Source organism: Amphiprion ocellaris, chromosome 16 (genome assembly GCF_022539595.1).
Source record: "Amphiprion ocellaris isolate individual 3 ecotype Okinawa chromosome 16, ASM2253959v1, whole genome shotgun sequence".
Lineage (NCBI taxonomy): Eukaryota > Metazoa > Chordata > Actinopteri > Pomacentridae > Amphiprion > Amphiprion ocellaris.
This window is the reverse complement of record NC_072781.1, coordinates 15,623,932-15,691,160: the sequence shown is the minus strand read 5'-3', so window position 1 is coordinate 15,691,160 and position 67,229 is coordinate 15,623,932. Positions and strand designations below refer to the sequence as shown.

Below are 67,229 nucleotides of genomic sequence, written 5' to 3'. Positions count from 1 at the left end.
TGGAGTGCGCTGCTGGAGAAGGCCTATGCAAAGTATGGAAGCATTTGGATACCTTTCTGGTTGTTTCAGTATCTTTTTATTCTGTATAGTCCTTCATTAATCCTTTTCTCTTTAGGATAAATGGATGCTACGAGGCTCTTTCTGGAGGCAGCACCACTGAGGGGTTTGAGGACTTCACTGGAGGCATTGCTGAGAAACATGAGCTGAGCAAACCAGATCCACATCTCTTCAAAATCATTCAGAAGGCCTTGAGCAGAGGCTCCCTTCTGGGCTGCTCCATTGATGTTCGTTTGACCTTCTTGTTCTAGTGTCATGTGGCGCATTTATTATCTTTATTCAGTGTAATAGTTTTACCTGACAAGATTTTTCTTCCCATCCCAGATCACCAGCGCATCCGACTCAGAGGCCGTCACATATCGCAAGCTGGTGAAGGGCCATGCTTACTCTGTGACTGGAGCAGACCAGGTGAGGAAGTGTTGCATGCCAGGTGTATATACGTATGTACCACACAGGCCAGGTACAAGTGAAGCTGCAGCGTCTACTATTAAATGTTTTATTCTGCTTAAGGTGGAGTATGGAGGAGACACGGTGCAGCTCATCAGGATTAGGAACCCGTGGGGTGAGGTGGAGTGGAATGGAGCCTGGAGTGACAAGTGAGTTATTAAAGCAGCCAATATGTTCACATTAGATTCGAATTAGTCATCACTGCAGCTATACCAGCGTTGGTGAATTGGTTGTTTTGCAGCTTTGGCCCACACTGAAATGTCTTAACAACTGTTTTATGAATTGCTGTAAACTTCTGCACAAACATTCATGGTCCTTGGATGACGTATCATAATAACTTGGGTGATCTCCTTCATTTTGCTCCAGCAGCAGATTTTGTTTATGGTTTTGAGTAGGCTGTCTGGACAACTACTGAATGGACTGCTATGAAATTTAATGTATGCACCGTGACTATTAAATTTTAAAAACATGCACCCTTTTCTGCCTTCTTGATGTCCTCATTGAATAGCAGTCTTCTCTCTAACATTGCCATCAACAACATATAATTTGCCATAGAGGCCATAGAGACACTGCAAACCCTCCATTGTTCCATGTCCTGGAGTTACTAGAGTTCTACTATTTGTTGTTGTTTTTGGCACAACAGAAACAGAAAGACATAAAGAGCATATTTGGGGGGTGTTTGTGCCAATCCGGAAGATCCATATCTGTTATAAAAAATACCACTATTTTTGAAAGTTGCCAAGAGTGTCGCGTTTCCTGAAGAGGCTGTTTCCCATTGTCTTGTCAGGTTCATGAAATGATCCACCCTAATTGAAACAGCAATGTCTCTTGGCTGGACAAGGTTGTTTACTCTGTGTCTCTGTCGAGCTTGTGACACACAAAGACATGCACACCCTGTGGAAAGTCTGGTAAATCCTGTTGTAAAAACACTGTTGCACAGACTGGCTTTAACGTACATTTTTTCTGGCTGCAGCATAGGCGGAGGCATGTACGACATTCACTATGGCTCTGACAGTGAATGTGAACCTGGTTATCTTTGCGAAACTCAACACATACAAAGGGTAATTCAGTGTTCGGTCTAATCTTGTAAGTGATCCTTTCCATGTTTCTTTTTTCTAGTTCTTCTGAATGGAGATATGTGAGTAGTGATGACCGGCAAAGGCTGTCCAACCGTTCTGAGGATGGAGAGTTCTGGTAAATGTTGCTGAAATCATTTTTTTTTCACCAAGCGCTAAGCACACGTTGACAACTGTTTTCGTCCCACTGATTAACACATGAAAGCAGTTTGATCAAGTAAGGCTTATATAAAGGCTTTTAAACAACCCCGATGCATCATATCGTCATTTTTGCGAAAGAAAAATGGGAATCCCACTTTTTTAATTAGTTGTGTTATAAAGAGCAAATTCACCACCATTTGAGGAGGGATTTCTAAGCTAAAATGTTCCAATGCTCCAGCAAATAAAAGTCCTCGACTCCTGGCACTGACTCCTTTGCACTGGATCCAGCACAATGGATGTTACTGTTTGATTTTCAACTTTCCTCATTGTATTTTTTTTCCACAGGATGTCCTTCTCTGACTTCCTGCGCCAATATTCCCGCCTTGAAATCTGTAACCTCACCCCAGATGCTCTCACAGGAGACGAGTACAAGAAATGGGCAGAGTCAGAGTTTGAGGACACATGGAGAAGAGGCGTATCAGCTGGAGGCTGCAGAAACTATGCAAGTACGACCAGCTTCACTTCCAGATTTGATTGCAGCATTTTATTTGTGTGTCGTAAATCAACGTACAGGCTTGGCTGCTGTAATACAGCTGATCAACTCCCTGCTAAACCTTATTGTGCCTTCCCAGACACCTTCTGGATGAATCCTCAGTTTGTCATAAAGCTGGATGAGGTGGACGATGACCCTGACGACGGACAGGAGGATGGCTGCACTTTTATTGTGGGTCTGATGCAGAAGAACAAGCGGCGCATGAGGAAAATGGGGCAGGACATGGAGACCATTGGCTTTGCTATCTATGAGGTAGGTAGCTGCCTGTGAGATCTCAATTCAAATAGAAGTAGAGACTGAAAATGTAACATTTTCATCCTATTCTAACATTTGATTTGTTTTGGATTTTTCTAGCTGCCTGAGGAGGTATGTGAGACACTACTAGGAATAACGGAAGAATGAGTATTCACAGCAACTGTTCCATTTTCAGTTCTGAAAATTCCCTCAGAGTACCTTGTAGATATTTGCGTAACATAATAAAGATGGAGGATAGAGGGAAGGCATACTCATGCGAGCGTATTTCATCTGTGATTTTTCAGTACTCAGGCAAAAGGCAGGTGCACCTGAAGAAAAACTTCTTCCTGTACAACTGTTCAGCAGCGCGCTCCGAGACCTTCATCAACCTACGCGAAGTGAGCAACCGATTCTGTCTTCCTCCTGGAGAATATCTCATCGTGCCCTCCACCTTTGAGCCCAACAAGAATGGAGACTTCTATATGAGGGTGTTCTCTGAGAAACAAGCCGATTTCCAGTAAGTTCCTTTTACAAACACGTCCATTAGTATTCCATTATAGTCTTCATAATGAATAATAACCATGACTCCTCGCTGTTTCAGAGAGATTGATGATCCTGTAGACTGTCATGTTGAGGAGGTAAAATCTTATCATTTTATTTGCTTGTTGTAATGTTGATGATAATACTTTAACAAAGAAGTAATGGGCATTTTTTTAATCTCTAGATTGATATTGATGAAGACGACATCTGCCAAAGATTCCAAAGACTGTTTGGACAGCTTGCCGGACATGTATGCCAACTAAAAAAAACGTATACTTACTTATGGTCTCCAATCATTGTTTTTATGACTTACGAAGTGTCATATACTTCTCAGGATGCAGAGATTTCTGCCTTTGAGCTGCGGAGAATCCTCAACAGAGTGGTAGCCAGGCGTAAGAGAAATAATTTCTTCATTGTCAGACAAGTTCACAATGGACATTAATGTTCACCAGACACCTAATTATCCCTGTGTTCTATTCATTTTCAGGAGATGACATCAAAACCGATGGGTTCAGTCTGACAACTTGCCGCAACATGGTCAATCTGCTGGATGTATCCTTCCTTGTTATTCTAACTTGAATCACAAGACTTCCACAAAACCATTAACCTCCCAACATCTGGTTATCTGCTCTGATTTCTCCTCAGTATGCTTCAAAGAAATAGTATTACATTTTATGGAAAGACACAATAAGTACCCAGTATGTTTCCTATCAACTAGGCGTACGGTGGGACAGATAGCGGAAAACTCAGAAAGCGTCTGGAAAGAACAGTTTATGAAGCTTCCAATAAAAACTAAACTCGCTGTTCTGAGGAAGGATAAAAGTTTACAGTTAACAGTGTTTGTGTGATGACTCTCATTGCCACAAGGAGGAAACATAGGTTCTGCACTTCAGGTTTAACGTAAAGTTTAAAAGAAAACAGTGAACCTGATTAAAAGCTAAATTAAACTAGAAGCACTTGAAGCTCGCTAATGAAAACATTCTATCTCTCTTGTTTAATCTGTACAAAATCGTACTTGTAAAGGAAAAGTTGTGGTTGCACCGTTGTTCATGAATCTGAATATTTCTGTGGACATGCAGACATCTGACAAGGAATATAATCTAATATAATCCCATGCAAAACCACAAATTGTCGTTTAGACACTTATGCGTCACGTTTTTGTATGAATCATTTAAACAAGACTCAATATGTTAGGCATGTTAGTGCTGGCAGTCAGGCTAGCTGTTCTTAGTCTTTTTCTTAAGCGCTGTAGCTGTACATTTAACACACATGGTAGTGAAATCAGTTTTTTAATGTAACCCTACAAGAAAATGAAAAAGCTAAATTGAAATTTAAATTAACTCTTTAAAGCCATCTTAATGCTCACTATCTGCATTCTCCAGTTGTTATTACTAGCACGCATTACTCTGTGTACTTTGTGTTACAATTTTCCTTGACACACTTTTCAAAGAAAGATGGAAGCGGCAAGCTGGGGGTGGTCGAATTTAGGATCCTGTGGACAAAGATTGAGAAGTTCCTGGTGCGTTCCTTATTTGTCTGTTTTCGCATTAACATTGTAACGTAGCGTATTAGTAGATGGGTGATACAGGATGCTAACTTGTCTCTCCTGTAGGATCTGTACAAAGAGAGCGATGCAGATGGAAGTGGATGCATGAGCTCCTCTGAGATGCGGATGGCCGTCGAGGCTGCTGGTGAGAAGGACATTTCACAAATTACATTTCTCTGCACTAACACATAGGAAGGTAGAGGAGACTGCTGAGATTTGAGCAAAAAAAAAGGTTTAGCTGCAACAATCAGATGTGTGACTCTTTTCTCAGTGCATCTGGTTCCATTTTGGCAGGTTTCTCGCTCAACAACCCACTGCATCAGATAATTGTGGCCCGCTACAGTGAGCCATGCCTCACCATTGACTTTGACAACTTCGTGTGCTGCCTGATTCGCCTTGAGTCACTCTTCAGTGAGTTTTTGTCCTTTTGACCACATTGTCTTGTTGGAATCAGACATTATCTAGAATTTTGATGTTTACTTCAATTTCCAACAGAAACCTTCAAGACCTTGGACGAGAATGGGTCTGGTGAAATAACACTGAGCTATTATGAGGTAAGAGCCCATCTGTGACGACAAAACAAAAAGAGATGGATTATGGACCACAGAGTAACTTGTACCCATGTTTCCTCCACAGTGGCTGAATGTGGCGATGTTATAAATGAGCTCTGACTGCTGAAGAATCCAGACTTGTGTTGACAAGTCCTCATATCTGAACGTTTGTTTGTTGGTTTTACTGTCACAAATTGTGTCTTGTATACAACTTAATCAATGGATAGTAATTATGAGGGAAAAGAATTTCTTCTCGTTTGATTATCTGCAAACATAATAAAACCACTAATAAGATTATTTTCTTTGCTGACAATAATTAAATTAAATGATTGATATCTTTCATTTCGCTGCTTAGTTTAGCAACAAAACTTGAGGCTAAGAGGGAAAACCAGCTGTGATGTTGAAGGTGAACCTGTCTACCATCACCACAATAACATATTGTGTTTACTAAGCTGGGCAACAAAATACTCACAATGTCCTGCATAAAAGCACAGCTCTTGGCTTATTTAGGTTTGGATAAAACAAATTGAAGATGCTGGTGGGCATACTGTTTTATGTTTGGACCTGATTCCACACTTTATGCTAAAGTTACCAATTGTATGTGGTTGTCTTGTCATTTTCCCAAAACGCTGAGCTACTCTGTAAATGTATGCATTCCTCAACTTCACTGCCACTAGCTGATGAAATCTGTGATCAAAGAAAATTCTTGTAGCATCTCCTTCATTTATTTACAAAACTTATTTGCAAAAGCCAATGGTTGTAAACCAAAGTAAAGCGATGCCTTTTAACTAAATCTATTGTCCTGGGTGGTAGAATATTTTTTCCCATGACAATAACTCCTTCCTGTCCTGAATGGCTTTGATGTAACTCTCCACTGTTGGTTCCTTTGGAATGTGAAGTCCCTGCCTGTTTTTTGCCCAAGCTGGAGCTTGAGCTGACCAGCTCATCTATGATTCGGCTCAAACACTGTAAAAGCACAATGGCAAGTTGTAACATTGGCAATATTTACGGAAAGCCCTGGGAGAAGGTTTGTTACATATAAAACCCCGGAAGTCTGAGTCTGTGTCTTATAAGACTTACAACGTCCCTTCACTGCAGTGTCAAGCTGGACAAGCTCAGCCTTAACATTGACTGCCTCTTTTGCCCATAAAAATCACCACATGGACATGTGAACAAGGTAAAACACTTGATTTTCACTGGAGCAGGTCTTTAACTGAACATAGTCTACCAAGAAAAGTTCTGACCACACCCTGTCAGAGAAGTTCAACAGATTTGAACTGACATGAAACGTGAATTGAGGTCATCCCTACAATGGATTTTGTCCATATGAGAGTAAAGTAACTTTTTATAGATCAACCCAAATCTGTATGAAACATAACATACAGGTTGACAGTGCTTAACTGTCCCGATGGCCCGAACACCCAACTTCTAAGAAAGGGTCTTAGGAATGACTATACTTCAAGCTACAAAATTCAAATGCATAGAATTGGTTGCGTAAATAGTAAAATTGCAGCTTTAGCTAAGAGTGTGCATATTGCATGTTCATACATGTTGTAAATCAAGGCCAAAAAGGATCCCCCAAGCTTTAACTGAGCTATCTGCAGGCCTCCAAAAGTAATTTGACATGGCTGCATTATGCACACTACCAAGATTATCCATCCATACATCCATCATCTATACACCACGTAATCCTCATTAGGGTCACGGGGGAGCTGGAGTCTATCCCAGCTGACTCGGGTGAAAGCAAGGGACACCCTGGACAATTCGCCAGTCTGTCGCAAGGCTACATATACAGACAAACAATCACGCTCGCATTCACACCTACGGGCAATTTAGAATAATCAGTCAACCTCAGCACATTTTTGGACTGTGAGAGGAAGCCAGAGAACCCGGAGAAAACCCACGCATGCACAAGGAGAACATGCAAAGTCCATGCAGAAAGATCCCAGGAAAGCCGGGACGCGAACCATGGATCTTCTCGCTGCAAGGCGAAAGTGCTAACCACTACCAAGACTATCCATCATTCATTGTATCCAGATCATATGTGCTTTAATATGAACATGCAAGAAGGAAGCTTTAAGATTATTCACTTAAAGTTATGTTTCCATTATTAATATTTACTATATATTCTTTATTTTATCTGCAATATATGTGTTGTTTAAAAAAAATGAAAAGATTTCTAAATGAACATTTCAAGAGAGAATTATCTGTGGAGACCCTCTAAAATGTTTGTTTGTGACTACAATAGGAGCTACTGGGATCCTTTTACAAAACAGGGGAAAAAAGCTTTATGTAAAATCTGCTTAAAGTGCCACATATTCTTTTGTTCATGATGCATAAATCTAACTCTGAGGAACTTCATATTTCAGGCCCTGTTATTTGGTGGCAGATGTCACTTTCTGCTCATCACATGTAACATTATCCAAACATACACGAGCAGTTCAGTCCTGTAATTTGCCAGCAGATGTCACAATTCTCATAGATCTGGGTTTTTGGCTGCTCTGACATCACTGACTGGGTTGTGGCCAAACTCCCGAGTACTTGTAGCAGCATGAAGTTTTCAGCTCACATACAGTTATGCAGCAGCCATTTCCTGTCCTATGTGGTTCGGCATTGCATTTCCTCTTTTACTACTTTAAAAGTTACTGCTGGCTGCCACTAGCTCTGGCAGGCAGGCAGGCTTTACTGCAGCTGTGATGATAACCCTAAAAAAATAGCCCTCCAGCACATTTCTGTAAGAGCATTCTGTGGCCAACTTTAGTATACTTTTGCTACACTGACTGTCAACTGTGGGACATATATGGGTGAAGTTTTAGTTTTATTGTACAGGTCACAGTCTAGCAATCGAAGTGGAAGTGTTAACAGGGAAACTGCCTACATTAGACACACCGCCTTTTGGAAAAGAAGTTGATCCGGATGTGGAGCTGTGGGACTCGCTGCAAATCATTAATTGGCACAGAGGAAGCAAAGCCACTGTCATGCAGAGCATTTGAATCGCAAGTTTGACTATCTGCTAAAAGGATAGGTGTGCTCCATCCAATATATGTATATATATATATATATATATATATATATATATATATATATATATATATATATATATATATATATATATATATATATATATATATATATATATATATATATATATATATATATATATATATATATATTATATAGGGTTTTTTTTTGCAATTTTGCTAATAAAAAAGCACAAGAATCACTGTATACTTAAAGCACCAAAGTAGAAAGTATTCCTTATGAATCAGAATAATTAATTATATAATATTGGCTTAAATCACTTTAGTTTTGGAGCTAGTAAAGGTGGGGCTGATTTTAATTACTTTATTTTTCCTGTGTAGCTAATGAATTTTCCAGAGGAATCACCTGATTTTTTTCTTAACCTTTAATTAGAATATATATCCTCATGTATTTGTTGCTTCTATTTTGTATAATTGATGGAAAAATGTAAATTCATTACTTAAGTTGTATCATGAATGATAAAACACACAATATTTGTCTCTGAAATGTAGTTGAGCAGAGGCATGAAGCAGCAGAAATATAAAAGAATCAGTGAAGTACAAGTACCTTGAAAGTATTTAATCACAGTACTTAAGGGAGAGACTACAGGTGAGCAGAGTCAAATTTTTCACTAAGACATATTACCATTTAAATTTCCCAAGTGATCACTTAAAATAAGACAGTGATTTCTTGTTACAAGTTCTCTGAAATTGTAAGTTTAAATGTAAATCAGGTATTATCTATCAAAATATGCACTTATTTGCATTTTTTTAAATACTAGAACAGAAATGTGATCACTGTGTAAAGGTTGTGTCAAAATTATTCTTTCATTCAAAGACCTATGAAAGTCAAACTTTTTTTACAGAGGGGATTTTAAATACCTCCTCATGTCACTCCATAAATCAGAAAATACTGCAAGCTGCCAAATAAAGTCCATTTTGTTGGATTTTTAGGGACAAAATCTCTGATATTTAAACAAATTCCTCTGTAAAAACCTTAAGAATACAGACTCATAAAACTGAGAAATTTGGTGCATGTTAGCGCTAGTTAAGAGAAGATTTCTGGCAAGGAAGTGGGAACAAACGTGATTTTTAGAAAATGGCCTCCAAAAGCATGCAAAATTCCATGCTTTTCAGTGGAAACTCGTTTTTAGCGGTAAAATTTTGAACTAATAGGTTTTGCCATTAAAATTCTCTCGCTGATTACTTACATTAAGACAAGCATTTTTTGTATTAAAAGTTTTTAGAATTGTTATGTTAAAACAGGCAAATGAGGTATTAGCTCATTAAATCTACATACATGACAAACAAGTTTGGTGAAATAAACACCTAAATATGTATTTTTTCATTCTATGTATCTGAAACAAATTGTTTTAGAGAAACAATATAGCACAAAATCTCAAACTTGATGAATAAGTAAACTTGAAAAAGACATGAAGTGGGGGCCCAGAGGTCAAGGTTCCTCTCTTGTCAATCACACCTGATTCCTAATAAGACCTCTGGGTTGTACATAACCATACTAAATTCTAGAGGCCCTATTTAAAAGCATTTTCCCTTTTGTTCTTGTTTTCTGGTTTCTTGTCTATTTACTCTTGGAATCAGTGCAGTTTTCCTGCAGCTGCATGTCATGTCCATTTAATATTATATGTGATTCAGATTTTAAGGGCACCATAACCTTTTTTGTGAAGTCAGAACATAACTTTAGAAAAGCAAATTGGAAACAAAACAGACATCATCCTGATTGGTCAGATTAAGTAGTAAAATACATGTAAACGTGTTTCCTCTGCTTAGTGTCCATGAGTTTTTTCTTGGTTTTTTGTGTCACTTTTGACTGTGATATAACATCCTACTTGCACCCCAGGTAATAGATGAATCCTTTTGACACATCTGAGCACTCATCATACCTTTTACCTTATAAGGCCACTGAGCTGCATCTCTGCAGCAGGCTAATATGGACAGGTTTGTTCTCCATATAAGGGTATTCATTGCCGCTCCCACCTACCGCACCTGGAGTTTCACCTAAACAGAAGATCTCTGCCACTGCCCAACTAAAGCAGATGAAAAGGTCAACAAAAATGTATGCACTGCGTCAAGCAATGAATAACATGTATCATAGGGTAAAGTTTAATGGAATTAAGTCCAAACACGGAAGCTGCGGATGAAACTGTGTCACACCTGGCAGGAGAAGGGTGGGCATACTTTCGGAGGTGTGCTCATTTACCACAGCTCCTCCTCCATGACTCAACCTGCTCTACTTCCTTATAACCTCTCAGCATTTGCACTGCTGCTGCCATCTTTCACTGCTGCCTGTTTCCTGCACACACCACAAGCAAAATGGTGAGTAGCTTTCCCAAAGAATTCAACTGGACTGACTTGCATTGAGTCGGTTTACAGCTCTGGTGTGCTCCTCAGGACATGAAACTTAGAAATGATGAACATTTTAAGTGCCATTTCCTTATTGCAACAGAAAATGTTTAAAAAAGAGAAAAGAAAGAAAGAAAACAGCATTAAGTTAGTGAATCCTTGTTGCCAGTATACCTACAGTGTAAGACTTGCATTTGATATTTCTTTGACAAAAGGTTGAAAAGGTGCTTTGGTGTTGGTGAACGCTCTGTTTTAAGGTGTGGTTTTGTTTCCAAAATGGTGGGAGTTTAGTTCGTGCCTCAAACTTGTTTGGAGAGAATGCCTTGGGGCTCTTTCTTGTGCTAGCTTGTTCCACAATGACTGGAATGTGACAGAACCAAGGCATTGAAAATTCATGGGGGAAGCAATGCCCATGGCATGTTGCTGCTGAGGAGCTGGTGTAATATTTGCACATTTGGTTGCCTAAACAGTGTTCTCTTCAACATTTAGCTTGAGGAGCTTCCTGTTTCTTCATCTTTCAGTTCCGCTTTTAATCTCAAAATCCAAATTACGAGAACGTCTGATATGTGCCCAAATCTTATTGAAGAGTAGATTTTTGTCATTTTTTTCATTTTGCAGGGAAATGTTGACTGAACTGACAGACCAGATTTGGTATTTGGCTTAAAAAGACCATGATTTATAATACGAGTAGTCAGATGTCTTAATAAACAGGTTTGTCTTTCATTGTTTTTTTTTCTTGTACTAAATGCAGATATGTGTTGTGTGCTTTCTCACCAGGCATCTGGAGTAGAAATCTGTGACGATGTGAAGGACATGATCGCTAAAATGAAAGTGGTGAAAAGTGGTGACGATCAAAATGACCGTGTGAGACTGGCAATATTCAGCATCAGAGATTGCAAAGAAATTATTGTTACAAAAAAGTTCAACCAAAAAGATGTGGGAGACAGTCCTGTTTTCTCCATCATCACTGACGAGATGAAAGGAGACCCGTGCTTCTACGCACTGTATGACTGCAACTTTCAAACCAAGGACAACGTTGACAAAGACGACCTGATCTTTATAACATGGTAGGCCCTTGTATTAAAACTGAACCATAACTATTTTTAAGCTTAACTTCTCCTGACAGCAGAGAGACTGTCAGTAAAATCCTGGCAAAATGCTCATGTATTTACAACTCGGTGTTCTTCTGAACATGTGGAAAAATGTTACAGTAAGCAGTTTCAGTGTTTGAATGATTTCTCTTTACGTTAGGACCTCTGATGCTGCATCCATCAAAAACAAAATGATATACGCCAGCTCGAAAGAGAATCTGAAGGGGTGTATGAAAGGTATGTTTTTCCCCCTGCATTATTTTTTTTTCATTGCATAATGTCAACTCTTTGCATCTGATCTTTTAAGAGGTGAAAGGTTGTTTGACTATCTTCAAAAGATTTAGTTTGTGTTTATTGGACTTCGTGCTGAATAGTGTTTACTCTTCTTTCTTCAACAGGAGTCAAACATCACATGCAGCTAAATGATCACTCAGACTGGAGCAGGCAGGCGCTTGCAGAGAAAATACAAGACAAAAGCACATGGAGAGTAGCCAAGATTGAGAAAGTTGATATCTGAATGTTAGTCGAACCAATGAGTACTAAACAAACCATCTTTCCCCGTGTTTCATAACAAAGTCAAATTAAAAGATTTTGAGAGGATAATGGCAGTGTTTCAAAATGAACTTATTTGTTTTTCTGGATTTGTAAAAAGCTACAAAAGGGAAAGACTGGGCTGTGAATGGTATTATATTTCTGTTACACAAACCTGATGTCTTTGCCTTGCTTACAAGTCCAGTTACACAAATTTAGCTGGGAAATCAATCTTGTTCATGTCATTTTACTCTTTTTTTTTTTTTTTTTTTTTTTTTTTTTTTAATTGAACATTTTGTAAAAATATTAATAATCTGACACTTCACTTTTGGTACATTAAAATCCCTCAAACTGTTAATTGTTAAAATACTTATATACTGTTTAAATACCTGCATTTGCCATATGTGTCTTTGTTGTAATAGTTATTTGTTCAGTGTGTACTAGTATATGCTGTGCAATAAGTTAACACTGTATTGCAGTTTATATTGGGTAATTATGGCTGGATTTGTAAGTCTGCCACATCTGTTTTTCCTTGACTGCTACACTTAGACATCTGAAAGAATAGTACAACTTTTATCCGAAAAACAAAGTTTCCACTGAAATTACAGCACTCCTTGCACTGTTGAGTACTATCAAATAAATTCAGTGCAACTATGTATATGCTGTATTGTTTTTTTCCCTCTCTACTGAAAATGGAGATTTGTAGTGTTCATTACATGACAATCTTACTGCCATTCTGGCTCTTATCAGCATCAAAGTATTATTTATGAAAGCTATAAATAACAGCACCTGGATGTGAAGTAGCATGCAGCACAGGGTTTCTCCCTCCTTTCAGGAAATGATTAACTGGGTTCATCAGATTAGTTGTGATTGATCTGATTTTAAGCTCGTTTTAAACTAAACACTCGAAGTCATGATGTCCATCACAAAATTGTTGATTGGAAATCTAGTAAAATCCTACGCTGAATTTTCAAGCAGGTGGCTTTTAGGTGGTTGTGAACAAAATTTGGAGTTGCTTATAAGATTTCCATTGATCTTGATTCATAATCAATCACTGCATCCACAAGGACCGTAACACAAAATGTGTATGGAATCGATTTACCAGTACCTCATATAAAGACACAAGCAGTTATCCGTAATACATTCCTTCATACAGATTTCATACTCATGTCTCCCTGTACACCTAAATCACAACCATCAGTGATTAAGTGGAAATTATGCCGTTAATAGTTTGAAGTAATGGTTTGATATTTTTGAAGAGTGTATTCACTCACTTCATTGTTGAGAGTTAGACAAATAAGACACACTACATTCATGTCAGAGTGGTGAATTTAGGGGACTACCTCCAGTTAGGCCGAAGTGGAAGTGCCAAAGACTAAAATTCCTCCAATGGCTTATTAAGGCTGGTTCCAAAAGTGAGTCAGTCCCCAGAGCGTCACCATTTCCTGCTTTACAGGAGGAATAAACACGTAAACTCACCTGTTTAAATTGTATTAAGACTTAAAGTTGTGCATAATTTAGGGCGTGGCTGATTCTAATGACAGATGGGTGCTTTCGTAACACCAAGTCCATGGCCTGGACATGTTTTCATGGCCGCTTTAGCCCTAGCCGCACTCCACCTCTGAGCTCAATGGAGTTAAGAGGAGTCAGGCACTGTGATGGATGGAGAAAGCAAACTGCTTCAAAAACACTCATACGTAAATATGAATTTAAAGCTAAAGCTCCTCACTTTAGCTTAGCATAAAGGTTGAAAAACAGCTAGCCTTGTGTTGTCCAAAGGCAGCAAAAACTTATTGCCAGACAACCAAAGAAGAAGAGTCACAAAATGACAAACTACAAGTTGTTCAAACAGAGCTACTATAGCAGTTTGCCTGTTTAAAGTCCTCATGCTAAGCTAGGCTTATAAGCTGCTTGCTGTAGCATACGCTATGTACCACACAGGAATCTTTTCATTTCACACCTCACTAAGAAATAAATGCTTTAATGCTGAACTATTCAGGTTTTGTTTACTTCCAAAGTGAACATGTTAATCCACTATAGTTAATTATCAATAATCACATTATAGTTGATTGATTTAATTGGTAACTTTTGCACAGTTTCTTTGCCAACTTCCTCAGGGGAACCACTGTGTTTCTACGCTGCTCTTCATAAATGTCCTCCGTAGGCCTGGGCAATGAAATGTCAAAACACTTCATTACTAACAATAAGAAAATTATTCAAAAGAATGATCAGTAGGTTTACTTAAATGCATTAGATGCAAACTGCAGGGAAAACCCAAAGTTCAGTTGCATGAACAGGTGCACTAGTCCACAGCCTCGTAGAAACTGTACAGCAGGGACCTGTGGTTCCTTTTGTGTCGTTTTCATTGTTGTGTTACCAGTATTATACCACTATTACCTATGTACCTGGCTATGTTAGCTAAAGTGGATACATTTAAAGAATTTAATTTGCAATATTTTACTCTGACGTATAGCAATACTTCACAGCTTCGGGATCATTGCCTGTATTAACCATTATTTTTCCACTTATAGGTTACTTATTTCCATTTTCTGCAATCCATCATACTTAAACGCAACATCTGGCAAAAGAAATATCAGTAAAAAAAAAAAAAAAAAATCAGTTCATCATGACATTTTTTCAGCCTTTTAAAAATCTCTGTTCGAAAATAAAGTGTACTCCAAAAATGAGTATCACCAAATTGTGCAAAACCAGGAATCCATTTGGATAATAAGGATACACCAGCTGATCAGCCCATCACTTGCTAATTTTACATTTTGGATTCAGGCCAAATAAGGAACACACTGGCATCTGGCAGAGCATCCTCACTGTCACAGCAATTTGATTTGAGGAAGGCCGTTTGCAAGCAACACATCCACCTCAGAAACGTCTGTATCAAACATACAGACTGTAAATCTTTGAAATCTGACTGCACTATACTGGACAGTTTAGTTTTATTTTGTAAAGTACCACAATTAAAAATTAAGACTTAAAGTAAGGTTTCCTGTCACGTTTTCAGGCCAGGGTCACCTTTTTAAACATGCTTTGGAAAGCAGTTTTAAAGGATGACTAACGCATCAAAGCTACTACACAGTGTGCTATGGATAGAGGTCATATTGCTCCCTTTTGCTGTATTAGAAACACATTGTGAGGATGTCGCTGTGTACAGTACTTCCTCAAACACTTGAAGTTTTTCCAAGCAGCTTTAAGTGTTCAAATGACAGTGTAGCAGTCCTGACGCAGCTGTGTTAACTTGAACGTGTCATGAGCCAGATGTGCAGTGCACAAGATTGCAGGCTTGCCGCTGGACTCACAATAGTTCTGATCAGTGTTAAAATACAACATATTCACAACTTTTACACCAACTTCTAACACACACACTGACAAGGCTTACTTAGTGCTACACTGTAGTTTATTCATTCATACAAATTCAAATTCGATGTGTGTTATTGGCAGCCAGCTACAGAGAAAAGCAGGCCCTAAAGGTACTGCATCGATGAACCATAAAATGTTCCCACCATTCAACCACATAGAAAAGACATACAAAGTAATTGCACAGGTTGATGTACGTTTGACGTACATTCGGTTTCCCTTTTAACACTGAACTATGGGGAAATGTTTGGAATATAAGGCAGGGGGATAAATAACTTCTGACATAGCCAGAATTGTTGATGGAATGTGGGTTTCAATAAAGATTACAGCAGGATTCGCTCCTCTAATCTCACTTTGAAATGTTCGTTATAACAAATATTTGATTCCTACACTTGCAACAAATGCAATCAACTACAGTACAAGAAAGAAATAATTTTGGAATGCATAACTATGGTATTCATAAGGCATATTTGGCAGTTTTTTTTGTAGTGTCCGCAGTCATCTTCATCTCAGACGGACGTTCCTTCCTTCAGCTCCACATACTCTCCCTTAAACAGAAATGATAAAAATTGGTGTCAAAATAAACAAGCATATTTAAACATACTGAGCTTGCATATGTCCGTGTGTGCTGTTATACTAGTATTATTTGTCTCACTTTGCCCTCCAGATGCTCCTGTAGTGTTCTCACTGTGTCCCTCTCTTTGGTCAGCTGCTCCTGAGTGGCTTTAAGAAGCTGCTGGAGCTTAGTGGCTGCCTGGCCCAGATCTTTGGACAGCTTCTTCTCCTTTTCCAGGCGCTCCTGTTCCAACAGCGATAGCAAATGTGATTTTAAAGCACCAAGTGAAAATGAGACTGTATGGATACCCAAAGGGTCTGATATTAAGGAAGAAGTACGGAAATCATAAATAAAAATGGGCAAACACAACCTGTAACCGTAAAGCTGTAAAATAAGTCAGTAATTCAACATTATTATTATGAAATGTTGCATCACATCATTGTCTAAAAAGTCTTCTGTTTGTGATAACTGCAGATAATATTAATTTTGTCAAAGTTTTTATTTCCAAGCACCACTTTTCCTTAATGGCAAAAATATGGTGATGAGAAACAAGGGAAAATGGTGTGATGTAAAACCAGACTCTGTCAAAGGACGTGTTGAAATAAAATCAACCAGAGATTAACTATGAGCAATTTTTTTTTTTACTGGTGCAGTTGGAAAAAAAGTGTTTTTTCAAGCTTTACGAAAAAATTAAGGCATTTATCATAGTTAAATGTTTGGACTCTGGGATATACCATTCTGAAGCGTACTCACACACTCCTGTCAGTCAATCTGTTTACTTTACACATCCATCTATGCAATTGCAAACAGTCAGCAGTGTGATATGCTCACACTATATATAGTTTCTATATCTGTAAGTCTTTGGTTTTCAGCTCATGCACAGTTTCAAAATTCTTTAGATTTTTTTCAGTTCTGTGAGTTGCAATAAACAATGTTATCTTAACGCACCTTGAGCTGAGCTACATCTTCAGTGTCAGATTGTGGCGACTCTGCCGAAACATTTAACAGATCCAGCTGAGCCTGAAGTTCTGCTACAGTCTTCTGGGCCTGAAGGTTGACAACATACTGTTAGCCACTGAGAACATATTAGTAATCCTTCAGTGTGGCAAGAATACAATGAGAGCGGCGATAACGGCTCCTACCTGATCAAACTCTTCAGAGAGCTCCTGCCTCTGAGACGCCTCCATGTGCAGTTTGTCTGTGGTCTGATGCAGCTCATCCTGGACCTGATGGCAGACAAGTACATGTAGACACACTGTAAGTACAAACACAGACCCCTTGCTTGCACATACGTGTGTCTGCAAACAGTCTTACGTCAAAACTGCAGTGGCGCTGCGCGCACACACACACACAAAAGTTGCTGAACTTGTGCACCAAGTTAGTTTCCTGTCACACTATCTGTGGTGAAAAGCTGAAGTCAAACACAAAACTTCTATGCTGTTAGAAATATCTGAAAACAAAGGAGAGGTGAGCATGCCGACAAAGCTGAGAACAGCAGTGGTTAGAGTTAGGTTAATTCAGTCAATGCATACAGTGGTTAGCATTTACAGCCGCACTGTCTGAGGAGTACTGGACAGACTGGAAACACAGCCCTTCTTTATCTCAGTCATCTGTTACTCAGTATCCGTGTTCCGTAGCCACATCCTTCATTTAAGATATGGCTAAAAGCAGATGTGCTTCTAAGCTAAAAATCACAAAAAACAAGTCAATAACAATGTGGATTTTGTGGGGAATCTAATAAAATTAAACAAAGCACATTTGAGAAGCATTTACAAAACAAACTAATTGTAACAGAGACGGTCTCTGAAGAACTGTCCAAGTAACTGTCCAGTGCTCTCTGACAGGACGTGAAGGGTGCCCTGTGTCCTCTGCACCCTGACCTGACTGGGTTGAGCTTCAGCTGGGCCATTCTGTTCACGCTGAGTCCGCACCGTGATCTCGGCCAGCTGCTCCCTGACCTGAAACAGGAAGCCGTCGCTAGTCACTGGTTATGTAACCACCATCCACGAATCCCTTTTGTGTTTACACGTCAATGACACCCAACCCAGGTGGTGGTGTATGTCAAGGAGGCATTTCCACAAATTCCATGACTTATGGCATCTCATAAACAACATCCCTTTATCTCACCTCACTCACTCAGGTAAAATCATTTTTACATACTGTTGTCCACAGGATGGGAAAAGCAAGTGATGTCAGTAAAGTCACCTGTGCAAGTTCCTCCTTGTGTGCCTGGGCCTCCTTCTGGACCGACTCCAACTGTCTCTGACCCTCTGACAGCTGCAGCTTCAGCTGAACATGGTGCAAAGTAAAGAAAGCAACACACGTTAGACAAGCACTGTTATAAGAGCAGCAATAGAGGCTATATATATATATATCCAAATATGTGAAATGTCTCTCTTCAATTTCATTAAAGCCACACATAGAACCAGTGTTATCTAAAACACCGACTTCTAATTCTGTACATTCACCACTATTTCTATACATAACATTAGTTAAGCATTTTTTAATTTAATAAGAAAGTAACAATTTAGCATCAGTTCCACTTCTAGTAATGTTGCTGTAGTTTTAAGCTGCTCTCATACCTGCTCTATCTCCTCTGATGCCACCTGGTTGTCTGCCTGCTTCTCCAGCTGGGCTTCCAGGAGCATCATCTGCTCCTTCATCTGCAGAGACAACCGAGAAAGAAGGGAAAGAAAACACATTTGAACCGCTAGCTTGCCTCGAGAGATGTTTATAAAATGAGAGTGGAAAAATCCTTACCTGTTCCACACTTTGGTTTTCAGCCTCGAGCTTGCTGACTTTCTGCAAAGCCTGGTAGTGCGCCGAGAGACTACAGTTAGGTTTTGCATATAATGTAAGGGAGCTTACACAGTGATTTCAAGGAGATATAATAGCTCACCTCATTCAGCTGTTCTTCTGAGTTAGCCATTTTTGACTTCCATACCAGCTCTTCCTCCTCCACACTCTGCTGCAGATGTTTCAGCATTCCTTCCTACAGCAGAATGGAAACTGGTATAAATGAGTTCTATAAACTTATTTCATAATCTTCATAATGATTCAAGTCACTTACTGTCTCAGCCAGGACGGTCCTGTACTGTTCACATTCAGCCTGTAAGGTGCCATGGCTCTCCTCCGCCTCTTTCAGTTTCTCAAGCAACTCCTGAAACAAACCAAACACATTGAGAACTTTCTGCCAAGCTAATTCTAACCAGTATATAGTAACTGTATGAAACTGTGGCTTACTGGTGACACTGTGATTGACTGAGACTCTTGGCTCTGCTGGCTGAGAGCCTCCTGAGCTTTCTGCTTAAATACTTGTAACCAGTTGGACTAAGTGATGAGAAAAACAGACAAAAATGATTAATGCCAAAAAAAAGTGTCACAATAATCATTAAATTCATCAGAATGCAAGATGCAAGACCATTCATAATTTCACATCTGATCTGGTGAACTCCTCATTTTCTCACCTGCTCTGTCTCTACAGGTATCTGTGGGAAGAGTGTCTGAAGAGTTTCTTTGGTTTCTGTTTGAAAGGCTGCCAGTTGTGCCTCTGTGTTCTGTTAAAGCGATGGGTGACATAATCAGTCAGGAGATTAGCAGAAAAGTATTCTCAATTGATAAACCACTAATGTGTTAAAGACTCTTACTGGATCAGTGGCTGTCTTTTCTTTTGCTTCTTTCAATTCCTCTTGTAGTGATGTGACGAGGGCATCCTTTTCAGTCAGACTAGTAGCAAACAAGACAAAACAAAGATCTAAACAACAGACCTATTAATATCTGAGACTGATCTTTTTATATTTCAATATCATCTAGTGGCCTGCCCCATCGGGCAGCCAGCACTTTGCAAAGTTACTCTGCCACTACTAGTGTGAAACATAGTAAAGCAACTTGTGTGTTAAGGCAGCATAACTAATTAAGCGTCATCTCTTACCGGTTCTGGAGTAGTGTGATCTCTGAGGAGTTATCTGACGGCTAAAACACAAAGAACATGCAATAAATTACTTGGATATTTTTTTTTTGTTTCATGGGACACCTCTGGAAGTGGAATGATGCACAGGTACAGCAATGCTTACTGGTGTGCTCTTAAGTTGCACCATCTCCTCTTTGAGGTTTGTAAGTTCATCTTGAAGTGATGTGATAAGGCTGGCATCCTCCCTACAGGGATATACGATTTATACAGAGACAGAATAGTGTCAGTTATCAGAAGGCTGACAAACACTTTAGTCAAATATAATGATAACAAAAAGTAGGATACCCATTAGTTTTTTGCTCCAGCTCAACAATAGTGTTCTCCTGTTGCAAAAGCAGAACATTTGGGATCAGCAGTGCCACATTTTTTGTAATAGAACATATAAATATTTGCCATATATAATGGAGAAGTGATAGTACTTGATAACAGACTTAATAAAAATCCTTGTAACACTTACAGCAACTTCTTGCTTTGCCTGCAGTTGCTTCAGTTCCTCCTGAAGTGTGTTCAACTGGATGTCTCTCTCCTGCAGGCTGTAAAGGAGGCGCAGCAATTAAAAAAAATAAAATAAAAAAATCACAAAATGAAACAGCTCTGGAACTAATGTCAGTTCTGGAGAAACAATGCTCAAACACTTACCTGAGCTGTAGTTGTTCCAGCTCTGCAGTATTCACCTGGCAAATAAAAATTGACAAACCTTAGGGCTGATGATATGTGGTCAGATGTCAGTTTCAGAAAGGTTCAGCTGAAGATGAATGTTTTACCTGCGTGTTGTCCACTTCCTCTTTGTTCTGACTGGCCTCCAACAGTGAGTTGATGGAAGCCACCTGCTGCACAAGCTGGCTTTTCTCTGCTTGTGTCTCCTCCAGTTGGGCAGTGAGGGCATCCACCTGAGCAGAGCGCTCGATCACATCAGCCTCTAATTTCCCAATACGCACTTGAAAATCTGCAGGGACAAAACACTTAGTTTATTGTGTCAAAAAGCCAAGTAAAGTCCAACGTCTTAACATCTGATACGCATTTAGGCTTTGTGCCCTCATTCTCTGACCTGAGAGTGTGCTGGTTTCCTGTTGGGTTTTGTCCAAAGTGGCCTGCAGGCTGCTGTTTCTACTCTGTGATGTTCTGAGCTCCTCACACACCTCCTCCAGCCTCCTCTGTAACGCCTGCTCACTCTCTGCATGGCTGGCCTGAGAAAGAAATTCATGAAAAATACGTTAAACAGCAGGGGGCAGCAAAGATTCACAGAAATGATCAGACTCAGAAGCATTGATTTGCAGCTCAAGAGCAGTGCATGTGAGCTATGTTAACTTCTCTTACGTATCCTTAAAATTTCTACAGAGAAAAAGACTACTCACTAAAAATCCACCTCTGAGGACAATCAGATTATCCTTTGGCTTGAAGTTTTGTAACAAATAAATAAAAGATAATTTATCCCCATGTTAAGGACTACTTTTTAAATGTCTACTATGAAGTGCTTTGAGCTTTAAAGGGATTTTGAGATATTTAGCCTGCCTTGTACGAAGGCATGAAGCCTTTCATCATTTGTCTGTTGCATATTGATTCATGGTATGTGCCATTACATAACATGTTCAAAGAACTTTAGCTGTTGGGAAGGAAGTAAATGATTAATCAAAATGAACACTTGACTGTCAGCAGTTCTGACTCATTTGCTCCACATAACCTAACATTCAGACTAACAACACTCCATTAGTGGCAGAGACTATGTGCAACAATAGTACATGAGAACGGCAAGTTGATGGTGTAAGACAGAAGGAAGTAGTTCCTATTTGAAAGTCACGTGTTGCAAATAGCATCGACTGCTCTATACTTTTACAGCCAATTACAGCGCGCTGGAGAAGAGAGATGCTTGGACACGCACACATTCCAGCTAGTGAGGAGAAGCATTTTCCCTGCAGACACATTACTGTATGGTTGCATTCCAGCCTAGCCCTGAGCTCTGTGATTACAAGGCAGTTAAACTTCCTATAACATTAGAGGGTCGGGACATAGGTGGAAAAGGTCTAGGCTTGCATTTTGTGGACATACTGTAACCAACTGGCTACTGAAACAGACTTTCTTTAAAAAGCTAGAAGAAATTTGGTTCTCTGTGGACACTTAATGTTTGATGAAATTTAAAATAAGGATGACGATGCTACCAACCTGCAGCAATGACAGCTGCTTCTCAGTTGTGGAGACCTTGGCCTCCAGCCCTTTCCTGACGTGCTCATCAGCAAGCAGACTTTCTGACTTCTCTCCAAGCTCTTTGGTTAACTTTGCGCATTCCTGTCGCAGCTTGGCCAGCTCTGCATTTTGTCTGAGAAGAAAATGAAAGAGAAAGACAAAGGGACAAACGGTGAGGACACTTGCCTCACAAATATACACGTCAACCTTCAGGTGTGATAAATGAGACATATGTCTGAAATTGTACACACTGTAGTGAGTACACACTTTCATTCGCATTATTAGGCATTATGGGTAAAATGCAGTCATTATGGATCCTTGATACTGAGTTACTGTATCGTTGCTGTGTCAGTGGGAAAGACTCACTTGCTCTCAGCTTGACTAGTAGCTTGGTTGAGGGCGTCACGAAGAATGGAGTTCTCCTGCTGTAGACGAGCAAGCTGGGCATTGGGGCCTTTCTCCAGTTGGTCCTGCAAGCTTAGGATCTGGAGTAATTGCAAAAGTTTCTTATTAATTATTGAACAGCTACACCTTGGGCGATGGCTCAGATTTAAATCTTTCTCAAGAACACTGAAGTTCAAGAGCAACAAAACTGCATCTTCACTTCTAAGAGCAGTCAGATCACCTGAGGGCTAGAACAGGTCAAAAAGGAAACATAAATACACCCATCTGAATTTGAAGTTTATTGGTGCGTGAGAACTGACCTTTGCATTGAGCCTCTGGGTCTGGGCTACATGGTCCTGGTAACTGGCCTGCATACGAGCTTGCAGAGCAATCATTTCTTGTTCCCTCTTACTCAACTGAGCGCTCAGTCTTGTCTCCACGCTGGCAACCTTGGACTTCTCAGCAGACAGCTCCTGATCAACGGGCAGCACAGATAGTGAGCAGAATCCCTACAAAGCATCTGATGCCAAACATGCTAAAGAGTCAGTTCAAAGCAAAAAATCCTCCCCGGGAAATCTCGTGAAATCAAGAAAAGACATTCATAACTCTCCAGAGAATTCAATCTTTTGGAGGATATCATGGCTTCACCTCTAGTTCCCCAATAGATGATGATCACAGATTCTAACCTAATGAATATGATAACAGCCAATCCTCATCATCAGCACCACCTTAATGCTCACAAGACATGTTAAAATATACAACACAGACTACGATGACATTCACTAAGAGAATTCATGCCACCCAAAGGACTGATTTTGACTTTAAATGCAACAATATTATAGCTATGTATGATGAAAAGGACTGAGCCCTCCTTGCTTCTTAAAGGACAGTCTGTACATTTTTGGCTACCTAGTTAGCGTTCCTCTAGTGCCACCTTCAGGACTAAAGATGGCTACTGCAACCCAAATGTCAGTGCACATGCACATATAGAAATGTAACAGCAAGGATCCAAGATTCTCATACATGTAATGAGTCTAACTGGGCTGCCATCATGGCTAGAGACAGAACAGTATGTTGTGGCAGGAGCAGCTTTTGAGACACTTTTATGTCCAACCTTGGTGAGTTCTCTAAGACGGTTCTTTACTGCTGAAGCATCTTCTTGTTCTGCCGCCAGCTGTTTCTCTCTTTCCTCCAGCTGCTTCTTCAGCATGGCCACTGGGTCTCCTTTCTGAGTGGCCTAAAGACATACCCAGATAGACAGAATAAAGCATTAATCTCTCTTCAAGTACCCTCTCAAATGTTTTTCTTTGTTATTGACTGCAGCATCCCATACCGTGTGCCAAGTGTCCTGAATGATGCCAACTTTCTCAGACAGGATCTCGATGAGCCTGTGCGCCTCTCCCTCACTGAACACCATGCTGCTGATAGTGGACACCAGAGCCTTATAGGGCAGGTACAGCGGAGCGTCAGCAGAATCCACCGCTGCAGCTGAAGAGGCAAACACAAAATGACACAGCAGCATTAAGAGAAGGAATTCAGAATTTATTTCATGTGAAAAAACAAAAATATAAACACACAGTGTAGAAAGTTTTCAAGCTGTCAGAGATGACTGAATGCTAACACTGCCGTAGGAAAAAGGACAAGGTTGCGACTAGTCCTTTGGGTCTGGGGCCCTGGACGGTTTCAGATGGCAAAATGATGGGGCATTGTGGCACCAGGCGGAGACAAGCCTCAGGCAAAGGAGAAAGCCAACCCCTCCTCTCTACTCATTGTCAGAGGCACTGAGAGGCTTTGTCAGCTAACGAAACAGGGCAACGGTGTTTGGACAAGCTGGCGTGCTCTATGCCCTCCAGAGCCGAGTGCCAGACATTACCCACCACTGCCACTGGCACTACTCTCCATGGGTACAGAGCTAGAAGTTCATCAGTACTGACAAGTTATTCCTGCCTTAGACCGTGAATGTACGTGTACGCAACTCAACTGTGCAGACATGCCTCCGTTCCTACTTCCAAACATTAAAGTCCAAGCACAGTCTCCACTGTTATGGCTAATGTAGTTCCTGCCTAGACACCATTTCCATCAGATCAAAGGAGAAGGCTAATTTTAGCAATTGTGGTTCTAACAACAATATTATCAGACAATAGTGTTTCTGATGTGTGATATGGCGAGAAGGGCACCTGGAGAAGGGTGGTTTGCGAAAGGAGCATCGATGTGAACACGACCAAAATCCCAGCTACAGGTCATGCATGAAAGCAGACCTGTGCAAGAAAATGGAAGCAAAACAATGACTGGTTTACAAGGAAGGAGATCTGGCAGTGGGATTAAGAAAAACTAAATAACTCAGCTCTTTTAATTTCTATTTATTGAAAAAAATCCTCATAAATTATAGTGAAGCTGTATTGCAAATTGTCTGAAATGCATTGACGTTTGACATCCAGTCAGACGGAAGGTTACCAGTTTGGAGCTGTACTGTGATTTTGACTTAGTGGTCATAGTTGAAACTGCAGGCCACGTGAAACCTTTCAGATGTATGTCCTGCCATATACACACTGTCTATAGACGTCAGTGTTCTGGAAACGGTTATCTTTAACAACCACTTCAACACTATATAAATAATATAGTACGATAAAATAAAATTATACCTTTTCACTAAAATGCATGTAGTATACAATTACAAATGCAAAACAGTAAGGGCATTTCTCTAAAACACATCTGCTTACCGGGCTCAGACTTTTTCTTGGAAGCTTTCTTCTTGGGCTCCTGTGCTTTTGCTGCAACAGCAGGAGCCTGCTGAGATCCCACTGGGGGCACGGCCATCACCGGGACATCTTTGGTGACAGCCTCCAGCACTGGGGCAGTCTTGACTGGAGCCGATGCAGCCTTGGCGGGGGCTGCAGCAGACTTGGCCGGTGCAGGGGCAGATTTGGATGTGGCAGGGGCAGATTTAGATGATGCAGGAGCTGCAGAAGGAGCAGATTTGGCTGTGGTGGGGGAAGATTTTGCTGACACAGGGGCAGGAGCAGACTTAGCTGATGCAGGGGCAGACTTAGCTGATGTCGGGGCAGACTTAGCTGGGGCAGGTGCAGCAGCTGGGACAGCTGCTTTGGCCGGGGCAGATGCAGGAACCTGGTTTACTGCAGGTGCTGCGGAAGACTTGACTGCTGCAGGTGCTGCGGAAGACTTGACTGCTGCAGGAGCAGAGACGACTGGGGCTGGCCGGGTGGAGGCTGGCTCAACCTTTGCTACCTTCTTCTTCTTTTTGTCTTTCGGTGAGGGTACAGGTGAGGGGTCGGCAACAGGTTCAGCAGCAGTCTTGGCCTGCGTCTCTACTGCCGCTGGTGCTGCAGTCGATTTAGCCTCAGAAGCAGCGACAGCCTCAGGGACTGGGGCAGGAGCAGCATCTACAACTACATCAGCGGCAGCAGGCTCATCGACTACGTCAGCTTCACCATCAGCTTCAGCAGCATCTTCAGCTTTCTCCTGCTCTGGGATCTTACCATTGGGCTTTTCTTCTTTCTTCTTTCCACGGCTCTTCTTCTCAGATACCTTGTCCTTTTTCTTTTTGTCCGAGCGAACAGACTGTATCTTACCCAACTCCCTGCGTTGCTTGGCCAGAGCCTCCTCATAAGAGGTCTCCTTCATGGAGAAGGTGGAGACAAGGGCAATCCCAAGAGCAGAGATCACCATGAATCCACCAAATACCATAATCCCAAGCGTCTGGGGATCATAGATATCCATTGTTCAAGTTTAGTAAACCTAAAAAGAGAGAGAGAGCAACTTGTCAGCAAAGGTAATGACTAAAAAGACAGTATCTGTAAGTGCCTAAAATAATTCATACTAGTTCAAAAATTTAATATTACTAACAGTAAAATGTAACAGAAAGCAGATGTATTAAAAAGGCTGCTGAAGAGATACAACTGTGATTAACGCTGCATGGAGAACAAAACCAGCTTTTGCCTTCAACAGCCTCAAGGTGTCGCTGTTTCAACCTTAATCTCGAGGCTGCTACATGCATAAGTCAGAGCAGCAAATCTTATCTGCAAACTGAAGCAAATAGTTCAGCTCCAGATCCACGTGTCACTCAGAGTAGACGCTTTAACTTCAGGCAGAGCATGTGTGTTCATGTAGCTCAAATTCACCCGAATAATTACACCTCATACACTGGTTTATTCTGAAATCCATCAGTTTTCTGAGTACAACAACTTAAACTAGTTAATCCAGAGTATATAGTTTATTTCAAAAGAGTGTTATTTAACACTGTTTAGCTTATTTTTTACATTAAAGTCATGGAATTGGATTAGTGCACTGCTATTGTTGATGCACAGCAATCCTTTATGGAAATGCTATTTTACTCATCAGCAAAAAGCCTCCTTACTTTGGTTGCATTTCACAACCACTTATGTAACGGATTATCAGCAGCATATGCAACTAAACGCTTTGAATGATATTTTAAGGCAGTGAAAGAAACTCAAACCATAGAGGCTAAAAATGGTTACAGGCAAAAATGGATGAAGTACACAAAGCATCCGCCAACATTTCCAGAAGTTGGCCGGTGGTTACTGTTAATTTCCTGCCCTGTAAAGACATCCCTTAGAGGGTCTTTCAGCTATCTCTTTAAGGTGCCTGTCACAAACCAGAAGATTTAGCCTGCAGGGCAATAAAGCTGGCTGGGAGTAGATGGCAGCTTAGGTACACTAAAAGACAGTCTTTGATTCACTCCTGCAGCACAGACATCTATATCCTTGGTTATATTGAAGATAGGAATGTTATCTTATCAAAAATAGACAAAGGGAAAAAAATGGAACAACGTTTTAGTGTTTTAAAATGAACCAAAAATGTGAGATTGTTGAGGAAAATAGCTGAGCAACTGAAGTACAATCAAAACAGAGTCCAGAGCCCCTGTTCATTGCAGGATCTAAAAGCTAGAAATGCAGGGAAAAGACAGTCCTGCCTCCTGGTCTGAGATTCACACGTCAGTGCATCCTCTGAAGAAGAGGACTTCAAGAAAACTAACTCAGAGTGACTTTCTGAGCATGAAAGTGCATTTGAAACGTCGTAAGAGACAAGATTACGGGACGAAAGTTTCTAGGGTTATACACATTATCTTGTGCAATTCTAAATTATGACATGGGCACTGAAATTCCTCCACTAAATGCATTTAAAAATGAAAATGGTCTTCAATTAAAATGAAGAGCTGAACTTTATAAGGTTAAAACGGTAAAATATGTAAATGATTACAACTTCCCCCCTCCTTTGCATACATTACTTGTCTTTCATTGCTTGTAGTTTCAGACGCACTGTAAAGGTTAAACAATATTTAGACGAAAATACTTTACCATAAGCGCATAGTTTCCAAGAACTTCCCAGATAAGTTTATTTGATGTCCCGCTAATGATAAAAATCACACCGAGAGCCCCGGTGAACATGGGCTTTAAGGTTGATGAGGCATTAAGGAAACCCAACATCGGTATTCTTGTGTGCATTTTAACAATGAAATGGCGTGCAATCCCGGAATCATTTTATTGGATATGCTTTTAATCATTACTTCCCAGCTAGCATCGCAGCTAACGGTATGAATCAATGAACTTGGCTAACGTCCTGCACTCTGAGCGTCGGTTTCCGTTACAAAACTGCGCTACAAAACCTATTACAAAACTGCAAACTAAACAGCTAGCGAGATGGAGAGTGCGAAATAAATTTTTACAACTTTAACCGTATGTCTCTCTGTACTGGTAGTTGCCTAAGAGGTTAGCAGTAGATAGCTATCCGAGCTAGCTTAACGCTGGCTCAATGAATAAAAAAATTCCAAGAATCCCACACTTACCTCGGCGCTGATAAAGCTACGTCTGCTTGCTTCAAAGGGAGCGGATTGAGGGCAAAAAGCTTTGAGTTGTAGATGAAGTGACTTCTGGGAAAAGCTGCCTATTTGTCCAGCTATCTAGCTAACTTGCTTTTTTCCAGTGCTCTCCCCCTCACTCCGCTGGAGAATCCGTGGTCCGCTGTGAAGTCGTGGCACTTCGAGCTGGCTAGACGTGCTGGCCCCGTGCCCCAGATAGCTGCCATAAATCCAGGAGCTCTCTGATTGGCTGGAAGGCGCTCAGGCCGGAAACGGAATCGCCGGGAGTTGTAGTTCTTCTACGTGGATGAAAAGGCTCATACAGCCGGACCGTTTTCAGTCAAACAAAAGCGGTTTGTTTGAGACGGAGAGAAACTCTGACAAAAGTAAGGAGCTGAGGAAAATCTTTTCAAGTGGGCTCGTTTTGACAAAAGCAAAACTTCAAACATTTAGAGAACAAGTTTTTACGCTTCACAGATGGTAAAAGTTGTTTGTCGGCTAAAAGGAGTGCCTATTTGCAAAAATCGGTTTTGCTCTTTGGTTTTAAAAAGATGTCATTCCAAACTATCTACCTGTATCATAAGGCCACGTATCCTGGATCAGCTTGTTCTGTTCTGACTCTTCTTGGGGGGAACATGCTATCCCCGAAATTTATTTATTTATTTATTGACTGCGCCATTTTTGCAATATTAAGGATATCTTTAACATAATTTTACTCATGTTTCCTCCAAATTAAGACTATGCATATTTGGTATCTTTGGAACCTCTGTTACCTTTCTTTATGGAATAGCATGACACTGAACTGTCTTTCTCTTTGGTGCATCTTTTAGATTACTTTTAGTGATTTGTTAAAATCACAATCTTTTTTTTCTACTTTCATTTACTCTTTTCTTTAACAGTGTCCTAACTTCATGTTCAGTTTGTTTTTCTTTCATTTCCAAAGAGACAAAGGCATCAGTGCCTGTTTGCATCCCACAATAAGTCTACAGGCATCTCCCTGAAATAATCATCAGTACCAAACCTGTTAAATGAGCAGCAAGTTCTCCTACAAGGTGATGAACTACATTTTTAGCACTATAGTGACATTAAACTTCTTATACTTCCTCTTGAAAGGCTATTTCACCACACCTTTAATTATCTTAACACCCAAAGGATTTTGTATTGACGTGATGCATGAACTTAGTGTCAAGGTTTGAATGTGTGTGTCTAAGTTGTTATATTATTAGTGAGTTCCACTGCGTTGATAATGGAACACTTGAGTGTCCACACCCCAAGTTACTGACAAGGAAACAAAACTGTTTTTACAGGCATCCTTGCCACAACCTCTCCTGAAACTATTTAATAAAACGGTTTGGTAAGTGGAGGCACTCATTGCTCAAGCTCACTCACATTGCTCCGTAACAGACCTTACATGAACAACACAATGCTTGAAAGGTATTTAAAAAGAAACACACACAAAAAAAACTTGACAAAAAGAGGAAAATTTCTAATGAACAGCTTGTGGAGTTCCAAAAATATGTGATTAGAAGTTGCTTTTCTGTCAATATGAACAATAATGAACTTTATTTTACGGTACACACAACCAAGAGAACTGTGTACAATAAATACATTCATCTGGTGTCATAATTCAAATCGTTTCTTGTTAATTAAAAGTGGTTGCACCCTGGCCTACAAACCAGTCAATAAATCTTCACTATCTTTTCTCTGGCTGCTGGTTTATAGAAACCTTAAAACATAAATCAGAGTCAGTGACTTCGCCTCTGCTTTGCATTTCTGCTGTAACTGCTCTTTGCCATTTTCACTCCCTTTTCTCACACTGACTCTGCATTCTGCCAGCTCTGAAAAGTTCAGCACCAGCCAAATCTGCTCTCTTGTACTTGTATAACGAGCCAATTCAAATAATTATAACCAGCCTTGTACTTACACAGCATAGCATAATCAAATGTGAAATACAGATCATTACATTAGAAGTATTTCTGCTGTGTAATGAGATGAAATACCTTGGCTGCCATTCATGCCAGTTATGTTTAATTTGAGATGCCATTGTGTTAGGATTGCGTGCATATATGCAAAATACCAAACAAACAGTGCAGGTTGTGCTAACCGAGAAAAGGTTTGGCCTTTTGGTGTTGTGCCAGTGACAGAATTGCTTTGGTAGGGGAAGAAAATACAGTTTTTAAGATGCTCATGTTCAAGATTTTGCGCAAAAATAAGAATGTAGCTGCTGGTGTAACTCAGAAGATAAAATGGTAGACGAAAAGGATTTAAAAATCTGCATCTGTGTACAAATTCTATTTGATGGGCAGCAGGAAGAAGCATCCCGTTCCATTTCACTTAGGAAGCACAGACGATTCAGTTACGTCAGCACGCCCTGCAGGTGCACTTTTGTTTTTTTCATAGTGAGTCCCTTCAGAGGACACAGCTTCTATTTGAGGAGGCTTTCATGCATCATGTCTCCAAGTCCTGCTCCAAGGCCTCTGCCTCCCTTTATCATGACTCTTCAACAGTGCACAGCTGCAGGACATGTTCAGGTGCTTTCAGAGGCAGACAGCGTAAGATGATGTTGCAGCTCATCTAACCATGACCTCAGCCAAAGTCGACTCAACACTTTTTTTTTTATTTTGTTACATGACACAGCAGAAAAATGGGCAGTGATGCAGCATTTTTCTTCTTTAAGTGTTTGTTTTTGTTACAGCCTTCATTATGTTTTCCCAAAATCCTGGTCTGACATGACAGTAAAAAAAAAATAACATTAAAAATAGGATCATAAAGATAGTGTGGAATCAATTATTAACAGTAAATTACTGACAGTGTCTCTAAAAGCTCTAAAAATGTGCAAAATCTTACTCCTTATCATACATTAAAAGCCTGTAAATTATCTAAGCGTGCCTAAGGGAAGATAAGGAAATTCATAAAATCAGCAAAATAAGTCTTTGAAGCAAGCACACTTGTTCCTTCACATCAGTTTGCACAGCCAGATTACACACAATGTATTATTGCCTTGGAAGTTTTGCTTCTGAGATTAGAGAAGAACTGAGGAAATTCTTTATCACTACACTACAGCTACACAAAAGGAACATAAAAAAGGCTAAATGTAAGCCTGATACTTTTCTTGTTTATACTGATACAGTCAGATTAGTAGCTGCAGGGAAGTGAAAGTGTGTAAGAACAGGGTTTATCTCTCATATAAAAGTCTGGGCCTCGTATTATACAGTACCCATCATGTTCCAAAGAGAGGCCTTGCTCTTTGGAGCCATCACAGCAGTACTATTTTAATGCTTGTGCTTGGAAATAATGTTTGCTCTGACCACAACTGGCAAACTAATTTGTTTGTACTGATAATTTGTTTTCGTCTCATTGGCTACAGCCTGTGGTTTCATCCAATCAGTGGATGGAGGAGATCCTACGGGTCACGGCGACAGGCATGACATGGATTGTCAATATTGACAAATCCAGTGTGGACAGGTACAGTGTATTCTGTCAATGCACACGATTGTTACAGCTTTGTTTCTCCAGTTCCCATTCAGCCATAACTTTTCATTGCTGTGTCTGTGGAATTACTTTGGTCCTGGGAAGAGTGATACTAAGCACTGTTACCATAACTTTCCAAGAACATATTTGTAACATTACGATTTTCTTCACAGCACTTTGTGGAAAAAGCAAAAATAATGGTGAAAAGTATTTCCATATCTATGCTAGTTTTCTTCTTTTAAATGCTGGATTTATATATGCAACTAAATATATTCCAACTATAATGCATACTAACAAAAGGTGTTTGATCACGTAGATGAATTTTACTTTCACCTGGGCTGTAGTCTTTTACTGCAGGTTATTTGTTCAACTCTTACTGCTTAGTGTTGCTCGTAAAGTAGGACATGCAGTGTGCATTTTGGTGGTGGTAATTCCCATGAGCCCCCTGGCATTTCCTCAAAGCTTACCTAATACACCACTGTCCCATTCCAGGATTCACAGCGGTCAATGGATTTAACACAAGCATGCACACAGCTGTGTTTAAATTCAAGGACTCACATACTTACACTTACTGGAAACAGGACACACTGGTAAGCTGGACATTGCCACCTAGTGGTATGATATGTGGGGTTTTTAAAATACAGACTTTTTTGTTTTTTTTTTTCCCAAGAGAAAGCTTGTAAAAGCTAATCACCAACTTTTATAGATTCTACGTGTAACATAAAAACAAGCTCATAAGCTGTAGAACAAATACAGAATGGCACAGATCAAACTTGGGAAAGTAGGATTTATTCAATGCCATTATCACAAATTTATAAAATGCTAACATTCTGTAAGAAAAAGCATCATGTAAAGGATTTCGCATCCATTAGAAATACATTCAATTTCTTAAAAAACTATAATGCATTATAACACTCCACTGAGCCTGGTCATGATTGTAAAGTATTTTTCGTCTTCTTAGTGCATCTTTTTTTTTTTTTTTTTTTTAAATATTTGTTTGAAATAATCTGTTTAGAGGATCTGGTAGATATATCACGTCTGATTTATAAAACTCAGTAACAAATGGCAAAATTAAGAAACAACGGTAATTACACATTGAAAAGGAAAGAGTGAATGGGAAGAGTTGTCTGGGGTGAAAAAGCTGCAGAACAGAGAGAACAGTGTGTAGCAGTGAATATTGCTATACTAGTATGTTCAAATAGCCTACTCTGGATGATTCCCCCCAACAATCTCTTGCTCAAATCTTCTATGATTCATCCATATTTACAAAGCTAATGTGTATTTTTGAAAAAGTGGAATCTGAGGCCACTTGTTACAAACAAGAATGTGGAGACAAATCCAATGTCCTATTCCTGAGGTGAAATGCAGCCATTTTTGATCACTTGAAGATCTCTGGTCTTCTTGGTCAGTCATGAGTTTCTTTACTAGATGTACACTAATCTCAGAGCACAGGAATGCAGAGCACAAGGATGTTTTTCCAGGCACTCGTTTTGTTTCAAACAGCAAAGTCTAAACAGAATAAGCACATAAATCTGAAAAAATGGTTGGGATAATTGAAATATGAAAAAAACATTCTCTGAGCCTTTCAAAAAGTTATGTAAAAGCGTATATGTAGGAGAAGGTTAAGAGTCAGAATGGAGGCAGAAATGTGATCAGAAAGGCAAGAAGTGTACTATATTCATAATCAAGAAAAATCACATATATTGGTGCTGCAAAAATATGGAAGACTGTAATGTTGGCAGCCTCTTTCTCTGGAGCCATTCCCATTGGGCTAGACTTCCGTAAATAATGGAAAAACATGGACCACAGACAAGAGGACAGGGACTCTGTAAACATGAAGACATTGTGCTTACAAGATAGTTAGTCTTGCGCAGGGGTTTAAAGTGGCATCAGACCCAGGTGAGAGCAGAGAGAGGGCTTGGAGTCATGTCCATGCAAGGCCCCGGGGACACCAGGTTTCCATTTGCTATGACTGGTCACTTGGTGATGGTAGGGCAGAAATACTTGAAACACGTCAGTTGGTCTTGAGCAGCTCAATGCATCCCTGCAATAGAGTCACACTGTTCTGTGGAGACAAAAGTAACTTGTTTAGTTATTCCTGAATAACAGAGTCGATTCTGTTTTAAGTCCAAAGAACGGTCATTGTGCCTCAGGCTGACAGCATTCAAGTATCTGTTACCTTTTTCCCAGAGCTGTCTGGACCACTTAAATTTCAGTTTCCTCATTTGAAAAGAGTCAGTGTATATTGTTTCCCACTCAAATGAAAGTAAGTGTACTCTAATTAGCCAAAAAGCAATGCAGTGCCTTTGTAACATGACACAGCAGTGCCTTAGCCTGATGTTGCAAGGCATCCAAAATGAGTAAACAGTTAAATCAACCTAGATTCTAATAAAAACTTATACAGTAAGAAAAAGGGCATGGACAGCACATAAAACACACTTTCAAACAGCTTAACACATTTTGGGACATAGATGGTTTTTTTAAAATTCATTTTGTAAAGCATATAATCTTTATATTTCTAAAGATATTTGTGAGAATGTAGCTTTCACACTTTCCAAGATTTTTTTTAAATGTTAAGTTCAGATGAGAATATTTCCAGATAAAATTACTTTGAAAAGTATTTCATATATCAATTTGAAATTTCACAGAAATCATTTAAATATTTACAGTTTATAGTAAAAAAAAAAAAAAAAAAAATTCAAGTAAATCAAAGATGGTTAAGCAGAAGGAACATGATGGTTTAAGAGGGAATAATCCAGATATATTATGAGTATAATCTTGCTAAAGCTGGAGGAGGACATCTGTGTTGATATACTCAACAAGCCAATTTGTGAAATTATGGTTAATTAACACTAAGATGTGGACTGTCTAACTGAATGTGATATTGAATTCCTTTGATATGATGCTGTGAAAGAAAAGATGGCCTGACTAAATGCAGTTTTCCTGCATGAGATTGTGCAGTCATCTTCACCAGCAATTAATCAGTAAACAGTTGTTTTCTTGTTCCACACTACAGTCTGAAGTAGGTGAAAACTGATGGAAACTTTTAAAAATCATATTTTTTTCAGGCAGTGTGCCCATTTCACTGCATTTTAAATTCTTTGTATGTACCAATTTATGATGTTTCATTTATAAACTTTGATGTATGCAGGTACAAGATGAATTAATCACACTCTGTGTTTGCTATGGTAGCCGATTATTAAATTTCATCTTCATTAGACTACAGATGAAAGAGTACGTGCCGATGGGAATGTTATAGTATTTTTCATTAGTGGGAATATTACCACACTAGATAACATAATCAAGATGCCACACATCCTTGTGGAAAAGTTAGCTTTATTGTGCTGCTCACCTTGGCATGTTTGATCTCAAGCTCAGCCATCTCTATGAGATTCTTCCTGAAGGCCACGACACGTCTGCCCTTGAAGCTGGTGAGTTCTGAGGATAACATTGTGCAGTGAACAGCATTTTATAAACAAAGAGATAAAACCAGAATAAATCTGCAAATGTTACGCATGAATGCACAAACCTTTCTTCCCAGATTCTGAGAGCTTGTCAAATTTCTGCAGGCAGTGCTGCTGATGTTCCTCTGCCTGGGGAATGTCCTTGCTCTTCAGTCGAGCCTTATCCAAGGCTTTGTTAGAGTTCTCATAGTCAGCTAACGCACGGGCTCGCCTGTACAGAAGGTCCTAACAGACGTGTTTGAAATAGTGTTACAAGAGGAACAAAAGAATGAATAGGCAACCGAAAGAAGCACTGCAACACCTAATGCTTCATAAACTGATTAGTTTGGAAAACAAAAATGTGACACTGTTCAGTCACAGTGACAATCATACAATAAAGCTACTGAGGATGCCGACTTAGTACGACATTTCACAAAGAAATACACTCCTCTTACGTATTCCATCTCCTCAACTGCAAGACATGTTATTTTCTGTTCATATTTCACCTCTAAAATATCATTTGGGTTACCTCATGAAGAACAGGGAGGATTAATCCTGCACATCTTGTCTCACCTTTGCAGCCTGGATGTCTCTCATGTAGTATCTTAGCAGCTCTGTGAGTTTCAGCTCCTGGTCAGACGCTACTCTTCCCTCTACTTTCTGCAGAGACACAAATAAAGGCATATAGTAGATTCCATAATGTTATGTATAAATTGAGAGAAATATTTACAGGTGTCTCTCTTTGTTGGTAGATCAGCTTCTACTCACTCTGAGCTTTTCAAACAGATCCGACAACTTCTCCAGGTTCCTAAGGAAAAAAAAAAAATCAAAGCCACAACATGAAAATCTCTGCAATCACATTTTCTCAGAGATGATGTACTTCAGTTAGTACGCAATTATCACCGCAACAGAGAACTTAAAATCTTCACGTCATGGCTTTGAATAAAAATCATCAAATTATGTATTCCACTCACTTCTTATTTCCTGTACTATCCTCAGCAGACAGACTGTTCAGAGTGGCAGAGATGTGAATGTAGTCATCCGCAATATCTGCGACATCAAGAAACATCAATTAAAGCTATGCAAATTTTAAACATAACTTTAATATTGTGCTGTTTTACACCACTCAAATCCAATTTAAAATTGTAATTTCAAAACCTCTCTCTTACTTTTGTGGGAACGGGTCATTTTCTCTGCTTTGGCAGTGGAGTCTTTTATCTTGCTGTAGTAATCGAGCAGGAACGTCTTCTCCTGCTCAAAAAAGTCATCAACTTCCTGTGCAGGACACAAAAACACACAAAGGTAACTGGAGAAGTGCCCACAACACTGCATCTGGAATGCTTTCCTACATATACTGTAAGCGGACAATACAGAAGCCCCACCTTTATTCCTGAGATAAGGACCTCATCCGCTGACTTAACCATGTTTTTAAAGAATCCTCCAAACATTTCCTTGGCGTTCTTTCTCCTCACACTAAGCTAAAATGACAGGAATATGAGAGAAAGTGATATATTTATAAGAGATTATTATGTGATGTGAGAATTAAGTAGAAATTCAAGAAATATTTGTGCTTGTACCAATAGTTAATTGTTTTTGCATCACAGTGTTACTCCTCTACGCTCCTTTATCACACTACAACCTAGATACAGTATATAAAGTGTTAGCCAAGTTCTGTTAGCAAACACCAGCCACTGAATAACTACATAGATAAGCATAACTGCTGATCACAGCAGGATGTAAGCCATGTGTCACAAGTCTCCAGTAAACTCTACTTCCTCTCTTTCCAACTGACAGCCCAGGAAAGGAAGTCAGCATTATGAAGAACTCACATCCTGGTCATACTCTAAGAAAATCTGGAAGTTTCTGTCTTTGCTTAAAATGGGGTGAGAAGACAGTCTCTGCAGGAAAACTTCGTGCACTTGAACAGTTTTCTTGAACACAGCCAGGTATTCACTGAAAAGTATATAAAAAAGGAATATGTTACACAGATAAAATATCTTATTAAAAACAATATGTCATGTAGTTTTATTGACATGACACAAAATAATACAATGCAATACACAGTTCAAGTGTCACACTCACGCCTCCAGCTCCTGCTTCATTTTAGTGTACTCCTCCTTAGTCATAGTGGCTTCACCCTCCCCCAGTTTGTGCATCTTCTCTCTTGGGCCCTCAAAGTCAGGCTTTGGGGGCGCTGGTGGAATCTATGAATGACAATGCAAGAAACAACTTAAAGATTCACATCAGAATAAATGGTCTATCAAAAATACATAACAATAAACCTGTATGGCATCGACCATTTCTTTTCATGGATTATACAGCCGCCAAAGACAAATTATGATACTGCAGCCTCTGTCTATGTACGTCAGTTGTGTCTTTAAGTTTTTCAACTCACTATTAGGCCAGCGTAGTCCTCTGTCTCCACCAGAGTGTCATGTAGCCAGATGAAGTCTTCATGTTGCCTGGGAACGGAGAACTCTGGCTTCTGGAAAGAGCTAAGTGTGGTCTGGAGGAAGAGTTAATTTGTAAACATATCGTCAGTATACCAGCAAATACTATTACAGAATATTTTAAAGGTTTGGGTTCATTTTATGTATAGGAACATATCAGTGTTATGGGCTACAAACTATTGTTTTTTACCTTTGTATGAACCGTAAACTTTACTTTGTCCCTTTCACAGAGTGCATCAGGAATGTCAATGAGAAGAGAGGCATCATTGTTTAAGTCCACAGACACAGAACGCAACTAAGGAGAAAGAACATAAGGTTATCCAGAAAAATATGAATTAGCTGCCTGATTTTATGCACAAAAATTACAAAGTTTCTAATGTAGCTATCAAGAAATATTCAACAAGTCTGGGTAGTGCCTTTTATGGCAGCTTTGCAACTTTGATGGTTAATAGGTAAGGTTACAAAATGCTATATAAGTTTCTTTAGGGAACTGTGGATATAAACTGCAAACACCAAGACCCTTTATTAAGCACAGCTGACAACAGTTTTATTTTGAATATTGGTTCAACAATACTGTAACAGTGTGCAATTATAGATCACAATTAATTTTATAATAGTTTCCACATGGAAGTACAATTCTCAAAATACATGAGTTGGAAAATAAGCCATGTTTCCACTCAACCAGGTCTTCATCAGGACTCGATAAATAATCAATCAATACCGTTTTGGGTGCTGTATCTCGTGTGTGCGCTCTACATTTCTCTTTTATTGACTCTCTTGTCTGTATTCGACCTAAATATAGCCATGGATGTGCACTCACTGTCTCTTTTGCTCTGTATCCATATTTCTCAGATATAACAGTATCAAAATCTTAAAGCTGTCAAGCATCTCTACAAATTCTCAGTGTCTGGAGTCTTCTCTCACTTGACAATATACTAGGAGTTCAGAGGAATGTTCTATTAGCAGCTACAGTGTTGAGAGCCCAAAACCATCAGCGTCTTTCGAATTCAACACCTACTACTGAAGTTAGATTAAAAAAAAAAATTTAAAAAAACAGAACATGGTAGACTGGAAACATAGAACCTAATATCAAACCACACAGTTCCTAAATAATTTAAAAAACATTTTCTCTATCATGCACATTGGCCCTCAAAAATCAGAAATGCACAGAACTGTAGCACTGCAAGTTTTTCTCCCATGAATTAAGTATCCTTAGTTGGTGTTGGGTAAATAGCCTGGAGGTACATGCTCCAGTCCTGCCTGGGCTTAAAAGTTAGACCCACAACCATGTTGATCTGTTATCTTACAGTATAACGATAAACATAATCTATTATTGACTGTCTTGCTTGTGAAAGGAAAGAGGTCACACCAAATTGCCAGTTTATTATATACAGCCATGTAAAACTGTATTCGTGCAGATGATAATTCTGTTTTGGTAAAAACCTGTTTTAGTGAGGTGTTGATCTCATTTTTGAGACCTTAATGCTAGTTTGCTTTATCTCATAGACAAATATGGCATATTTACGGTAAACGTCTAGTATTACACAATACAGTTCAACAGTACCACAGACCACATCCTGCAATATTACTATGAATCCATATCAGCCAGATTGCTACTAGTTTTAATTCACAACAAATCCACTGGTTTACCAGAGCTCCTGAAAACAGTAACTTTAATGGAGTATAAACGCAGTGGCACAGATTTATGGAATAAACCGGCTACGTGACTTTTAACCTTACATGTTGTAATGAACGGTTAGCGTTTAGCGTTGCATGGGTTGACACGTTCACTACCAGGAAAAGGAGTTCACACTAGCAAACAAAACTTTCTATCAGTAGACTTGCTAGTTCAAATACATTTCTCGATAGCTTCGTCGATAAAACGACAGCTAGCTTTAGCTTGATGCTAGTGTTATGCAGACCGAAAACTCAGTAACTTAGCCAGAGAGCAGCGACCGTTAATGTTAGCTATCTTCAAACTACCCGGGGCTGACTTTGGGTGCAGTTTACATGCCAAAACCCATTTAACTCACCTTTTCTTTGTTGCTTTCGTCTATGGATGTCATGGTGGAACTTTAATCGGCCGAAAGGCAAGAAAAGGCCAACCCAAATAACAAAACTGTATGCAGGAAGCTGTCTCTCCGGTGGATGGTTAGCCTCCTAACAAGCTGTCAAATCGTTTTTTCGCCCCATCCTGATGATGAAAGATTAAATCCCGCCTTAACTGAATATGACTGGATAGTATCGACTTTACACAAGCTGCTATTGGTTTTTGATCTGATCAATCATCTCGCATTTACGTACTTGTGGGTTGATACAGCTAAAGTTTTACGGTAACTTCGTGTCAAACAGTAAAATTACACTTTAATATCGTTAAATAACGGACCGGGGAGGCAACAATGAGCGGACAAAGTGAATGAAAGTGACTACAATGAGTACCAGCCACTGTTGAGTTAACAAACACACGGATGAATTTCAATGATACACTTAGCCTAGTGGGTAATGTAGTTTTTACTTCAATTCCCAACAACGGAAGTTTGTGCAACCAAAAAGGCGCGCCGTTTAGAAACAGTTGTGTTTGTGGGGCGAGTTACACTGGAACATGTTAGGGCAAGTACCAGTGGTAAAATGAAGGCAAAAAAAATGTAAATATACTTTAAAAACGTCGAAACCTCTTCAGTAGTTTGTAGTTCTTTGGGTAATACATTTTAGTCTTCTGAGCCCGTTGCGGTAAAGTCGCCAGAATGTTCGCTCTTAAACGTGTTTTGTCCGCTGTGCTTCAAAGCACCTCCCTCTGTGTGAGCCACTTCTCTGCTTGTCATTGCCTCAAAACATCCAGAAAACGCAGCCCGTACAGTTCAGTGGACAGTGAGCGCTACTCTTCTCTGGTGAAGTCCGTCATGTCCTCCAGGGTAAGTTCCCAAACCCCCGAGACCCTCCAAGCAGAAGACGACCACATCTATGGACCTGTTGTTAAGGCTCAGACTCCCACAAGACCAGAGGTGAGGGGACCTAAGACCCTGCATCCTTTCTTGAACTGTGAGGAGACTGTAGAAACAGAAGAGCCGGAGTCAGGACCTCCAGCCCGGATTTCGCTAAACCGAGGACAGGGTAGATCTTTCGTGCCGAGTGTGACCAGAATACTTCAGCAGACTCTTTCCCCAGAGCAGATCTTCTACCTGGAGAGATGGAAGAGGAGGATGATAGCAGAGCTGGGAGAGGAAGGCTTCAAAGAACACAGTCAGAGTAAGTGTCTATGCTATCCTCATATTGCACATTATGTTCTGGGTGATCCTCTCATGTAAATGTATGTAAAGTGTATGTAAAGTGACCCAGAGTTGTTGTACTCAAACAGATTTATTTAGACAAGGGAAGCTTCTCCATTCAGCTCTGGAGGACATTCTAACATCAGGTGCAGCATGGAAGAACAGAGATCCTTCAGAGACTCCAGAGTATCCACCTGAAGTACGAGGATACCTGGAGAGCATCTCTCACATACTGGAGGATGTCAGTGCAGTGAGAGCCATTGAAAGCACTGTACAACATGCTACGCTAAACTACCTGGGAATTGTGGACTGTGTTGCTCGCTACAGGTAAAAATCATCAGACCAAAGTTTTTTTCATTTCTAGACTTGACTTTTCTCCCTATACTCACAGCCCACTTTGTCTACAGGGGTGTACTTTGTGTTATTGACTGGAAGACGTCAGATAAACCCAAACCATTCCTAAGCAACACATACGACAACCCTGTTCAAGTGGCAGCCTATGCTGGGGCTTTGAACAATGACAGCAACTATAAATACCAGGTGATCTATTGAGACAAATGATGTGATGAGCTTCTTGTCCTGTCTCTCAGCCTGAAGTCGGACCAATTCTTAACAATTCCTTAACTTTATGACTACTGCATCTGCCTGAGTGAGTCACACACTCACTGATCTCTTCTCATTGCAGGTTGAAAATGGACTCATTGTTGTGGCCTACAAGGACGGCTCACCTGCCCATGCTCACCAACTCAGCTCAGAGCTGATGTCGGAGTACTGGAAGACTTGGTTGCTACGCCTTGAAGAATTCACAGAAAAAAGGTAAAGAAGTGACAACAGGTTTATTTACTCTTTCCAAAGTTATATCAGGTTATATTTTATTTAGAAATAAGTGAATGAACAGATTTTCATAGTGTTGTAGTATTTGCTGTTACAAACTAGCCAGACTGAAATGTTGACTATTGATTTAGTGATACAACAGGAACTTAAAATCAAACTGAGGATGGATTAATGAAGTAGCAGTCTCAGCATATCAAGTTCTTCTTATATTTAGATTTTTATAGATCAAATTGTTAATTGTATAAATACTTAGTAATGTCCCTTAACCCTTTGATGCACAACATGGGTCAAGAGATACCACTTTTCCATTGAATACAGGTCACTTTTGACCCATGTTGTGCATCAAAGGGTTAAAACTCCAAATATGATACCAAAAGATTTTATTTATTTTACATATAGAATCAGACTAGCCACAGTAATAAACAATAAGAATTGAACAGTGTATTTTTAAATGCCCATAATTCACATTAAGATTTTGTGTTCATTTCAGAGCCAGTCATGCTTCCAGCACACTGCCAGAAAAGAGATGAGATGTGCATGGAATGATCTGCAAGGACCTTCACCAAAAATATAACTTGCTCCTACAATAACAACCAATCAAGAACATTTCAACCAAATTTCTGACTTGCATTTCCGTTTCAGCTCTTCTATTTTTTATGTTACAAAGGCAGGTTAAATGAGCTCAGACTCGAACCATAACGTATTATTCTGGGATCTTTGGCACAAAATGTTACTTTCATCGAATATTTAAAATCAATTGAATTCAAACCAGGCTTTCCTGTATGAGGGATCTTCAGTAAAGCCCAGGTTTGTAAAGAGCCTGTAAGAGGTCGTGTTCTCCTCCTCTATGAAGCAGTACACTGGGAGGCCCAGAGCATGGTGTCTCTTGGCCATGCTGCTAATCAGGACTTTGGCATAGCCTTTCCCTCGGTGCTCCAGCAGAGTGTACAACATTCCCATGGCGCACGAGTTATAGGTCAGGATCCACGACACGGGCCGTCCGTCAGCATCCAGCACGCAGCAGGAGGGAAAGTTTGAAATCATCCTGTGGATCATCCCATCAGCTCCTTCGTGCTCGACAAACTTCCATGTCTGGGATACCAAACCAATGTGTGATTCATCCAGGGAGCTTAGCGAGATCCCTGAGCTGATGCAGAGCAGAGCAAATAGCTTTTAAGAGCAGAAGCTTTTTTTTATTCATAAACATGAAACCTAAAATAATGCACTGACTCATGATGTGATTAACATGGATAGGTCCTACCTGTCTATAGGGGGAAGCTTGGATATGTCTTCCAGTCTCATCCGATGACACACTGATATTTTCCTGCAGGGCACATTTTTCTCCGATACCATTTTTTTGAATATCTCCATGTGGGAATTGTTGATTCCTTAAACAGAAGCAATCAAAAGCTGTAATGTGTGAAACTTCATTTGTATTCATACAATGTATATTCGTTTTATTGAGAAAATGCCTTATAACATGAATAATGACTAAACTTGCTCTGTCTATCAGAGGTGCAACTACGCTTTTAAACCATGTGTGCAAATGTTTATGTATTTAAAGGACTAAAAAACATTTAAAGTTGCTCTGAGCTTTTGTTGATTCTCTTTCAAGCCATTTTCTCTTTACAGTGCTATAAAATGATGCTAAAGTGGAGATCTTTGTCCTCAACTTTTTGTGGTATAGCAATATGACAATGTGGTGTCATAGCTCACTATCACTAAATGATATGCCATAACAATGGAGGACTTTGAACACAATGAAACGCAAAACAGTTGAAATCAGAAGAGATAATATGAGATTTAGTAGAACAACAGTTGCTGGCATGTTGCTGAGTGATGTATGTATTATTGTTTTTTTTCAATTTGAAATCAGTAAATTAAAATACATTGAAATGACCCAAAATAGAGTCATGTGCCAGCAGTTTGCTGTTAAAATAAAAATACATAAATGAGTTGCCTTCCACAGTACTATTCAGAGATAATAAAAAGAATAAAAATAATTGTTTTTATTACCAAGACCAAAATACGTGGTCCAGTCAATAAGAGAAGACTTCCTTATGGTTTCCTCCAGAACAGCTTCATTGGTTGCAAAGACAAATATGATTCTGAAAGGATCATTTTCCTGCAAGAAAAATAAGAAGTGAAAGATACTGTATGCAGAAATACAGAAGCTCAGTGTGTGTTTTCGATGCACATATGTACCTGTTTACAAAATGGTTTGCAGAAAACGACACTGAAGTGTGGCCACTTGTCCACAAAAATCTGCGCTGGGTCTGATTTGACTCTGTTTCTGAGGACCACAAACCCGTACATCTAAAATGAAACACGACATTTAAATCCATAGAACAGTCTTTGAATATTAAAAAGCGACAGCAACACAATCAGCATATAGACTAGGAGCTCACAGTTTTAATACGTGGAAACGCTAAGTGTACAAACCTGCTGGGATCGAGGTAAGTATTTTTCCAGTTCGATTTCAGCCACTTTCAGCTGATCCTCCGTCAGCTCCATGGTCATTTGGTTAGTTATGGTACATTTCTAGGCAAGTATACGAAGGAAATTGGAGTGAAGTTCAGCGCATACACAGAGGACTGCTAACTGGGCGGTCTTTGCGTTGTTCTTCAACCTGAAGTTGCGATCGGCACTTTCCACACAGTTGTGCGCATGGAGTCAACACGATTGTGAGTGGAAAGGAACAACAACGTGTGTTTTATATGCTACAACTTCGAAAGCAGCTCACACACTTGTTGCAAATGGGTTTTCAGACTTATGACATTTAAAAAAAATCTTTGGAATAAACGGGACAAATTAAAGGAAAATCCGGATAAATGAATGGAGAAACAAAGCAAATGCAGTTTCTTCCACACAGAGGCTCTGCATGGTACAGTTAAACTGGTAACTTCCAGTCATGCTCTGTACATGTATAAAAATGTTGAGCAGGCCTAGCTGACTGATTTTGTCTCACAATGACTAAAGGGAAAGACCTAACTGACTCTGAAGGAGGGTTCAGTGTTGGGGCACGAATGGCAGGAGCTTCAGTCACAAAGGGTGTGTTCTACTACTCACATTACTCATACATACTTTTCCGGCATACTAAATATTATGCCAGAAAATGATTTTGTTTGTCCCAATATATGCTATGTCAAATGACGTAGACCGACAATACCAGGGTGTCCTACTACAGCCAGATTCTGCAGTATTAAAGCTAGAACACCTTTCTAGCCATGCAGTTATGTGGCGTACATCATCATGACCTATGCGAATATAAACAAGTCTGAGCTCCCAAGAGAACTCAGTGACAGATCATTTTGCACTACAGACTGCAATGATCACAGTTTAAGGTATGTACCACTTGCATGCATACTGCATTAAACAGTATGTACATTGTAAGGAAGGCTGTAGCACATAAAGTAAAAAGTTGCACTATTTAGAAAATAGCAAGAAGCTGCTCAATGGGCTAGCTGTGTTTCCTACAGCTGTTCAGCTTTGTTCTGTGAAGTAAATGTTACAGTTAGCAATCATGTAGCATACCAAAATTCAATGGTACAAAGTAGATTTACTCAAGTACTGCAGTGCAACTTTGAGGCATTTGGTAGTTTACTTGAGTATTTCTAATTTATGCACTTTATAATTCCTCTCCTCTACATTTCAGAGGGAAGTATTGTATTTTCTGTTCCACTATATATATTTCACTGCTTTAGTTACTTTACTCCTGAAAACAGTCAACATAGTTTAATTTAAATATATTTTGACATGAAATGTCATGAAAAATCATAGACTAGAGGAAAAAAACTCCACAAACTGGAAACAGATTTGTACATCAGAACAGTGTCGTTTTTTTCTCTCTCTTTTCTGTTATATTAATTATCTCAAGATCCCTCAGACTTATTTTCTGCATATAAATCTGTATATCAAGTAGGGCTGCAACTAACAATTATTCTCATTGTCGATTAAACTGTCATGTATTTCCTGAATTACTTCATAAGCTGTTTTGTCGATAAGATGTAAGAAAACAGTGAAAATGTTTATCAGTGTTTCCAAAAGTCTAAGATGTAAAATACCTTGTTTTGTTGACAACTTAATGATATTTAGTTTACTGTCACACAGGAGTGAAGCAGCCAGAAAATATGGACATTTAAAAAGCAGGAGGATTTAGACTTTTTCTTAAATTATTCAAAACAAAGCAGTTGTCAAAATAGTTGGCGATTAGCTTAATAGTAGATGATTATTTAATCTAAAGTTGTTAAGCATAACAGATTCACTCTTAATAATCCACTGTGTCTGATGCAGTGGTACTTCTATTCAAAGAATGGGAATACTTCCTCCATTACAAGAAAAATTCCAACCTGACAAAGCTGTAAATAGTGTGTTTCCAGTTGTCCGGTGGGACCTGAACTCACCATGGGGTCAGGTCGACAAATAATGACTTTAAAATCAGGCCACGAATCAGCGACCACCTGCTGTGTAGTTGGTTTGTTCCTGTTGATACCATGGATGAAACCGTAGACCTGAATAAAAACATTTAGAGCTGACATTAGACATTTACTGACAAACAGAATAACTAGAGTGACCATATTTTCATTACCGAAAACCAGGACACTCTGCCCGGCAATGAGATACTCAAATGATACTTGAAGTTTACTCAAAGATGCCGTATAATTTCAATACATTTAAAGTATGACTCCTCTGTATGGACAGAAAATTGTTATATTACTAAATATTATCTATAACCAAAGACACAAATTCAGACACACTTCTCAGAGGTTACTCAACATGTTTTCATTCAAATAATGTCTCTTCTGTATTAGAATAAATCAATCAATCAATCAATCAATAAATAAAGCCTCTGCTATATTAGCAATCCAACTTTAACTAAAATTACGTCACGTACAGCACCGCAGCTGCAGAGTGCGTCCTAGCGCCGGTCAATTTAGCGACCTAATGAAAAAACAATGAAAACCAGGATATTTTCATCACTTTATAAAAAACAACCAGGACGGCCAAGACAGGACGTGAAAACAGGACAGGTCCTGGTAAAACAGGACGCTTGGTCACCCTACAATAACGTGTTCCGCTGCTCTGTCTACCTTGTAGCTCTTCGGTAAGTGTTGGAGCAGAACTTGTTCAGCGACCTGCAGCTCGTCTTTGCCTAGAACCTTCATGTTTGACTGCTGGCCCGCCCACATTTACCGGTTTCTGCTGTTTACCGACGCTGTTGCTAACAACATTAGCGTCCAAAAGCGAAGATAAACTGTACAGGCACGTGTTAAAGTCATCTTTGTTACTTGTTGTACTCTTCGCCATATCTGTACAATATCACATATAAAGCAGTGACCTACGTTACTGTAGCTGAAGTTGCTGTAAGTTAACATCAGACCGGAACCTCTGATGGTAAACATGTTGTAACGTGTTTTAAAGTTGTTCTGTAAATCTCAGGTTACATTTCCTGATTTAGTGTCAACAGTGATGCTAAATCAGGTTTGTCAACATCATAAACTAGGGTCAAGGGACTTTTGAAGTCCATGGGATATATCTTGCATACAGTTTTATTAAAAGCAAAAAAAGTTTTTTAATGTTCATTATGATCATGTCTTTACAAATTCCATAATTATTTATTATGGAAATAATCCCCTATTAATACAAATGACTGAATATCACTAAAATGTCAACTAAATAACTGTCCGAATTTAATAACAACCACCTTCTAATTGGCTAAACAATCATAAAATGAACTTATTCAAAGATTGTTTTGATTGTGTCCTTTTTATTAAGTTGAGGTAATCATGACATATTTCTTTTTTGGCAATATATCTAATTTTACATGGAAAATAACAAATTGTATCTGTGTCAGAGAAATCACTTTCAACTAAGTTACCCATTAAAAAACACCTCTCAAGGAAGTGTGTTAATTCCAGATCACATGACCTGCACCACATGATGTCATTTCTTCCTGAAGGAAAGACTGGCAAGACTCCAAGGCTTTCTTAGTTATTTAATATAAAGTAGTGTGTGAGTCAAGTATGGACAGTGTTACTACAATATCTTTATAAGTAACTTTCAATTTAAATTTTACTCAATTGGATATCTAATACTTAGAAGAATCTTTGTCTATAAATGCCATGTGGTGTTTGGTTATATGCAGCCATGTTGATTTTAACCCTGAAAACAGCAAAAATGTCAATTATGATACCTGTCAACTATGTTACAAAAAGTCCCGCAATTATATATTGACCCATTAGTTAACTGTTAGCTGTAGCTAAGTGTTCTGCAGGTAACAGCTGATAATGGATTGATCACTGCTGTCTCGACATGCTGTTCAATAATGATCACATTTAAATTACTGTACATTAATGTTCCTCCACAGAACTCTGTTACTGATGAATGTTAATCTCTTAGTTCAGTGAATGAAGAACAGTTCAGTTCTGAGTTTAATATCTCTGGTCTTTGCTTCAGACTGTTTTTAGCAGCTTCTGTTCATTTCACCGAGAAAAACATCTGTTGAAATGATTGTCCTTCAGAAACAGTAACGTTACTGAGGTCTACCCACTATCACACTAAAACACAGAGGAGATCGGTACTTTCTGCTGCTATTTCATGTAAAACAGAACAGTAGTGTTTTCTCCACAACAGTGTAATGCTAATGATACATTAGAATAAAAAAAGAATAAACTTTATTGTCCATTTATGGCAGTAAAATGTTCTTTGGCCTCAACCAGGAAAACAAGCATTTCCAGAAGATTTAAAAATAGGACAAAAAGCATAATAGTCTATTGTGTTACATTCATATCCTGCTGTGTTCACTCTGATATTTGAACCTTGAAGATCTTTTCCTCACTGTTTGTGTCTTTTCCTTCCAGCCTTGGTCTGGATCATTGGGAACATCTAGTCTGATGGACTGAGAGCTACAGTGAACATGAACATCCAGCTGTGGTTGTCTGAGATGAAGAGTCTTTTCTCCTTCATCACTGTGAGGAAGAGCAGCACTGATGTCCTCCTCATCCTTCCGGTAATAACAATAATGCTACAGATTCAGCTCCTCTCTTCAGAATACAACTTGTCTTGTGACTGTTCAGTATTTACACTTCACTGTCAGCAACACATTATTTATTTTATCCATTTATTACGTGTTTCTCATCTTTACAGTATCCTCTATTACTCTACAAAGTAATAGAGGATGCTGTTTGTTTGTGTTTGATTTTTATAATTATTCAGCGCTAACAGAAAGCAAAGAGTAAATCAATACAGCTCAATTTCATTTGGATCTCTCCTTTAGACACTGTAGGGTATACATGTTCCAAAAAATTGCTGTATTATTTATTTACAGTTTTTCTCAATTGATAAGACACTATTCCTGAAAAATAGCACACATTTCCCAACACACTGCACACTATTTTTTTTATTTGAACAAAATTCACAAAGCACTGCACACTTGTGTCAAAAGCGCACTTTATTGTCAAAATCTGAACTTTGTTTTCAAAATTAAGACACACGAAGCAAAACTAGGACACTGCACTGCTAAATACAAAACATTTTTCTCTCACTGTTTTCACATGAAGTATAAAAAAAATGATAGTCTTCAAAAATGACAACTTAAACACAAATGCATCCTATAAATGAATCAGAGGGGGCCATTGCAGTGCCTGACTGTACATTTCAAAATAAAAATAATGTTAGACAAAAAATACAGCACTGTATTGTACACAGTACAGTATGCAGATATTTACATCATGTCTGCATCAATTCTTCCAGCCTGGTCAGGCCACAGGACCTCATCAACGTCACAAGCTATGTTTACTCTGGAAAGAAGGACCTAGTGTGTTTGATCCAGCCCTGACATGCATCAACAGAAACATCATCACATGCCAAGACCATTTATTGATAGAGATTTGCCCGAAGTATGGCTGCCGCTCATATAACTTCCACCTCCATGTAGAGAAGAATTCTTCTATAGGATTCAGAAAGGGAGAATATGGTGGCAGAAAAACCACTATAACTTGAGGGTTCATATTGAACTATTCCCAAATCAATAGTCCTCCATGAAAACTAACATTGTCCCAGATGTATTCATGTGTATCATCAGAATTCAACTGAAAAACTCTCTGGAACAAACGCACACAAAACATAGAAAAAGTCAGTCACGTACACTTTCTGTAATTTTACCAGCACTTGTGAAGCAGAATTATGCATTAGATTTTTTACAGTATTCTCACAACATTTCTGACTGCTTGTATTGTTCCACTATAGACATGTCACTGAAGTGACAAACAACATTTACATACATGTAAAGTAAACCACAGTAAACCTGAAACCATTTACTTTATGCACCATCCTTACCATCTGCTGACCTTAACAACAGATTGCATTCTGAACAGCTAATTCTGTTTCCCAGCAGGTTTTATAGTGTGCACTTCATTGGTAAAAGTGTTTTCAGTTTTGACCTGTTGTGTCTTAATTGTGACAGCAGTGTTGGAACAGTGTCCCAGTTCTGCTTCCTAGTGTTCACTTCTGGAAAAATGTGTGTTATGAGTGAAAAAGTGTGTTCAAATGAGCAAAAAACGTGTTCAGTCTTTTGCAAAAAGAGTGCAAGAGTTTTGGAACAGTGTGCAAACCATGAATAGTGTCCAAAATTTGGACAGCAGTGTCCTGTTTTTGAGAAATGTGTGCAGTGATTGGAATTTAGTGTCTTATCAATTGAGAAAAACTGTAAATCAACATCTCTTACACTAAACTTGAACTGTTTTGGTCCGAGTTTAATTTAGTGCTTTGAGAAGCATATAAACTCCATCTTGAAATGTACTGTTGACCAAGAGTGATTACAATTCCATTACTGAAAACATCTTAAAAATGAAACAGTACATATCTTTATAATCACCTTTGATTTGCATTACTTTACATTTCAATCATATTTTTTTACATTAAGAAAGTTTGTTTATATTTATCTGCCATATGTTTAACAGATGTTAAGTCAAAAGCTGAACTCAAACCATGCTGCCCTGTAAGAGGCATCCTCCACAAAGCCCAGGTTTTTAAAGAGTTTGTAAGATACCATGTTGTCCTCCTCTATGAAGGAGTACACTGGGTAGCCCTCAGCGTGGAGCTTCTTGGCCATGGTGCTGACCAACACTTTGGCGTAGCCTTTTCCTCGGTGCTCTGGCAGAGTGTACAACATGCCCATGGCGCAGTAGTCATACAGCAGAATCCAGGACACCGGCTCACCCTGGCCGTCCATGATGCAGCATGATGGGAAGTTGCTGATGAGATTTTTAATATTCCTGTAACTCTGCTCATTCCCTCCGAACTTCCATGTTTTATTCACAAAGTCCACATGGGAAAGATTAAGAGATGAAATCCTTGATTCAAGCTCACTGTAATGAAAAATGTATAAGCTTTTGTGTGAGTGAAGAAACAATTCAAATTTACTTTCTCTGATGCAGATGTAAGTGACATATGTACGGATTTCTTTTAAAGGTCCCATATTGTGCCCCTGTTCAGCAAATGAATCAGTCTCACCATGACTGTATATCTCTTGGTTTTAGCCCCCGTTCTCAACTGGCTGTTTCAGTGTCTGTAGCTCTGAAAACAGATGTGCTTCTGCTGTCTATGCCTCCATCATTTCACATAAAAATATCTGAAACTGAGTAGTTTAGTGATACAGAGTCTTGGAAATGGCTACGAAGTGACTACTGGTTAACATGCAGTTTGAATGTTTCAGTCACTAATTCAGACTCTCTACGATCTCTGACAAAAGAAACAGAAACATATTTACAGTGATATATGCTGCTTATTCCTTATTGGAAATTCGTCAGTCTTAAAATGCAGCGTATGTGGGTACAGGGAGCAGGAGAGAAGCAAATAAATGTAAACAACGGCTAAGTTTAGGTTCCACTGAAGAACAGCAGATGAAATGAAAATATAGCAACCCACCCAATCCTTGTTTATTGGTTTCCAGTCTGACTTAGAGTTTCCAGTCTCCCTAAATGTCTCTTAGCATTATAATTTCCACAAACCTCGGACCTGTGGGCATACCATCAAAGCTAATGGTAACGTAGCCCACACAACACGCTAACATTAAAGATTTTCGGGTTGTGGTATTGCAAGTTAGACAATGTGTAAAACTCTATTAGGGACCTATTGTTGTTGTGTCATTGCCGTCAAGAACAAAAGTCGCCCACTGAGTCTTCAGTTCCGCCGATGCTAGGAGTGCATAAAGACTCCTGTGTTCACTCTTACAGTGAACAGCTGAACATTTGGTTAGCTTTGCTTGTGGCGGAGACATTTTAAAGTCACCCTAAGCAGCTCCAGAAAGTAAATAAAACTGGTGGACTGTGAAGCAGCTGTTCTTTCTGAATGGCTAATCTCAGAAGCGGTGGCAGTTAGGAGGCAGTATTATGTAGTTTGAGATAGATGACTGTTGGCTCCTCTGTTGAAATGCAGCAGCTAAGTAAAATTCTTACTGGTTTGTCAAGCTGGGCAACTAACTAGTTGTGGGGGGCTTGAAGAATGGCAGAAATAAACATCTTTACATGTTAGCAGCTCTTACTTTACACCTCCAAATTTATAATAACAACAAAACTCAATAAAAATGGACTTTTCATCATATGGAACCTTTAAAGTACATTTTAATTATCTGACTATACCTGTCAACTGCTGGTGGGAGCAGATAGTTGACGTCTGGCAAATGCATAAGATGCACCAAAGTAAAGATTCTGTTGTTGACTTTTCTGTCAGAGGACATGTCCTTGAGTAAAGGTGCATGAGAAAAGTCAAATCCTGAGAGACAAAAAATGTTTCATATATTCAGTTGTGATGGATTATCCCCATAGTGGTGTTAGTATTTCTTTCGTATACTCAGAATAAATTATCAAAACAACACTGTTAGAAGCAAAATGTACCTGAAAAAGTGAAGGTACTATTCAATTTTATTACAATTTTTATATTACAGTATAAATATATTATTACTGATCCATGAATGACTTATACTATCATTTTATCAGTTAGCTGGTGGGGGGAACAATGATAATGTAGCATATTTTGCTCATTATATTCTGTTTTCGGTTAAATTTTTATGCATAAACCATTATGAACAACTATCAAGTAAATGAGGGAAAAATGAAATGGTCATTTTTTTTGTTTTGGTTTTTGCAGTGCTCTAAACTTACCTCCAATTAGGAAATAAGTGCTCCAGTCAATTGCATTTTCTTCTGTCAGCATTTTCCTTAAAATCTGTTCATCCATGCTGTAGTATGATACCTTTTTCCTGAAGTCCAGGGCACGCTTGTTCTGTGAAGTAAATGTTACTTTTAGCAATCATGTAGCATACCAAAATTCAATGGTAGAAAGTAGATTTACTCAAGTACTGCAGTGCAACTTTGAGGTGTTTGGTTGTTTAATTTTAAGCTTAGATTACTGGAAAAAACTCCACAAACTGGAAGCACATTTGTACATCAGAACAGTGTTGTTTTTTCCTCTCTCTTTTCTGTTATATTAATCATCTGAAGATCCCTCAGACTTATTCTCTGTACATAAATCTGTATATGAAGTAGGGCTGCAATTAACAATTATTCTCATTGTCAATTAAACTATCTGCTTCTTCAATTACTTGATTAGCTGTTTTGTCGATGAAATGTCAGAAAATAGTGAAAATGTTTATCAGTGTTTCCAAAAGTCTAAGATGGAAAGTATTTTGTTTTGCTGACAACCCAAATCAGTTGTCAAAAAGTTGACGATTAACTTAGTAGCTGATGATTATTTAATATAAAGTCTACTGTATCTCATGCACTGGTGCTTTTACTCAAAGAATTGGAAAATTTCCTGCATTACAAGAAAATTCCAACCTGAAAAAGCTGTAAATAGTGTGTTTTCAGTTGTCCGGTGGGACCTGAACTCACCATGGGATCAGGTCGACAAACAATGACTTTAAAATCAGGCCACGAATCAACGACCACCTGCTGTGTAGTTGGTTTGTTCCTGTTGATAGCATGTATGAAACCGTAGACCTGAATACAAACATTTAGAGCTGACATTAGACATTTACTGACAAACAGAATAACGTGTTCCGCTGCTCTGTCTACCTTGTAGCTCTTCGGTAAGTGTTGGAGCAGAACTTGTTCAGCGACCTGCAGCTCGTCTTTGTCCAGAACCTTCATGTTTGACTGCTGGACTTTCCTCAACAGTCTGGTTTATTGTGTGTCTGTCTCACTGAAAAGGGGTCAGTCTTTATCAATTATTGACAGCCGATCAATGTAGCAGATTTCTCATACGCGTCTCATTACTGCAGGTGATTCCGGTCTGAAGTGTCAAAATAAAAGCTTCAGCTTTATCCACTCCGAATTGTTCTTGAGTCTTTTACTGGATAAAATTAGTTTGGATTAACTATAATATACACTCTAGATAGATAGATAGATAGATAGATAGATAGATAGAGTGTATATATATATATATATATATATATATATATATATATATATATATATATATATATATATATATATATATATATATATATATATAATATATATATATATATATATATCCTTTATCCTTTATCCTTTACCCTATATTCTTTATCCTCATCTCTCACCCTTGTATATATTGTAAATATTATTACTATTGTTCTATTATTATTTTATTCTTATCACTACGTCTACTGTTACATGGGGGGGAGAAATAAAGAACTTTATCTTATCTTATCTTATATATATATATATATATATATATATATATATATATATATATATATATATATATATATATATATAAATAAATAAAATTTCAGGATGGGCAGACAATTATAGCAAATGAAGACTTATTGTGCAGCAACGACAAGCTTCTTTTCATTTTTTTTTTGGCGGTCCTTTCTAGATGTGTGACGTTAAACTCATTTATGTGTAGAATGGATCAACACAAGCATATAGGCCTACAAATTTCATAACTGTTAAAGCTCCATGGGGCAGGATAAGACAAGATATGATGTGACTGGATTGTGGCGTTTATGTTTAAGGGCCTTACAGGTTGCTATGTTGCATGTTACGATAGAGGACAGAGCCCTCAGACTCCCAGAAAGAACCAGAGGTTGTCCCAGCAGTCTGCTGGAGTCACAGCTCTAATGCTCTGATTGAAACTGGTGCCACTGTGGACTTCACCTTCCACATCTGTTCCAGTTGTTCCCTCAGCCCTGGCACTTTGTCTGTTCAGGCTTATTCCTGCTTTTACCGTCAGCAGGGATTTACCACAATTGCCTGTTTCTGCTCCATGTTGACCACCACTCTCTGCTTGGTTCGCCAGAAGCTGTGTGTCAGAATGAAACTTAAAATTCCACAGGATCTCAGCTCTGGTGAGGCTTTGGATTCCTCGGGACAGATGTTCCTGCACACTAACCCAGCCACCTTTCACCACACACTGTGTCACCGTGCATGTTATATACCGTTCTACATGCTGGAGTGTCTCAGGTGCGTCTTGGCACAGCCTGCACCTTGAGCTTGTCTGCGATGGTGGACCTCTGCCTCTTTAGGTTTGGCCCTTAGTGCCTGTCATTGTGTCAGGCCAGTTTCTTCTACCCACTGGGAGGATTTCTCTTTGTCAGCAGTCTCCTCTATCTGCCAATGATACATGCCATGGAGGTGTTTGGTCTTTTACTGCCTAAGGCACTTTCTTCACACACTCAGATACACACATAGTTTGTGTAAATAAATGTGTTGGACATCGACATTAAAGTGACAAAAAAATGGAAAAAGTTTTTTTTTTTTTTTTTTAAGATTTTGTTTTTCCAGCTTGAATTACAGCTTCTTCCACAGCATTTATGTCCTTTGTAGCCAATTTTAGAGGCAGACGTGAAGAAACTATGCTCAACAAAAAGGCCTGGTCGGCATATGGATAATACTTGGGTGTATTTAGCACATGGACACATTCATTAAAGCACACAACTTTAACTTGACTTTTATTTTAAAACTGTGTTTTTTATTAGGTTAATCAACAAGTCGATATAAAGTAACTTATTTGCTTGGTTTAGGCATTAAGCATTACAAAGGTGCTCCTCTGAAGGTCAGTCGACCTCTACATTGCATCCCTACACCGCATCTTTTAAGTTTCAAACATGTTTACTCAGTTTAGCATACAGTGAAGTAGCACAAGCAGTAAAATCACAAAAATGTCAACATGTTTGTGGTTCACCTATAGGAAAATGCATCTCACTCTGATTGAAGGTTATTCTGCAAACAAAGCCAAATCTCAAAGATTTCCCACGTCGTTCTTTTTCTAGCATTCCTCTTTCGTCACCCTGATGTCATTAATCCACGGGCGGCTCCACACTGTAAACTTGCACTGGTAAGACTGTAAGAAAAAGAGAAAAAGACACTGAATACTAAAACCTTGGAGATTATACCGATACTTATAAAGACAAACATTATACATATGGGGGTTTTAAGAGGGTAAGATTAATGTCATCTGTTCAAACATAGTTATCTGAAGATCATACATCATTCAAGCAAGTACTTTATAATTTACAGACCAGTGAGATTATTTGTTGAGCTTAATCATCTGGTTAAAATGTCTGTCATATGTTTATTTATCATGTAGTTATAATTATATCTTTACTAAACAGGAGTCATGGAGAAGATAGTCATTCACTCTGATACATCTACTTGCAGCTTCTTCTCATGGTAACAGCAAAAACAAAGCTCATTATTTCAAAAAGGGGAAGTATAAAAACAGTTTCACATTCTGGGAGTTTGTGGTCTACAGTTTAAGTGTGCTGTTGTAGTAAGTGGGGATTTTTCTTTGGTCTCCAAAAGCTGAGGTCTACAGTTGCTTAATAAGGTCCTTACACGGGTCTTTTCTGGGTCCGTCTGGATGGCACACACTTCATTTGCGCTGTCCTTTCTGCAGGTGCTCTTGGCCAGTTTCACTGTTATGACGTACTTCATACCAGCAACCAACTGCAAGGAGAAGAATGTAAGGCATGGCAATGCACACTTTGCTAAACCTTAATACTAAAGCCCTGCTGTCAAGTTGCCATGAAAGATTAATGCTTGTCAATCAGTGAATTGTGGTCCTACAGAGAACTCAGACACAAAAGTACAGTAAACGAGTCAGCAACTAATCTGAAGCAAAGAAGTACTTCTTCAGAGGTTCCTTTTTTGTTTCTATATAGATATGCATAGTTAAACTCATTCTTTTCTTGGGCAGATGGACACAAACATAGTGCTACAAATAACAGATTGAACGGGCAGGATCGGACAGGATGGGATTGGATTGGATTATGCTGTTTTGTTTTTTGGGCCTGAAATGTTTTGTCACTGGATACAGCCGTTAGAATCAATACACAAGGTACATAGATAAATAGTAGCCCAGGAGTCCTATAACCATGTAATATAGATTTTAGATATAAGTGAAAATGAAATCTTTAATGGGTGAAGGCGTAACAGGCCTTCTTGGAACGGTACACAACAGCCCATTATTCCCACAGGATTTAGTATTTTTCGTTTTAAATGGTGGTCACCCACAAGACAGTCATTAGCAAGAGTAAACGTTACTAACCTGCCTCTGAGCCTTGACCACTTCTTCCACTTGGCTGAGGTACAAGTCGTTGGTGCCCCTGTTGTGTTGGACAACAGCGAAGTTCAGGGCATTCTGCAGCCCTTCGTCGTTGACATCTACATCACTGAAGCCCCCCACCATACCGCCCAGTCCGACGGCGAAAACGGACGCAAGAACCGTGAAAACAACAATCTTCCACATCATGTTTCTCCAAAATCGCATCTACGCAGCTAAAAACAAAGAACAGTCGTCGCCTCCTCCCTGTTATATAAAGAGCGACGTCAGGGATTCGCTCCGAGTGACAGATGACGCAGCCAACCAGCCACAACCTCTGCAACGCAAATCCCGCCCCCCGTTTTTTTTCTCTCTTTAGCTTCAACTGCTCGTCGAGATCCGACTGTGTGCGCAACAGTGAATCCTGCTCCATTTTCTTTCTTTTTTTTTTTTTTAAGAATCTATTTGTGGAAGTTACAAACCATTATCTCAAGGGATACTTGCAAAGAAGCAAACAAGGTATGTTGATGGTGTTTGGATTTTGGCGCACACAGCTTTTCAGTTGCTGTGGGGAAAATGAAACATTTCTGACCTCTGTCCTAATCCAGGTCTAAGTTAAAACACCTGTGTGAGCTCACCTTTGGAACGGCACCATGCAGAGACTGCAAGTTCTTAAGTAAGAGGACTTTTTTAACCACTAGTTGTCCAGTTTCATCAAAACATATTAGAAATATAACCTAATATTTCTCTACGCTTTGCAGGGAAACTTTCTTTGGCTTGGATGTGGTCAAGCAACGGATTCTAATTGGGTCTGCTGTGGCAGCAGGTGGACTACTGGCATACATGATGTCCAGAAGCAGAAAAGTGAAAACTATTCCACTTGGTGAGGGATGGTGGGGAGCAGGAGAGAAGCCGCTGTCAGAGGACCAGAAAATCTACCCCTTTACAGTCCAAACCTCAGACAAAGAAATTGAGGTGAACCAAACCTCTGATCTGTTAATAAGTAACAGCATTAATACACCTTTATGTGATGCAATCAGTAGTGTTCTTTATTCAACAGGACCTCTATGAGCGCATTGACAGAACCCGCTACACAGATCCTTTAGAAGACAGCCGCTTCCATTATGGCTTCAATTCCACTCATCTCAAGAAAGTGGTTTCCTATTGGAGGCATGAGTTTGACTGGAAAAAGCAGGTGGCAGTGCTTAACCAGTATCCACACTTCAAAACCAGAATCGAAGGTACATAAAGATTCAAAGTTAGCAAACAGGGCTTCATGATAATGTAGAAATATGGCCAAAAATCTCTCCATGTTTTGTTCTTTTCACACCAATGCCTTTGATGTGATATAGGACTGGACGTTCACTTCATCCACGTGCGGCCACCACACCGCGAGAACCAGAAGGTTCTGCCTCTCATGATGGTTCATGGCTGGCCTGGCTCCTTCTATGAGTTCTACAAGATTCTGCCCCTTCTCACACAGAACCATGATGGTATTGCTTTTGAGGTCATATGCCCATCCATCCCTGGCTATGGTTTCTCAGAAGCCTCTCATAAACAAGGTAGATGCTTCTGAATACATGTATTTATCTCACCTTGACGAGCATTTATTAACAACTGTGCTTCTTGAACCTTCCAGGTTTTAACAGTTTCGCTGCTGCCCGAATCTTCCTGACTCTGATGGAGCGTTTGGGGTTCTCTCAGTTTTATCTGCAGGGAGGAGACTGGGGCTCACTCATCACTACCAACATGTCACAGATGAAGCCTCAGTAAGTGCAAAACAAGCACTAACAGAAAATATGCCACAAGTTATCACAGCAGTGGAATTTTCACCACCAACTTGTTTGTTAAAGTGAACATTGTGTTCTTACTGGAACTGTGACACAGTGCCTGCACTGTGTGCAGACTCCCAAAAACCAATGACAAAACAAATTCCTCACTAGGGAAGCTGATGAAGGATACAAAACTAAGAAACCATGAATCCACATTTAACAAGCATTAAAATGTCATAAGACCTGCAATCCTACAAAGTTTGTTTTGTCATGTTTCACTGCTTATCTCTTCCAGCTGTGTGAAAGGTCTTCACCTAAACATGTGCATGTCAACAAGAGGTTTTAAAGTGCTCTTGTCCCTCATGATCGGCCCTTATCTGCCCTTCCTGGTGGGCTTTAGTCGAGAAGATGTTCGCCGGTTGTTCCCTTTCTTTGAGAAGAATGTGTACAGTATCCTGAGGGAATCTGGCTACATGCACATTCAGGCCACTAAACCAGACACTGCAGGTGGGAGCATAACATAAGTAAACAAGCTCACTGATTCTCATGATCTTATTGATGGTGTTAACAGGTCAGAAAGAATCAGATTCAAGAAAATCAAACCATCTGTTGGTGCTCGCAGCTTGTATTACAATTTAAATTGTGTTTACAGGCTGTGGAGTGAATGACTCTCCTGTAGGCTTAGCAGCTTACATTCTGGAGAAGTTCTCCTCCTGGACTGACATGAAGAACAGAGATCTGGTGGATGGTGGGCTGGAGAGGTACGAGAATTAGTTTCATCATAGAAATTTTATGGAGATACGTTCAGCAGGGTTTGTGTGAGTGTTTCTGGCTCTAACGAACTAAAAATGATGGCATTTAAACAGAAAATTCAGCCTGGATGACCTCTTGACAAATGTCATGATCTACTGGACCACAGGCTCCGTAATATCCTCCATGCGCTTCTACAAAGAGAACCTCCAGAGTAATCCTGACAACAGAGTGGATGCAAAGTATGTGGTCAAGTGCTCATGCTGTACATACTGACCACAAATCTGAAAGTCTTCTCATACTATCTTATCCTTTGTTCTAGGACCGGGATATTTGTCCCCACTGGCTTGGCTGCGTTCCCTGATGAGCTGATGCATACCCCTAAATCATGGGCACAAATTAGGTATCGAGACATCCGCTCCTACACTTTCATGCCTCGAGGTGGCCACTTTCCTGCCTTTGAAGAGCCCCAGCTTCTAGCCAACGACATTGTCCAATTTGTCAAAAAAGTGGAGAAGTTCTAACCCCCCTGATGTTCTCTCAGACTACTGCAATTACGGTATTTTTTATTTTTATTGATTATTTCAAATAGGACACATACAATTTCTTGTTACTCTGATTTTTTGCAGTCCACACTGTAATGCACCTTACCGAGTAATTTGCTACATTATTGAAATCACTTGCAGATTTTAATGAATGTAAACATTTGCACACATGATACTGGCAGCCAAATGTGTCCACGGAATGGATTAAAGAAAGCAATACATTTCATTAAACCTTGAAACTGTGTTCTGTAAAAATATATTGCACTAGTATTTTGCGTGTTGCTCTGTGTTTAAATCTTCTTGAAAATTCGGAATAAACATTCTTTATAAATATAAACAATGCACAGTGTTCTCACTCAAATTCAATCACCTAACAAGCAAGCCTCTTAAGAACACATTCTGTCGGTATTTCAAAAACTAGAAAAAAACAGAAAAAAAAACAGTAAACTCACTATGGTTTGATCTGACACACTGTAACAAAAAAGAAAAACTGAATCCATAATTCGTTACAATATGTACAGCTCAAGTCAAAATATAGGTTCAAAATTCATTTAAACCACAAGTAAAATTTATTTTCTTACACAGGCTCCAGAAAAAGAGCTCCAATCTCAGACAAAGCACCTTCCAACTCTGGGTCAGTTGCTGAAGCCCTTAATATTCATTGGTGCCTGAAACCATACATAATCCTCCCAGTCTGACCCTTCTGCCCTTGGTTCCTTGCAGATGCTGGGATCAGTAGACAGAGCAATGATTTGTTTTTTTACACGAGTTGGGATTTTAAATTGTAGTTTAGGGCGGAACCACCCCACACCGCAATCCCTGTGAGCCATCACCAAGACTGTGGTGGGCATTAATCGCACAGGTCTGGTGTCGGACAAAAGGTCAGCCACAAAAAGAGTGCGGAAGAGCTGCCTCAAGCACGACGACACTCGCAGACACTGATCTCCACCAGCTAACACCAGATCCTCCATGTTGATCTCATACAGCTCTTTAGGGAGCATGAGGGAGCCGCCCATCAACAGTAACACACGTGGCACCTTGCTGAGAGAAAAAAGCACCTCCAGATGCTGCAGCACCTCCTCCAGCTCCTGAAGTGTCTGCTGACATTTGCGCCAGTCCATGTCTACAGACTGCACTGGTCTCCGACTCACCGCGTCTTGATCCTGAAAAGCAAAACATTCAACCAACACTTTTAGGCTACATCCACACTAATGTGTTTTCATTTAAAATGCGTAACTTCTGCTGCATTTACATCCAGTGCCAACACTATTCTGGCATTTTAGGCACCATAAAAATTGAGACTTTCAGAAATGTGGCGGACCACAGTTTTAGTTGTTTCTGCAACTGTACAAACATCTATGTTTGCTTTCTGATTAGTTCTGAGCTGTCAGTTCGTGCCACTCTCTGATTCATCATGCTCCTATCACATGACCATCTTCTGGAAGAAAACCAGGCAAGGCTGCCGTAAACAACTATTTTTCTGTCCATTTTGTCAGCTGTTTTACCCTTTAGTCTGTCAATAGAAATGACTACTTTTCCTCTAAAAATCAAAATGTGCATTTCATTTAAATTTCTTTTCTGAAACTATGTCACTGTGTAATGGTGCTTAGTGAAAAATGTAAACAAATGTATACATATTAAAGTGCAAAACTGTAAACTGGCAACTCCAGCATGATAGAAATAAATAAAAAGAGGGTTCATTATTTAAGTCAGTAGTGTAACAGCAAAACACCTATATTTTACTAACCCTTTAATGAAGTTAAAAGAAAATTAGGTCTGTATTTTAAACAAATTGCAGCATAGACGAGGTGGATATTGTTATCCACCTCATCATATATTATTTAAAATACAGCATGTGTGAGCACAAACAGCAGTAGAAATGCTTCTATGTAAAGTGCCTGTGTATTGTGGTAGGGCTGCTGTAGCATGCCACCAAAAATGTACAATGTACAAACTACCTTTTGTTCTGTGATAATTTAAAGTTGTGTTATTTCAAAGCCTTAGGTGTTATATGGATACTTTAAAATGAACAAAGTGTTGCCCCTATTGTTTGAAACTGTACCACTGACTGCTGCTGACCAATGATTGGAGCCAGAAACAACTGACGTCATGATGCAATAACTATATAGTAATACTGCATTAAAACATTTGATACGACGAACTGAAGTTGAGGTAATGATGCCATGGATAATGCCAACTAATCAGGGCAGATTGAAAACAGAGACATTAGTGTTGACTAGCAGTGGCTAGTTCAATACAGTTAACAAAACACTGGCACTCTTGTGGTCCATATGCAATCAGCTGTCATAGAATTAAGAAAATCTGCAACTTTATTTTAAGCCATTGCTGTTCTTTTCTGTAATATTTAAGCAACCAACCCTATGCATGCTGTTTACATTAACACCTGCATTCCCAATGTGTGTGAAGAGTCACGGAAAATGCAGCTTTAGGAAAGTTAGTACAGACAGAATATTTTCTGAATGCTGAAGTTCAATAACTTTCACCTGTACTGAAGTTTGTTGTTTCTTCTGAGAGTATACTAGCTGGTCGTACGTCATGGGTAGCTGCTGTCTCTGATAGAGAATGCACTTGAGGATCTCACTGACGAAACGACAGCAGCCTTCCTGAGTTACAGTGCCAGGAAACACCACATTCACACAGCCTTCCTCCTGTGCTCTCCTCACCACCTCAGCATCTCTGTCCTCTGAGGTAGTGTGTTGATTACTGCCAGACACAATGGAACCTTCAACATTTCCCTGACCAGGAATGTCCTCCTCTTGTGTTTTGTCTGTAAAGAACCACAATATCATTAGGGTGAGTAATGGACTGGTCTTGCTCAATTCTAGCTAGCTCAATGTTAATGCATTCTTGCAAGACTTATATTTTGACAAAGCCACTGGGAAATTTTCCAGCTGACTGGGTGTGGTGGGAAAATGAGTCAGATTATCATGCATCAAAGTAAGTCAATACAGGGTTCTAATTATTGACACAACAATGATGTGTTGAAGCGTAAGCTGCATTTTAATACAGGGGTCATTTAATCTCAAATCATCGTGGGACTTCTCCTCAACCATCTCTGATTTGTTTCAAAAAACTTTATCATGAACTATAGATATTTGAAATAATATCTGTGAAATTTTAGACTGATACATCACAAATTTTTAAGTGATTTGTATTTTTTTTCGAAATTTTCTGTCAACCCGCTCTCAGGACATTTTTTCACACATTAAAATCCAAGGCTATATTTGAATCACAATATCTCAGTAATTATTTTGGAGAAAAGACATTTTAATTGCAATTTCTCATCATGACATCTGTTAATTCAGAATCTGCAATACTGGAGAAGTAGATAAAAAATATCTCTGATTATCGGTGAGCTGAAATATTAAAAACTTAAATCATCATGAAAAGTGCTCAGAGATCTTTGAACACAAAATAAAACATACAATCTTAATGCTTACAATGTCACAATAATACAAAACAAAACCTTTAGAATATTCTTTTGATATTCAAGACTCGGTCACAAAAAAACAGGTATAACAAATTGTAGCACAAAGACAAAAACTGACTTCTGGACTTCTCAAGTATTTCATATATCAAGCTAAAATGCCTTAAATATCCAAATTAAGAAATGTTTTATTCTATAAAAAATTCAGGCAAATCAGAGATGGTCGAAATGAAATTGTTCTAAAAATGTGATGATCTAAGATGGAATGACCCACAATGGATCAAGGTAAGCTTTACTGTAACCATTTTATTTATTAATGTAGGACGTAGGGCTTTGTTTAAAAACTAAAGTAATATGAAAATACAAGTTACTTAACCGCTCGGAAACAAGGGCACTCAGTTCACAGTAAGAAAGCTGCAAAGTACCACATTCAGAAAACTGGAATCAGTCAGTGCTGGGAACTTTTGCCTCAGTTTGGTGACTGAACCAGTGAAAATACACTTTTTGCCCCCTGATGGACAAACATACGAACCCACAGCGGTTGTGTTACCCACCTTGAGTGATGTTTGTAGGCGGTACAGCAGCGTTTTCCTTGTCTTCGTTACTGTTCACGCGTTTTACATTTAAACCATGTTTCGTCTTTAAACGTGTGTTAACGGTCTGCGGGGAAAGTCGACATGAACCGGAGTCGTCGGAAACATTTTGTAACGTTTCTACTGAACCCGTCATGTTCGGCTCCTCCTGACTGCTAATTTCTCTTTCTGACGAAAACGACAGACGTCTCTTTATCGCCGTGTCCCCGCTGCGAACTATGGACGTATTTACCGAGTCCTCAGGGTCAGAAATTGGTTTAAATACACCCGAGTCTTCTGCCATATTTTTGAACGTCTGCGCCGGGTCTTTGCCGCACTGCATCATGGGAAACGTGTGTGACAAAAATGCCGCGTTCACGTTACATGGAAAAAGATGCGAAAAAAACAACGATCCACTTGAAACTCCTGTCTCATCTTGTATTATGTGCTCATAATAATCATCTTTATTCTTACTGGCTGTTATTTTTTAATTAAACGTTTGAAATAAACACCTTGATTGTATCTTTTTGATTTTATTTGTTTAAACACCTATCAATCCAAAACAGATACATGTGATATTGTTTTGAATGTGCGCAAAGTTTTCAACATGAGCAGAAATATAGCCAAACATGAGCGACTAAAGTAAATGAGTTTAGGAATTAATTGAATTCATTTATTATTGACATGAATTGGTGCCATGTGCACAGGTTACTGGTCCCTTAAAAATACAGAAGAATAAATTATACTTGTGTGTTGACACAGTAGGGATGATATTATTCATCCACCCATCTATCCATTAGGAACAAAAGAAATTGTAGGCACATATATAACAAACTTGGATAACAATAAAAGGTAGTAAAAAAACAAACAAACCAAAAAACATTAATTTGAGCATTTCAGATTTAAAGGCAATAAATCAATTGAAACAAAAAATGCTGATAATAAAAAGAAATTAAAATAAAGAAAAGAACTAGGCAAAGTTTAGATAGTTTATTTCAGGTTACAGGTGTACACCACATCAAACTAGATTTTCCAAGCTCAGTAAAAACAGCAGACACCTGCAATGTAATCCAACCAATTGAGCATCTAAGGTCTAGGTGCCCATATTAAAAGACAGTAATAAATAAAACCCAGTGTATGTCACACCTCACAGAGAGTGAGGGCCACCCAACCTTAGCATACAGCTCACCATGCTGAGTATTTTAATTATCACAAATAATAAATCTTAACAAACACTGATAAGCAGTGTTGCCACTGATGCATGCATGTGTAAAATGTCAACATAATAAAGTGCTGATAGATAAGTTGCTTCAGTAAGTGTTTATCTACAATGCAGTGGTAAACACAGTTTATTCCTGTAGAATATATACATTTTTATTGTAGTTTAGTCACCGGTTTGGATGCATGATATTTAAAAGTCAGATCCTCATTCATCTAAATTTCAAGATATTTGTACTTTGTGACTCTACCAATATTTGTGCCGCTCATTGTAAAGATAACCAGGTTATCATAAGCAGAATTTTTTGCTCCAGTGAAAATCCTAAATTTCATTAATGTTGTTTCCTGACACAGTGATGCAAACTCAAACAAGTTACAGTATTAGATACTTTCTACATGGCTACAGGCATAGCTGGCATCATTACAATATGAATAAAAGAAGAATCATTAAAGCCAGATTCCAGCTACCCCCACATTCACCTCCTTACAAGAGCAAAAATTCAGATAATGTTCTTCAATCATAAAACAGCTTTGACAGTCAAATGTACTGGATCCACACTACAGTACAAAACTGTACCAGCATAAAGGTGTACATTACAGCCTGATACAGAGAAAACAATATCATTGATATAGAGAGTGAACAGTACAGGCCCCAACAGAGCCTTGTTGGACACCGTTTACAACTTTCACAAAGAGTTTCTCAGTACTGTCTGCCCATGAGGAAATGACACAGTTAAAAAGGAATTTGTGAAGTATTTCACCATATTTGTTGATTGTATCAAATCCATACTAGACATCAAAGAAAAGAGCTGCACGGTGTTTATTTCTGTTCATTAAATTGCAATAGTTAACATACATGTAAAAGACATATTTGAAATCAATCCAGTATGTTGAAGGTCCTTCACCACCTTCATTTATGTTTTGTAATTATGGCTTGGTGCCTGCAACTTGAATTTGAGCGTATACAGCCTGATGTGGATATTCCAGGAAAAGCAATCAGAAATTAACCAGAATGCAGAAAATGAAGTGCTGACATTAAAAATCTGCTGGGGTGGACTCCAAGGTCTCCTGCTCAATGTATCCACTTTAAACATTTAAACAAAACCTACACCTTTGTGCATAATAGACCCTTACAACCTCCTAATCTTGCTCTAAAAACATGTTTGAAAAGCTCAGACGACTTTTCTATCCATGAAGTAGTCATTTGAAGACCTAAAATTGCAGGGGTGTGAACTTCCTTCTGTAATTACTCCTCAAAAAATAAGAATATAAAAAAAAAATCTCCTCATTAAGTCCAGCCCCCTGACACATTCAAAACACAAATGTAGAATTTTGAGCATAATTACAGGTTTATCTTAATAATAAATCCCTGACAGGTCAGACTGAGCTCGGAAATCATCAAAAGAAGCTTTCATCGAAATAATTCCACTTTAAAAACCTGGAATCTGTGTGGAACAGCTCACTTGTTGGGTGTTTTGAAAA

At 39.1% G+C, this 67,229-nt stretch overlaps 10 protein-coding genes across 13 annotated transcripts in view; 4 read left to right on the top strand and 6 right to left on the bottom strand.

The window, feature by feature from the left end:
* Positions 1-5,442, top strand: part of LOC111585239 (calpain-2 catalytic subunit-like) — a 7,175-nt gene extending 1,733 nt beyond the window's left edge. Inside the window, exons 4-21 of one of the 2 annotated variants that reach the window (XM_023294649.3) lie at positions 1-32; positions 116-284; positions 382-465; positions 568-653; positions 1,624-1,698; positions 2,067-2,227; positions 2,354-2,526; positions 2,629-2,640; positions 2,814-3,025; positions 3,110-3,146; positions 3,233-3,298; positions 3,383-3,440; positions 3,536-3,600; positions 4,499-4,567; positions 4,661-4,739; positions 4,889-5,005; positions 5,090-5,148; positions 5,231-5,442. The exon at positions 1-32 is cut by the window's left edge and continues 102 nt beyond it. In XM_023294649.3, the coding sequence (XP_023150417.2) occupies positions 1-32; positions 116-284; positions 382-465; positions 568-653; positions 1,624-1,698; positions 2,067-2,227; positions 2,354-2,526; positions 2,629-2,640; positions 2,814-3,025; positions 3,110-3,146; positions 3,233-3,298; positions 3,383-3,440; positions 3,536-3,600; positions 4,499-4,567; positions 4,661-4,739; positions 4,889-5,005; positions 5,090-5,148; positions 5,231-5,254 (1,578 nt within the window). In that variant the 3' untranslated portion in view covers positions 5,255-5,442. The remainder of the gene's footprint in view (positions 33-115; positions 285-381; positions 466-567; positions 654-1,623; positions 1,699-2,066; positions 2,228-2,353; positions 2,527-2,628; positions 2,641-2,813; positions 3,026-3,109; positions 3,147-3,232; positions 3,299-3,382; positions 3,441-3,535; positions 3,601-4,498; positions 4,568-4,660; positions 4,740-4,888; positions 5,006-5,089; positions 5,149-5,230) is intronic. The other variant, XM_055018797.1, reaches the window with a different exon arrangement.
* Positions 5,443-10,346: 4,904 nt separating this feature from the next.
* cfl1l (cofilin 1 (non-muscle), like) lies at positions 10,347-12,807 on the top strand. The gene is made up of 4 exons (XM_023294653.3): positions 10,347-10,502; positions 11,307-11,596; positions 11,781-11,857; positions 12,019-12,807. The coding sequence occupies exons 1-4, from the start codon at positions 10,500-10,502 to the stop codon at positions 12,135-12,137; spliced, it is 489 nt and encodes a 162-aa protein (XP_023150421.1). The 5' UTR covers positions 10,347-10,499; the 3' UTR covers positions 12,138-12,807.
* Positions 12,808-15,542: 2,735 nt separating this feature from the next.
* rrbp1a (ribosome binding protein 1a) lies at positions 15,543-28,631 on the bottom strand. 2 transcript variants are annotated; one of them, XM_023294655.3, is made up of 27 exons: positions 28,436-28,630; positions 25,332-26,367; positions 23,945-24,099; positions 23,726-23,848; positions 22,932-23,084; positions 22,594-22,712; positions 22,207-22,360; positions 21,095-21,233; positions 20,811-20,992; positions 20,686-20,720; positions 20,504-20,579; positions 20,332-20,369; positions 20,150-20,231; positions 20,008-20,048; positions 19,724-19,802; positions 19,544-19,633; positions 19,320-19,406; positions 19,147-19,236; positions 18,976-19,068; positions 18,837-18,887; positions 18,659-18,739; positions 18,282-18,365; positions 17,957-18,034; positions 17,219-17,302; positions 17,025-17,123; positions 16,176-16,319; positions 15,543-16,068 (listed from the first exon to the last, which is right to left on the bottom strand). In XM_023294655.3, the coding sequence occupies exons 2-27, from the start codon at positions 26,347-26,349 to the stop codon at positions 16,030-16,032; spliced, it is 3,414 nt and encodes a 1,137-aa protein (XP_023150423.2). In that variant the 5' UTR covers positions 26,350-26,367; positions 28,436-28,630; the 3' UTR covers positions 15,543-16,029. The 2 variants fall into 2 exon arrangements, with proteins under 2 accessions (XP_023150423.2, XP_023150424.2); XM_023294656.3 differs by lacking the exon at positions 17,957-18,034 and having other exon boundaries at positions 28,436-28,631.
* Positions 28,632-32,691: 4,060 nt separating this feature from the next.
* snx5 (sorting nexin 5) lies at positions 32,692-40,005 on the bottom strand. Its single transcript, XM_023294648.3, has 13 exons — positions 39,845-40,005; positions 38,002-38,106; positions 37,757-37,867; positions 37,444-37,565; positions 37,191-37,314; positions 36,744-36,839; positions 36,531-36,636; positions 36,336-36,411; positions 36,130-36,169; positions 35,935-36,021; positions 35,448-35,607; positions 35,271-35,356; positions 32,692-33,983 (listed from the first exon to the last, which is right to left on the bottom strand). Exons 1-13 carry the CDS (start codon positions 39,875-39,877, stop codon positions 33,933-33,935), a joined length of 1,197 nt encoding a protein of 398 aa, XP_023150416.1. The 5' UTR covers positions 39,878-40,005; the 3' UTR covers positions 32,692-33,932.
* A 373-nt stretch (positions 40,006-40,378) lies between these two features.
* On the top strand, positions 40,379-43,497 carry mgme1 (mitochondrial genome maintenance exonuclease 1). The gene is made up of 5 exons (XM_023294665.3): positions 40,379-41,057; positions 41,167-41,404; positions 41,485-41,617; positions 41,763-41,893; positions 42,402-43,497. The coding sequence occupies exons 1-5, from the start codon at positions 40,556-40,558 to the stop codon at positions 42,439-42,441; spliced, it is 1,044 nt and encodes a 347-aa protein (XP_023150433.1). The 5' UTR covers positions 40,379-40,555; the 3' UTR covers positions 42,442-43,497.
* On the bottom strand, positions 41,899-47,304 carry si:dkey-76k16.6 (uncharacterized protein LOC566817 homolog). Of its 2 annotated transcripts, none has more exons than XM_023294663.3 (7): positions 47,254-47,304; positions 46,315-46,422; positions 44,354-44,452; positions 44,117-44,227; positions 43,928-44,036; positions 43,173-43,299; positions 41,899-43,058 (listed from the first exon to the last, which is right to left on the bottom strand). In XM_023294663.3, exons 1-7 carry the CDS (start codon positions 47,284-47,286, stop codon positions 42,665-42,667), a joined length of 981 nt encoding a protein of 326 aa, XP_023150431.3. In that variant the 5' UTR covers positions 47,287-47,304; the 3' UTR covers positions 41,899-42,664. The 2 variants fall into 2 exon arrangements, with proteins under 2 accessions (XP_023150431.3, XP_054874581.1); XM_055018606.1 differs by lacking the exon at positions 47,254-47,304 and adding an exon at positions 47,002-47,124.
* Positions 47,305-49,343: 2,039 nt separating this feature from the next.
* On the bottom strand, positions 49,344-54,188 carry si:dkey-76k16.5 (uncharacterized protein LOC566887 homolog). Its single transcript, XM_023294659.3, has 5 exons — positions 53,986-54,188; positions 53,803-53,910; positions 53,074-53,194; positions 52,552-52,684; positions 49,344-51,279 (listed from the first exon to the last, which is right to left on the bottom strand). The coding sequence occupies exons 1-5, from the start codon at positions 54,058-54,060 to the stop codon at positions 50,880-50,882; spliced, it is 837 nt and encodes a 278-aa protein (XP_023150427.1). The 5' UTR covers positions 54,061-54,188; the 3' UTR covers positions 49,344-50,879.
* Positions 54,189-55,848: 1,660 nt separating this feature from the next.
* Positions 55,849-57,717, bottom strand: cst3 (cystatin C (amyloid angiopathy and cerebral hemorrhage)). Its single transcript, XM_023294647.3, has 3 exons — positions 57,449-57,717; positions 56,737-56,847; positions 55,849-56,242 (listed from the first exon to the last, which is right to left on the bottom strand). Exons 1-3 carry the CDS (start codon positions 57,668-57,670, stop codon positions 56,168-56,170), a joined length of 408 nt encoding a protein of 135 aa, XP_023150415.1. The 5' UTR covers positions 57,671-57,717; the 3' UTR covers positions 55,849-56,167.
* A 109-nt stretch (positions 57,718-57,826) lies between these two features.
* ephx5 (epoxide hydrolase 5) lies at positions 57,827-60,849 on the top strand. Its single transcript, XM_023294645.3, has 10 exons — positions 57,827-57,961; positions 58,051-58,118; positions 58,204-58,417; positions 58,503-58,683; positions 58,795-59,004; positions 59,082-59,211; positions 59,510-59,721; positions 59,867-59,975; positions 60,081-60,206; positions 60,287-60,849. The coding sequence occupies exons 2-10, from the start codon at positions 58,096-58,098 to the stop codon at positions 60,486-60,488; spliced, it is 1,407 nt and encodes a 468-aa protein (XP_023150413.1). The 5' UTR covers positions 57,827-57,961; positions 58,051-58,095; the 3' UTR covers positions 60,489-60,849.
* Positions 60,514-64,861, bottom strand: mad2l1bp (MAD2L1 binding protein). Its single transcript, XM_023294646.3, has 3 exons — positions 64,512-64,861; positions 63,014-63,297; positions 60,514-61,672 (listed from the first exon to the last, which is right to left on the bottom strand). The coding sequence occupies exons 1-3, from the start codon at positions 64,831-64,833 to the stop codon at positions 61,145-61,147; spliced, it is 1,134 nt and encodes a 377-aa protein (XP_023150414.2). The 5' UTR covers positions 64,834-64,861; the 3' UTR covers positions 60,514-61,144.
* Positions 64,862-67,229: the final 2,368 nt, after the last annotated feature.

Excerpts from the sequence above, each read along its gene's own strand:
- ephx5 (XM_023294645.3), top strand. The coding sequence starts at position 58,096 with ATGCAGAGACTGCAAGTTCTTAA. Across the intron at positions 58,418-58,502 it reads CCTCAGACAAAGAAATTGAG|GACCTCTATGAGCGCATTGA; the intron begins GTGAACCAAACC and ends TTTATTCAACAG. Across the intron at positions 58,684-58,794 it reads CTTCAAAACCAGAATCGAAG|GACTGGACGTTCACTTCATC; the intron begins GTACATAAAGAT and ends GATGTGATATAG.
- cfl1l (XM_023294653.3), top strand. Across the intron at positions 11,597-11,780 it reads GACCTGATCTTTATAACATG|GACCTCTGATGCTGCATCCA; the intron begins GTAGGCCCTTGT and ends TCTTTACGTTAG. Across the intron at positions 11,858-12,018 it reads TCTGAAGGGGTGTATGAAAG|GAGTCAAACATCACATGCAG; the intron begins GTATGTTTTTCC and ends TTTCTTCAACAG.
- si:dkey-76k16.5 (XM_023294659.3), bottom strand. The coding sequence starts at position 54,060 with ATGAAGGTTCTGGACAAAGACGAGCTGCAGGTCGCTGAACAAGTTCTG. Across the intron at positions 52,685-53,073 it reads CACTTATTTCCTAATTGGAG|GATTTGACTTTTCTCATGCA; the intron begins GTAAGTTTAGAG and ends TTTGTCTCTCAG. Across the intron at positions 51,280-52,551 it reads CTCCCACCAGCAGTTGACAG|TGAGCTTGAATCAAGGATTT; the intron begins GTATAGTCAGAT and ends TTTTCATTACAG.
- snx5 (XM_023294648.3), bottom strand. The coding sequence starts at position 39,877 with ATGACATCCATAGACGAAAGCAACAAAGAAAAG. Across the intron at positions 36,170-36,335 it reads GATAGTACAGGAAATAAGAA|GAACCTGGAGAAGTTGTCGG; the intron begins GTGAGTGGAATA and ends TTTTTTCCTTAG. Across the intron at positions 33,984-35,270 it reads TTGAGATCAAACATGCCAAG|AACAGTGTGACTCTATTGCA; the intron begins GTGAGCAGCACA and ends TTGTCTCCACAG.
- mad2l1bp (XM_023294646.3), bottom strand. The coding sequence starts at position 64,833 with ATGGCAGAAGACTCGGGTGTATTTAAACCAATTTCTGACCCTGAGGAC. Across the intron at positions 63,298-64,511 it reads GCCTACAAACATCACTCAAG|ACAAAACACAAGAGGAGGAC; the intron begins GTGGGTAACACA and ends GGTTCTTTACAG. Across the intron at positions 61,673-63,013 it reads AACAACAAACTTCAGTACAG|GATCAAGACGCGGTGAGTCG; the intron begins GTGAAAGTTATT and ends TTTGCTTTTCAG.
- rrbp1a (XM_023294655.3), bottom strand. The coding sequence starts at position 26,349 with ATGGATATCTATGATCCCCAGACGCTTGGGATTATGGTATTTGGTGGA. Across the intron at positions 20,721-20,810 it reads AGGAAGTGGACAACACGCAG|GTGAATACTGCAGAGCTGGA; the intron begins GTAAAACATTCA and ends TTTATTTGCCAG. Across the intron at positions 19,237-19,319 it reads AGTCAATCACAGTGTCACCA|GAGTTGCTTGAGAAACTGAA; the intron begins GTAAGCCACAGT and ends GGTTTGTTTCAG.
- si:dkey-76k16.6 (XM_055018606.1), bottom strand. The coding sequence starts at position 47,100 with ATGTGGGCGGGCCAGCAGTCAAACATGAAGGTTCTAGGCAAAGACGAG. Across the intron at positions 44,453-46,314 it reads TTTGTCGACCTGACCCCATG|AAATGTACCATAACTAACCA; the intron begins GTGAGTTCAGGT and ends ATACTTGCCTAG. Across the intron at positions 43,300-43,927 it reads GACCACGTATTTTGGTCTTG|GAATCAACAATTCCCACATG; the intron begins GTAATAAAAACA and ends CTTCTGTTTAAG.
- mgme1 (XM_023294665.3), top strand. The coding sequence starts at position 40,556 with ATGTTCGCTCTTAAACGTGTTTTGTCCGCTGTGCTTCAAAGCACCTCC. Across the intron at positions 41,058-41,166 it reads CTTCAAAGAACACAGTCAGA|ATTTATTTAGACAAGGGAAG; the intron begins GTAAGTGTCTAT and ends GTACTCAAACAG. Across the intron at positions 41,405-41,484 it reads GACTGTGTTGCTCGCTACAG|GGGTGTACTTTGTGTTATTG; the intron begins GTAAAAATCATC and ends CTTTGTCTACAG.
- cst3 (XM_023294647.3), bottom strand. The coding sequence starts at position 57,670 with ATGCGATTTTGGAGAAACATGATGTGGAAGATTGTTGTTTTCACGGTT. Across the intron at positions 56,848-57,448 it reads TGGTCAAGGCTCAGAGGCAG|TTGGTTGCTGGTATGAAGTA; the intron begins GTTAGTAACGTT and ends TTCTCCTTGCAG. Across the intron at positions 56,243-56,736 it reads CGGACCCAGAAAAGACCCGT|TCTTACCAGTGCAAGTTTAC; the intron begins GTAAGGACCTTA and ends TTTTTCTTACAG.